At 30.0% G+C, this 72089-nt stretch overlaps 1 protein-coding gene and 1 long non-coding RNA gene across 3 annotated transcripts; both read left to right on the forward strand.

Annotated features, from left to right (window-relative positions):
* Positions 1 to 23806: 23806 nt before the first annotated feature.
* LOC121113686 (beta-1,4-glucuronyltransferase 1) lies at positions 23807 to 40400 on the forward strand. The gene is made up of 3 exons (XM_040707530.2): positions 23807 to 23978; positions 38662 to 39960; positions 40028 to 40400. Exons 2-3 carry the CDS (start codon positions 38821 to 38823, stop codon positions 40229 to 40231), a joined length of 1344 nt encoding a protein of 447 aa, XP_040563464.1. The 5' UTR covers positions 23807 to 23978; positions 38662 to 38820; the 3' UTR covers positions 40232 to 40400.
* Positions 40401 to 47699: 7299 nt separating this feature from the next.
* LOC121113684 (uncharacterized) lies at positions 47700 to 56345 on the forward strand. Of its 2 annotated transcripts, XR_011779016.1 has the most exons (10): positions 47700 to 47914; positions 48124 to 48482; positions 48545 to 48653; positions 54059 to 54295; positions 54350 to 54449; positions 54531 to 54646; positions 54706 to 54808; positions 54869 to 55121; positions 55285 to 55600; positions 55660 to 56345. It is a non-coding gene; the product is annotated as an uncharacterized lncRNA (long non-coding RNA). The 2 variants fall into 2 exon arrangements; XR_011779015.1 differs by lacking the exons at positions 54059 to 54295; positions 54350 to 54449; positions 54531 to 54646; ... (2 more) ...; positions 55285 to 55600; positions 55660 to 56345 and adding an exon at positions 48727 to 50173 and having other exon boundaries at positions 47761 to 47914.
* Positions 56346 to 72089: the final 15744 nt, after the last annotated feature.

Below are 72089 nucleotides of genomic sequence, written 5' to 3' on the forward strand. Positions count from 1 at the left end.
CAGTCAACAAAACAAATTGATAATTAACACATTATCAAAAGATCAATCATTAACATTCAAAAAATGTTGCATTAAATTATAAAATATTTATTTTTCATTTCTAAAATCAATATATTATCGCATCCCCATATTAAAATAATGTAAAAATCCTTCAACCATACGTGGATAGTTATGGAAGGACTTAAAGTGAACCCAAAACTATTTTTTTAACCCTGAGACATGCCACATTCATATATTAAATAGGCATATTCACAATATCTTGTTTAAAAATACTACTCTATCGTAACCGTTATGCTAAAAAAAAAATAACTGAGCTTTAATTTGATATTCATTGTTTAAATATATATAAATAGAATATTATTGATATTTTAATTTCTTTGGCGAAAAAGAATGAAAATTAGACTGCCATCTTTGAGAAATATCAAAGAATGGAATTCAAGACATTATATAAATAATTCCGGAAGGAAAGCAAACATATCCATAATCCACAGCTGTTTTCCAAGAATAAACTATTTGGATAAACATTTAAAATTATTTTTCAATTATAAAATTTCTTCAAAAATTATTTTTCAATTATAAAATTTCTTCAAAAAAATTATTTTTCAAAAATTAAATTATAAAATTTCTTCAAAAATTATTTTTCAATTATAAAATTTCTTCAAAAATTATTTTTCAATTATAAAATTTCTTCAAAAATTATTTTTCAATTATAAAATTTCTTCAAAAATTATCAAAAACTCACAGCTCATCATTATCAAAAACTCACAGCTCATCATCACTAAAATAATTTTTTTGGGGAAAAAAAAAATCAAATTTACAATTTTTAGGAAAATATTTCAAAAAATCCAAAGCTATGAACAAAAAAGTTATATTTTGAAAAGATATTCCAAATATTAATTTTCTTAATCTGATGCATAATTTGCCCAAATGACCTTATTTTAAGAAAATAAATCATACAAAAAAATTTTTACTCCTATTTTTGCGTAAAACTTTTTCATCCTGACCAAAAAAAAAATTATACTAAAAAGCAAAAATTCATTCATTTTTGCTTCTTTCTTTTTTTTTTTGGGGGGTCATCATCCCCTTTAGACCATTCCCTGCAGTCCCCTTGTGGAGTTGCGACATAATTCGATAAGAACCTCAGTTGTTCCTGTTATATTTAATTTTAAACACCATTCTGGTGAATTATTCATCTTGTAATATTTACTATATGAAAGTGTAGCAGGATACTATCAATAGGGTGCATTCATTTGGGCAAGTATTTATCTAAGTGAACTTGTTTTAATTTTCGTTCATGTCAGCGTCATTTTCTCATGGAAAGACCATATCTATAAAGTTTGAGCCAAATTGATCAATGTTGAGAATGTATGCTGTAATTTTGCCGTAAACATTTTTGCCGCTTGTTATTATTATTGTTGATTAAAACTATAGCACGAACATATCTGGGTAAGAAGAGGTAATTAATATTATTTCCAGAGTTGTCACCAACTTCCTCAAATTCGTTGTTTAGTGATTCCAGATTTTTTCCTTAGAGAACAACAGACTTACAGAGGAAGCTCAGAGACTGAAGAGAAACCAATGCAAGGTCGAGGCAGGCTTGCAAACCAAGAATCGCTTGATTCAGTCTGTGTTGAGGAATTCAATTAGATTTGTCTTCGATCCTTCCAGAGAGACGGGGACCGATACCGCGCCATAAGACTTGACTTTGCTATCATCAAATAAGGTAATGAACCTTGTAGATATAGAAATTTGAGAGGGGCCGCACAGATATTTCGGGAGAATATACACATTTACCCCAAGGTCAAGGATAAAGGTAATAGGATTTTTGCTAGTCAGGAGGGAAGCAAACGCTCTTTGAGAAAAGTTAACTCAAGAATAGAGAGATGAGTCAGAGTTCATGGCGTTGCTAACTCCTAACTTACACATGCAGCGAAAAGATCCATTAGATACCCCTAGGACCTTTATATTCCAAAGACAGAACAGTTATATCTGAAAACATTTCCCGGGAATTATCCTCGGCTGACTCGAGGGTGCATGCAAATCGGAGTACATCATCCAGTTTTATGTTCTTCTTCTCCAAAGCTATCTGGCACAGTTTCGACGATATACTCTTCTTGATAATTGTTCCTACAACATCATTATCTTCGTAAGACTCATTGCATTAGGAAAACAGTAGTTTGCAGAATTTTACATGACCTCCTAGAAGCTTGCTTAATCTTGGTGAGCCAAATCTTTCATGGAGTAAGGATTCCGCAGGAGAAAAGTCTTTGTGCATTACACGAAGGAGGGTAGAGTAGCTTTTCTCATTCACCAAAGGCTGAACAGTGAGGATTTTGTGCCAATGTTGAACGTCATGGCAAGAATAGTGTAGGAGTACCGCTTTCTTTCGACCCGGGCGAAGTTCGGCCGCAAAGAGATAAATAAGTTAGGAACTCGTCACACCAGGATGACTAGCGATGGCCTTTATGAGGACCATTCATGTCGAAAGAAGGAGGTTACAAGACGCCTATGAAATTTGTTCCTGTCTGAACATCCGTGGCGGGGAGAAGGGGCACAAAGGATTCTGCAGCAAAGTTGTCTGTGTTTTTCTAGATAAGAAGTGCATCTTTTATTATTGACAAAAGAATGCCAAATCGAAATTCGAGGGAAAAAAATAACAAAAACTGTTTTGCACTAAATTTTGCAAAAAAAATAAAAAATTGGCATTATCAAGAAGAACACAAACCTACCCATATTTTTTTTTGTGCTGGGAAAAACAAAAAGTTATGGAGAATAATGTCTTTCAAAAAATAATCCTGAATCGCTGATCCATTTTGCAAATAGTGCTAAAATGTTTAATAAATGTTCCGGAAATTGAAAATACTATTTTATATTAAAAAGGCATATTTTTGTAGCAATTCTTCTTAAAAATTGACGATTGATGAAGAAAATAATTATTTTTTCATAAAATGACAGATATTTCAGTTAAACATCAATTTTTATGTGCCAAATGTATATACAAATAAATTTCTAATAACTTTTTTCAATCTACTTATTTTATAAGGAAACCTATTTTTTCACCTCAGGAAATAAAACTGCAATTTTTCGTATTCTTTTTTTGCTCATAACTTTTTTGATTATAAATAAATTTAGAAAATGTTTGTATTCGTGTAGTCATTTTTTGAGACGCGAGTCACTTTATGATTGATAACTGAATGCCCTATACCTGTAGTCTCGAAAAATAATTTTTCTGTTTTGTGTAAAGAATAAGCCCCCTTATATGACCCCCCTGGAAAAATTGGCACTCCTGTCTTAGGCTGACCAGGCTTAATAGAGGCATCCATGTAAAATTCAGCACCCATAAAGGACACACACACAAACAAACTATTATATTTACAGAAATAACGATATTAGAGATACAAAATATACTATTCAAATCAAGTTATGATTTTTATAAATTACTCCGTTACTCTTAACTGGATAAAGTTACAAATCCAAAATATCATTTCCGAGCTGGTGAACTGTAAAAAAACAAAACAAAAAACAAATATACCAAATTTATATATAAATCGTTCACAATCAATAAAACCTTCCCAAGAAAGTGTCGTTTTGTCCCAATTATTCGTCAGGTGCTACAGGATCTTAAATATTTTATCAGGGGTCATTTAAGTTATTGGAGTACAATTATGCCTTGTTTATTTTTTAAAACTAGACTTTATCCTTATTGCCCATGCGTGTAGTTATACCAACTGATAATAAAATTTCATAATGTTAACATAAATAATTAAAACTTTATCTAAATTTCGAAAAAATAAAAGTGTAATACCAGATTCTGAAATGTTAATGGATATTGAATTATTCTATTCAGTGAAATCACTTCCAGTCTTAATTGCAGATTCTATACCATGCCAAAAGTGCATGTAGGCCTTCATTACTTTGCTCCTTGGCAAATCCTGGAATCCAGAAGGTGAACAAAAGGTTGCTCTGGTTATTGACCTTCTAGTACTGGCAAAAGATTTTATCGTTCGAAAGAAACCAGAGCATGTATCAATGAAGTAAGTGCTTGTGGCAGTCAAGAAGCTTTTGGGAATGCTTAAAGTGCTTTTCCTTGGCTTTTTCTCATCTAATATGAGTAGTAACAAATGTTTTTGGGAATGTATATCTGGATTACCGACTCTTACCGGCCAACTTCTCAAGTAATTGCTCTGATTGACTTCCCTAGGTCCTCATTGATGATTTTCTGGATTTACGTCACGTATTCCGGCGTCCGAATACACTCACTTCAACTTTTGAACTCAACCCGCATTGCCGTTGCCTCAAAATCACCTTGAAAGGCCTCAAATGCCCTCTTAACCCTGTGAAGGAATGTCTCACTCAGTCACAGAGTTCAAGCAATGGTTATGTTGTCGCTCCCGGCGCGGAGCCCAAGAAGAATTCTATGACTTTTTCAAATATTTTGGACGATAAAATCGTCAATTGATTCCATTTCTTCCCAATTGGTGCAAGTTTGAACACGCTACTTAAAAAACAAATCAGTTCCCTAAATGCCCACGTTTAACCAAGAGAGTATGCCAAAGTGGTGGTATATATAGCTCGTGCACCCTGTATATTATATACCAATGGTCAGTATAATAGATTTAAGAAACACACTCTTTGAAAACTTTCAGAGCCCAGCTGGCGAAAAAGCTTGCTTGATGTGAAGTGTAATTTTACAAATAATGAAGAGGAATAAACAATGCAAGGAAATTGCATCTCTTTTTGCTACTGCCATCTTTGCACTAAATTTTCAAACAACTCAAATATTTCCTCAATGTTGTGAGTTTTGAATTTGTCTCTGATTATCCCAACTGATGGTAACATAGTCCATAATATTAATGATACTAAAAAATTTGTAAAACTGACTGCACTGTTACAAAAAACTACTTTAAGCCCCAAAAAAATTTTTTAATTAATATGTCGAAGAAAATTCCTCATTTTTCACAATAATTTTCATTATGCTACACAATTATGACTGTTGTTTTTAAGGCCTATTCAAATTGTTTCGAGTCTCCCGTAATAATATTTTCTAGAAATCAGAGCTTTTTATATGTATGTACTCATAATAAAGTTAACCTACTTATGAATAAATATATTTAAGAATTATTTCATAATTGTGCAAAGACGTTACATGGTCATTAAATATAAATATTTATTTTTGGTTATATGAACATATAAAAAGTTGTGAATCAACCTAAAGTTTTCTATTTTTCAATTGAATGACTACGGGTTTTCCGTTTTTATATTTATTAAAACATTATTTTATCTGTAACGGGATATCGATATTGTTCAGTTTATTTTTTAATTATTTTCTTCCATATTTTTTACCCTTTTGAGCAACTTCAGCAAAAAAGAAAACTACTATTGTTTCCTTATTTGTAGCATTTTTCAACAAAAATTACTACTTCAACACTGTCTAAACCAAAAATGGGACATTTTTTCAGTATGAGGAACTCATTAAAGAAATTGTAATTAAAAAAAGGCTTCATTTAAAAAGTTAAGTTTTTTAATTTTAAAATTATGACGTCAAAAACTTACTAAATACATAGGACTAAGTTCCACGAAAACAAAAACAAATAAATTAAATTTCGATCCAACTAATCGTGTTTTTATAAACTAGACCTTTACATCAAGATTTAAAAATGCCTGACATTATATTAGTTTATAAAAATTTACTCAAACACAAAATCAAATAAGAGCTTGGATTAAAAAGTAAAGAGATACATCTTAATGACGTCATCATTCATTCTAGTATCATCATACAACTTTTTTTATTCCCTTCATGATTTTTGTCTTCTTCATCACTATATTCTGCAATAATCATAATCAATTGGCAACTAAATAACCAAACATAATAATTTTATTTAAAAATCATAGAATTAAATTTTGAAAATTGTTTATTTATTTACATAATTGCTTTGTACATATAAAGGAACAGTGAATAAAAAAATTGAAAAAAAGATTTTGAAATCAAGATATAATTATTATAATTTCACAAATTATCAAGGCATGATTCATAATAAAGGGATTAACTAGAGTGTTGCTCATTGGTTGAAAAAGAATTCTTTCTTGAGTATATTTCATCATATATAGTTTAATTGAGACATCTAAATAAAACTTAGGCCTTCCAGTGTTAAAGTATTTTAAAAATACGGTGAAACTAGTTGATCTCCAAATTGGGATCTTGATACATGTGAGTAAATCTACTTATTCTTTTACAGGTTTTTAATCTTGTAAATATGGGTATAAGCTTATAAGTATAAGTAGGGACGTCAGCAGGATTATATTAGGAAAGGTGAGGGTTTTTTTTTTTTTGAAAAAAAAAAAAAAAAAAAAATTGAAACATTTAATTTTTTCGAATTTTTTTTTTCTAAAACATACAGCTTATCATAGAAAAACTAATTTTTTTTGAAAAAAAAAATCAAAATTCATTGGCATTCCCAAAAAATTACATTTTTTTGAAAAAAAAAATCAAAATTCATAGACATTCCCAAAAAATTACATTTTTTTGAAAAAAAAATTAAAAATCTACAATAGAGTTATGCATTTGTCCCCACATTAATCAGAAAAATCCAATATTAGTACTGTAACTTGGTTAGTAGAACAAAAATATTTTTTTTAACAAATTTTGTTAATGTTTACAAGTACAATTACAATTTCTAAACGTGTATGAATAAAAACAAATTAATTAAGGGGTTTATAAGAAACTTTTTGAACAGGAACATATTTCTAGAATTCAATAAAGATTATCTTGTTTTATAATATTTTTTGTCACTTCTCTTTACTTGATATTATCAAGTAATATGTGATTGCGCCTATACAGTTTATTAAATAACGAACACATTTTTAAACTTCAGTTGAGAAAAAGAAGAAAAAAATAATAATAGTTTTTTCTTTTCTACTAATAATCATCTTTATATAATAACATAAATTTTTAATTAAAATTAAATTAGTAACTATTTTACACATATACTTAAATACATAAACCATTCGAATACCTTGATTGCTGCATCTAGGTACTCAAGTTATATTGATTTTCATATAACTGATCAAGTTATTGACTGGTGTGAGATCATTCAAAGGTCCTGCTAAAGGAAGTGGATCTGTAAACCAGGAAGACAGGTTACCAAAAATAAAAAAAACGTACAAAGCGATTTAGTTTCTGCTGCTGCCACTTCACAAATACTGGTAATTCTTGTATTATATTTTAGATCAGCAGATTGATCTTTATAGAATAAAGAAGCTTATACATCCACCTTACTTTGTGTAAGGCATCAAGTCAGATGAATTGTCGAAACCTTTATCCTTTCCCTCCCTTATCTAGAGAATTACCAGCATTACCAGTTCCTTACAATCCCCTATAACAAAAGTCTTAGTGAACAACGTTTTGTAAACCTAAAGGATATTATATTCTTCTATTCTAGTTTATAGTCCAGAGATAGATAATTGAGATCCTTGATATCACAACTAAATAATGACTTAGGCACCAAGAATATTTTAGCCAAACACTCAACTCTTGACCAATCCAACTAATGAACAACGTGTGCCCTATGAATGTAAATTTGTTAATCAGTAAAACCTACAAATAAAAAATTTACACACTACGCCGTCAAATTTGACGCAAGTACTAGTGATTGTGTATGTATATGTGTTCAACTGACGTTATTGAAGTACTATAGAAAGGGCCTTCTGATTCTGACGACGATTTATAATTTTTTTTTTATGGGGGTGAGGGGACTGTTATAATATAAATTTGGTCATTTTTCTTGTTGGAATATAAATATAATATTTAAATTGAAATTAAATTAAAAGGATAATTAATAAGAAAGAAAAGAAGAAAGGTTTACATTTTATGCATATAAGTTTAATAATGTCTCTTGTATTTAATAAATGGTCTAGGCGCGATCCCTTATTGCTCTCCACAATCAAGGAAATTAGAATCACAAAAAATTGGTTCATAGAAATATTTTATTGTTTACTATGTTTTTAAAATAACGCACTTTTTTTTCTTCGTTTGGTTCATTCGTGTAAAGAAATAGAAATTGTGCAAACATTAACAAATTTGCTAAAATTGTGTATTTATGTTCTATTTACTTAGTGTGGTTAGCGAAATTAGGTTCCATTGATTCTGACAAGGATTTATAATTTTGGGAGCAAATAAATCCTCAGCTGTTCACACAAAATTAAATTCTTTTGTAGAAAAATTTCAAAATCTATAGCTTTGCAATGAAAATTAAATTTCTTGGAAAAAAATTAAATTTCAAGTATTAAACTATCTGGTAAAAAGCAAAAATTCCTTATTATTATTATTTTTTTTTCGGGAGAAAGGGGAGGGGGGTTACAGGCCCTCTATCCCACCCTCTGCAAACGCCCTTCATGAATGTTTAGAAATAAAGCAGCTTAGCTCTCAAGCCATTTCATACAACGAACGACGAGTTGCTATAAGAGGAAGAAAATAAATACAAGTTCCACTCAGTATTAGGAATTACTTTATACTAAGACGTTCTCTCCTTAAGAATGAATGAACATTCAAAATTGCTTTAAAAAAATGAGAATAAAAGACGGTATCAACATTATATATAATATACAAACCTTGGAATCTACAAATCCGACTATCATACTCATGTGTGAACAATTTAATCATTTGAAATAGAGGGGTACTTAACCTTGGGTAAATTTATGTTAAGTATATCTCAATTAAATTATTAACAAGCCTTGAGATACATTTGTACAATTAAGAATCATTTTTCTGAAATAACAAAGCAAACTCTTAGATATTTATAACAATACCTAAGTATTATGCATTACAATCTATATGATCTAGTAGAAATTGATCCAATTTGAATATCTTCATGCATGACATCAAGATATGACAAATGATAAGAGAAAATTCAAGTACGAGTCTTTTGATTATATTTTTACTTGATACAATATTATGTATTCCACATTCATAAATAATATTTGTGTACAAGCTCTTCTGAGCAATATATAAATTTAGTAGATAAATAAGTTTACAACGACTGCTTCCAACTGTAATTTCCAAAATATTCCACCATTGCTTCATCATGAAAATGTTGCAAGATGGAATACATTGAGCAATTAACTTCTTTTGACAAATCAATATCATTGCTCTAATTTTATCAATGACATAGAAATGCAAACAGTTTTATGTTTCTTTACAATTATTTTTGTCAATTGCTTTTTCAACTTGGAAATAGCCTTTGACTCAGATGTAATCATTAATTCACTCTTGGTTATTCGAGTAGGATATTTGTTTCGGTTAACATGTAGTAGTCAATAACACTGCCAAATTATTGCTCTAGAAGGGTGGGTAGAAGTATCTGGATAATATGTTCAAGTAAATTTAAATAATAGTAGATAGGAGTTTAAAGCAAATTTTTTGGAATGTTACTCATCAGATTTAATAAAGAAGTGCAATTTGCTGTTGAGGTAATAAATGACAGTTTTGACATTATGACAAGACTTTGTTGTCTTGAATCCACTTGAATTATTTGAAGATACTGTGGCTTCAAGCCATGGCATTGCAACATTCTTTAGAAGGTCCAAGTACACTGAAGAGCTTAACTTGAGATCGTTGTCAAAAAAAATGTGAGGCTACATGACATCATCGTGACTAGGGATCAATCTTCTAAGCAGCGTTCAAGGTGAAGTTTGACTCATCAGTCAGTGAATAGCTTTATGATGGCTCGATTTTATTCAAAAATTTGGCAGGGTTTCTTTTTCTTTGAAACCTGATATCTTCCAGCTTAGGGGCAAGAAGGTGACACATCTAACCCATCTTCAATCACTAGCAAACGTCACAAACGGTGCTTTTGACATATTTTGTGCCTTTTATGACTGCTTGAGCATCGTTAGAGGCCTCAAAACAATGGATTACAGTTTATCCTCTAGCTACTCCATGGTAAAATTAGAAAAGATCAAGTATAAACACATGGAGAGTAGTTTCAGGTGAAGTTAGAACTTAGCAAGATAAACGCACTAGATTTTTAAACAAAACAATATTAGAAATATGGCGGTATACTTTTGCCACAGCTGTACATCATAGATGATTTTGCCAAGTGTATCAAAAACTTTATTCTCAGAAATAAATATTTAAAAAAAATATTAACATATTGAGCTAAAGTTATCGTATAAACAACATTGGTGATAGCCCATAACTTCGAAAGTAACTGAACAATGAAATTTATATATGCTGTGTATGTTCATAAATAGTTGAGAAAAAATTTCAGTAAAAAAAAAATATCTCTTATTTCCACAGGAATTTAATAAAATTTGTTTAGAATATAATTTTTTATTATTTTAAAATACTTTTTTTGAAGAAATATATAAATTTGTATGACTTTTTAAAGAAAAGGCCTCCATTTTTTAATCAATCACAGGCCAGGTTAATTGCTTCCCTCTGAGACTGGTTTTGCTTAAATTATACTCTTGTCCAATATTTTGTTCATTTAAAAGTCAGAGTTAATTTAAAATAAACTATTAAATATATGGATACCAGTATTTAGTTCCCATGAGAGTTTCAAATGAAATTAATAGCTATAAAAAATGGAATAAATAAATATGAATTGTTGAATATTAATTGATTTTCAAGAAATTCATTAGGAAAATTTCAGAGAGTCTGTATATTTATCTGTTTAGTTTATTGAGTTCAAAACTATGGCATGGATTACGCAGATTTTTAGCATATGACTCTCTGGGTACACTATATTGTACTTAAACTACTTTTTCTACTCAATGAGTTTTTTCTACCCAATGAGCAAGCTGTCCTTGACTGAGTCTGTAAATTTACTTTTTGTTTCACTTAACGGTATACTCTTTGGTGTTTCCCTACAAAACTTACTATTTTTAAGTAAAAATACAAAAAAAAAGAAAATTATTATAAAATTGTCAAAAGCCAATTTGATATGAACAACCTAATAAAGATTCGTAATCAGTGCGCCAAGTATTGTTAGAATTGAATTTAAGATTATTTTTTGTTGCCTTTATTATTTTTCTGATACTATAAAATTATTAAATGAACTTTAATTCCATTAGACAGAACATTCAGTTATATTTGGGTAGTAACATTAATAATTACAAAAATTATATCTACTTCCCAAACTATATTTTATTTTTTGAAGAGAAGTATTTATTTATACAATGATGGTTCATATTTATGCAAATTAAAATCCTTTAATATATGTAAATGGTGGGAAAGTTATTTGTAACGGAAAAAAATATTGTTTTTCAAACACAATTTTCTCTCTAACTGGTTATAGGATTAAAACAAAATGTAGATTCTGAAAGCATAGTAGATTTTGATTTATTTTATTCAATAAAATAAAATCCAGCCTCAATAACAGTTCCAATTCTAGGGCTTTTTCCACTTTTTTCAGTTCCGAATCCAGGAATTTTATCTTGATCCGACTGACAAGTTCGTCTTTGGTTTTGCAGGGGGCTCAATTCGTTTCTCGTTTGATACTTTCATACTTTTTTTCGACGTGTTGCATTACTGTTGTCTTAAATCACCACTGAAGGGCACAAATTTACTCCTAATTTTGCGAACGAACATCTCATTGTTTCTCAGAGTTTGACCAATTGTTATGTTTTCACACCAAATTGCAGGCTTGGGCGCGTTCACCCTTTTTCTGTACAATCGTTCATTTCGTAAAAACTTTCTGTTCACTGTTCATTTGTTCATTTTTTTCCCTGTTCATTTTTTCATTCAATCATTCATTGTTGAATTATTTATTTATTCATTTAATATTTATCTAGTATAAATAGTACAACTACAAATACTCATGAATATATAAAGCCCCTTTTTTTGCAATACATCAAAAAGAGCCTAAAGGGCTTAGCTTACTAGAAACAAAATAGGCAATCCTAAGGGTCCTGAAGTGTAAAGGGCTCCAATATACTGATAATTTTTTTGAACAGCCTCAAATTGCCTCCAGGCAGTTTTTTTATTGCAGCCTCGATAATTGTATAAAGCCAGTAGTTTTATACAAAGCAACCCTCCAATTTACACTAAATATACACATAAAATCACAAGTAAAACCGGCACATAGATCCCGTCTAGATCTAGCAAACATAAACATAATAATACATAAAACTTAATGATACTATTATTAAGACTTAATATCTGTAACAAACAAATAATTATGTCTGAATGAGGGACACAATTATAGATTGTAAACAAAGTGTCAACATGATAAAATTTGATTTGTTGATTTCTTTTAATAAAAATGTTATTATTTTTTAGTTATTGCTTATTTACTATTATTGTACAGATGTTAGGTATAGAAATATACAGTAAATATTTTCATGATTGTATAATCCTACCTGTAATCTTATTCCAACAATTATGATAGATAGAATGATCACAAATCAAATGATCATTAATCTAATATATTAAGACATATTATTAGGTAACAAATAATTAAGCTTGAATAAGGAACATGATTGTAGACTGTAAACTAAGGCTACAATTAGGCATTGAATTCACTCTTATCTGAGTTCATCGATGTCCAAGAAGAAGAACGCCAGTACAAATTTGCAAACTACGTCTCCTGTGCAAAGTATTCCTGAAAGTAATTATACTGTCATGATTCATGGTAGATAAAAACGTCGTAATGTCTTCCATATTTAGATGTGATTTCCTCTGGCCTCATCCCTCAGTCAATGGATGGACTCCTAAAGATCTCACTCCCTTCCCTCCTCCGATACTCTATAACAGCTAAATTCACATCTTCTTCCACACAATGAGACCTTCCATCTACTTTTCTGACCCAATGAAGTGCTATTAACCCACTCAAAAAAGTCGAGATTCTTCTCCTTTTCATCCGTCAATATATTCTTTGCTTCACTTTGCGTACCTCGAATAAGTCAAGATCATTCTCTTTTTGTTTCTTATGATATATTTGTCATTTATTCATATAATTCAACTAAAATTGTACTTCAATTTTAGATATAGTTAATTGTCTTTTGTATTATTAAGTTATAAAATTGTAATTATTTTTGTACAAGGGTTTTTGCATTCGCTTTTAGGTCGAATAGCACGAAGATTAAAATTTTCTTTCGTATTTAATAGAATGATTTTTTTATCTTGAGTTCATTTTCTGACGCATTTATCATCATAAATAAAGGCATAAAGGGTACTTTCAGATGGATTGATTATACTAATTAGTATTTCCCATATTGAAATATTATATGGGATTACATGCCAACCTTTTCTAGGTTACTATAACTTAATACGTATATTGAATAATAATTATCAGAGATTATACAACTTGACGAAATACATCCTTATTATATCATTATAAGATTACAAGTACTAATACTACGTATTGACAACTAAATTTTCTTTCATTTTCCTTTTGTTGGGAAAATAAAAACCTGATTAATTTATACTCAATAAAATAACAGTTTTTTGTTTTTTTTTCGAATTTCAATAATCGGTTAAAAATATAATGAGATAAATTTTGTATTTACCTTCAAAGTCAAAAATAACTAATTGATTTTTTTTCAATTTTGAAAGTCACCAACTAATAAGTTGAAGTTCATTTGTTTTAGGTTAATTTTTGATTTATGCTTTCAAAAGCTTCAACTTTAATCTCCAAACTAATTCGCCAAACGCACTTCATAGATTGAGTAAATTAGTGTAGGCACAAAACATCACTACACAAAGAGTCGATTGGATAATATAGTAAATAAACGGAATGTGGAGAAGCCGGTTCTAGGAATACATTTGTAGTGAGACTTGAAAATTAAACATAAGTCCAAATGATAGTAACTTGATCATTCTTTGAATTAGCTTTATATTTGATTAGAAACCCCATAAATATTATTTTCCCATTAAAGTGTTGTTACTTAATTATCAGAAGAAAATATATATTTAACTTTCACACATATTCAAAAATGTATAAAATTAAATCAAAAATTTTGTTGACTATAATTTAATTATTCTAATGCATCCATGTTTTCATAATTAATGAAAATTCGTTTAAGTCTTTGATTTATACTTTTTTTTTTACTCCATTGTGTATTTGACAAATAATCTTTCTATGGAAATGAAAGAAGTAAACAATAGGATGACATATCTTGAATTTATGATTAAATGAATTATGTCAACCTTAGACAGAAATGTTGGTTTGAGGTAAATCATTCACCATCTCATCTCAAAAGTTCCAATTATTATAGATTTTTTTCTTTTCCCCCGTCAAACAATTTCTAAATGAATTGTTTCAAAAAAACTGTGATATTTTTTTACGATTTTGTCAATCTCTTTATTCATTTAATTTATAACCCAAATAAATAATATAATTGACTTGGTCTGGGTGTACAAAGAAAATGCATGTAATTGCTTACTTATCTTTGTATTAAAGCTTTATTGATACCAAGATCACAAACCAAACCCTTGAATAATTCGAAATAGACATTGGTCAAAATAGAAGAAATATCTGAAAACTTTAGTTCTGGAAAATAATTTTTTTTTATTTGATTTATAAAAGTACACTCCATTAAATATGATTTCGTTTTATATTTTTGGTTGAGCAATAAACTAATTGACTGGCTTCATTTTTATTTACGCAATGTGGCGCTTTTTCTAATATCACGGATGATGTCATTTATCCTTTCCCTCATGATGTATTCAACTTGGAATTATTACAATTTACCTTATTATTTCAACTAAAAGGTCGAATTCATGGAAGTTGCGTAGTTAGATGTATAACTATATGAAAATATTCGCTACACCTCTATCACAAAACAAAAGTGCTGGATAGACCACTAATTTTAAAAATATTGATAATGTGGTCTTCATTTCACCATCTTGTTACTATGAAACAATTAAGATTTTAATATAAATGTACATTTTACATATTAAATTATTAATAAATATTTATAGATTTTACCAGAAACCTTGGATATTGAATATATACATAAATATGAACTATGATGCATGGTTAAGATGAAGTTTTAAGTCTTTCCTTAACAACAAACTACACTTTTAGGATTTTGATCAAAATGATTATTTTGAAATGGAAGATAACTATAAAAGATGTACTTTGGATTTTGTATCCAACAATATTTGGTGTTCGGATACAATGCCGTAATAAATAAAAAAAGCAACAACAAGAACTAAGGGTGATGTTAATCGTCACTACGTCTTCTTGTAACCCTTACTCGACCAAGTTGACAGTTCAAAGTACTTACAAGCTCTAGTTACTAATATTTGTTGATAAAACAAAGACCAGAAAATTTGTTTCGATTTTTACCCCCCTCAAAAAAAAAAATCATATTAGAAGTAGCTGATATTAACAAAGGTCGTAATTCAATATTTTCATATGTTTGTTCCTGCCTTTTCCTTGTGCTTCATTTTCCTTTCAAAAATGTATGTTAGCTATAGATATTATAATTATGGTCCGTTGTCAAGAAGGACAAGAATATAGATTCTTGTTGACCCCTCTTTGTATATATTTATATATTGTCTATTTCATTATTATAATAATAATTTTTTTTTGATATCATAAAAAATTTACTATGTAGGATTTTAATATTAGGAAATATATATATATATGCAATTCATTTTAATAGTTGCGGAAAATTAATAAGACATTGATAGTTTGGGATTACTAAAAAAATGAATAGTTGTTGACATGAATAACTTATTTGGCTAACTACCTATCGATTTTGAGTCTTTTTTTTTGTTTTGTTTATTTTTCGATGAAAGGTTGCGTAATGTAGTACCTTGAGGGGTAATTGTTGGTGCTGCAGTGATCTCGATCCCTATAGGAAAGAGTCACCCCAGTCCCAATGTAAAAATTCCTAAATGATGGAGATGATAATTATATATTTTACGGAACTGAAAGAAACACAATATACACTTTTCATTTCAAATATCAGTCAATAAGTGTGGAGTTCAAAATAAAGAAGGAGAATAAAGTATTTCCTTTATTACTTCGTCATTAAATACGTCATAATAATAATAATCCTTTATGTTTTTCCATTTATAGGGAAGAAAATAATATTAAACATTGGATTTTATAGATTTTGATATCAAATTTATTGATTCTCTATCATTAAAATTTATTTTATAATGAGGTTTTTAGAAAAAAGTAATACTCATTAAAAACTTACATATAAACCTAAATATAATACTTAATAATATAACATGAGTAAATGAGAACCATGAAGTATTTTTCTAATTTGGTCAAAAGATAAAGGCACGGCTATTAACATGAATAGTAAATAAATTTTGTAATTTAGCAAGCATCTAAAAAAATATAACACAACATGATATATTTTAGAAGGGACTTGGTTTTTTGTAACTTTTTTGAAAAAAGTATACAAAGACTAAAATTTTGGGTAAAAAAATTTGAGATATTAAGTTTTTTTGAAATAAAATTTTGAAAATAAATTTTTTGGAAAAAAAATATTCCAAAATATTTCAAGTATTAAATTTTTTTGAAAACAAATTTCGAAAATCTATAAGTATTCTCAAAGGATTTAATTTTTTTGAAAATAAGTTCAAAAATCTTATTTCCAATATAATTTTTTTTTGGAGATAATTTTTAAAAATCTATAGCTATTCACAGAACATTATATTTTTGAAAAACAATTTAAAAATTAAATTAAACTTATTGAAACAAAAATTTAAATATTATTTTTTCCAGAAAAAAAACAGAATTTCCACTTTTATCTGGAATAATTAACTTTGCAGCTCCAAGGAGCACAAATTCCATTACTTATGTTTTCGTAAAAGTATTACGGCTTTTCGAAGGGAATCCAAATAACAACTAAGGAGTGACAAGTTTATTTACATTCAATCCGTGGAATGTAAAGAAACCCCTTTCAGTTTTGAACGCCGAGCAAAAAGATCTTTGAAAAATCACCAATGACTAATTATCTAATCAACTTATCATACACAATTAATTATTTTTAAAGATATGTTTACAATAAAATAACTATTCCTCTGATACCTCTCAGCAAAAAATTATTTAAAGAGGAAATAAATCAATGGAAAAATTAACATGTAATGAAATACAGAAGTTGGGTTTATTCAGTGTATCGACAATCTACTATCTGATATGATTTTCAAAACTGTGTTAACAAAAATTTTTATGTGTACTATCATTATGAAACATTAAAAAAAATTGTGTTTTATAAAATTTGTTTTATTGCCTTCCACAAAAAGGAAGCTATGTTCTAACCTCTCAGAAGCACCTGCAGAATTATATATATATTTTTTTTATTTTTTTCTCGTTGGACTCGATTTATTTTCATGTTTCTTTAATTGGTTCGATGGAGTTGCACTGATTAAGTATAAGTCAACAATATTGTAGTACATTTATTCCATCTAAACTAGGAATTTTTTTCGTAAAATCCATAAACATAAAGTATATTTCTTTCTCTCGAAATCATCTGGGCACGAACTTACATACATTGAATTCAAAAAAATAACTTCTCCCGAGCGCGTTATCATCTGATTATTGGATTTTTTTTTTCAAAATTCATAGCAATGACATTTTTTTTTCAAAAATCCAACGTTGTTCATAAAAAATAAAAAAAATTGTATTTTTTTTTGAAAATTTACATGTGTTCGAAAAAATTAATTTTTGGAAAATAATTTCAAATATTTAATGCCTATAATTAATTTTTAAAAATCAATAGCTATTCATAGAAAATCAAATTGTTTTTAATAAAAAATTCAATTATATAATTTTAGTGATAAAAAAAAATCTGTCATTTAAGTTTTTGCAAATAAAAATTTATATATTAAATTTTTTAGAAAAAAATAAATTGAAAATCCATAGTAATTCATAAAAATTAATTTTTTAGGAAAAAAATCTCAAATATTCAATTTTTAGAGCAAAAAAGTTCAAAAATCCAAAGCTATTTAAAAAAAAAGTATTTTTTTTGAGAAAAATTTCAAATATTAAATTTTTGCATCATAATTTCTTGAATCACCTTTTTTGAGTAAATAAATCTTTAAAAAAGAAAATTTTACCCCTATTTTCGAGTAAAATTTTTTCATTCTGACCAAAGAAATTTATAGAAAACAAAAAAAAGATACCTGCATTTTGGGAGGAGGGACTACACGCCCACCAGCCTACACCCTGCGGACGACCCTGCCTCCATGATAATTTGAGTTCAGGAGATCAATGCTCAAGGTACAAATAGGAAACAAGAGTAAAACAACAACGGGAGAAAAAAAAATGATACAAAAATATAAAAGGTAGTAAACTTGTTTTGTTGTAAATGGAATAATATTATTGAACCTGGGTCGCAAGGAAACCAGGTAAGTTTGTATAATAAACAAATCATTTAAACTCTGTTACTTCTCTTCAAGTCCCAACGTGAGGACTTTAACAGGGTGTTTAGATACCCGTACATAGATATTTTTGCAAAATATGTCTCCATTTGACCAAAGTATTGGTTACATGTAATAAAATAGGCCTGCATTCATTTGAGCAAGGTTATTTTCTGCAACATTTTCAAATAATATCAGACAAGTCTGCAAGGGGTTATTGTAAAATTTTGCAATAAAAAAGAAGTACAACATTGTGGCTTTATCACACACTTATTTATTGATATATCTTTCTATTTTTCAAATTGATTTCCATTGGCCCCTACCATGGTCTCAAACCTGGGCCTAAAAGCGCTGGAGTACTTCTTGATGAAGGCCTCGGATATGGCGCCCACTGCTGCTCAACAGAGGCCTTGAGATCAACCAAATTTCGGAGAAGGGTAGCACATGCTTTCTTCTCTGCTACTCCCAAATGCCAAAGTCGAGGGGGAACAATCTGGGGAGGAGGCTAGCCAAACCAACATTTATACTTTAACCAAGTTAACAACTTTGACCCAATTTAGAGCCGGTTACTGTTAAAACAGTTGCCGAAGTCGTTGTACAAAGGAAGTTTTCCTAAAATCCTTTACATACCTCCACACATTCCAAATATTGGCATCAAAAGCCTTGGCATGCTGCCTCATCGACTTGACAGGACATCTGATGATCGCTGTATCCTCGTCATCTATGATCTGGATTTTCCAGTGTCTACTGCTCAAGGCTCTGAATTGAACCCACCATGCTTTTAATCTTGTAAACAAAACTCTAAGAGAACCCTATGACCTTGTAAGAAATCATTCACCCTTTGCCTTTTCGCCTCCATGCTTACAATAATAGATTTTAAAACTTTTTTTTTTACTTTAAATAACACGACCTAGTATTCAAAATATTTCCCTAAAGTAATCCAGATTGATTGAAAGTCAAGTCCATGATTTTACCTTGCACACAGTAGACAAATACTATTACAAAAATTAACAAATTATTATCAGACAGGAAATATTTCATATGGAATAAAGTATCTACCAATTTCATTCCATCTCTTTATTTTTTACTGTTTGAGTAGATAAATTATAAAACCCAATCAAAACATTATTCAAGGCCTCAATATTAATTAATTTGGGAATTTCTAAAAAGTTAATGAAATACCATCCCTAAAAAATTGAATACAAGATGTCATGTCCACTAATATGGATGCACTTTGGTTAGTAAGTATGTTTTTGTCAGACTCTTTTCTGCGAAAATCATTTTATCTTGGCTTGTATAGGTGTTGTAAATTTTGGCGTCATTTAAATATGTTTGTAGCTTAGATGTTAGATAATTCTGGTCAAACATAAATATCCTAATATAATTATATATCTATTTGAAAAAAAAATTCAAAGCAGACCAAATATACTTGTATATATACTATTTTAACTTAAAAATATAATACTATCATCAACTGATGCACATTGAAAAATTAAAGAAATCATAAATGACTTTTATGGAACTATATCCCAATTGGAAATAGAATTAACTATTTAAACGAAGATTATGTCATCACAAAATAGTTCAATAATATTCTATGAAATATCGAATATTTTGAAAATGATGTATTGTTAAATCATATACTTTTTTTATGTATTAGAATACAATATGACAAAGAAAACTTTTGATTGCAGTGAAAAGATCCATAGGGAAAATAAGCTGTGCTAAAAAAAACTACGCCGAAAAGAGCCTCGCTGAAAGGAATCACGTGGAAATGAATGACCACGATGAAAAGTGAATAATAAATTAAGAATTTTTCATAGAAGATAAAGCAAAAATAGGATACTAAAATGCCCAGTATCTATCCAAGGGAACAAGATTTCCCCATATGCGTCATAATAGCAAGACCAATGAAGAAACAACATTTTATTGAACACCTAAAATGAAGAATTTACTAACTAAACAAGGTGAGCATGCCAGTGTCATCTTAGCGCCATAAATGTTATCGCTTGCTAGAACTCTCTCCTTAGATTTTAAACACAGCTTAGATGAGTAACTTATTACATTCATATGTAATAAGTTCATTACATATTTTATAAACAGAAACCCCGTTGAATAGTAATATACAATGAATTCTGTATTATTTAGTCAATAATTTTCATATAAAAGAAGTAATATTTACTATTGGAAGTAAGTCGTTCAATATTAACAATTTCATAACATATAATACTTCAGACAAAGTTTCTTCATTTTAAGGACTAATTATTTTATCAAACATTGATTGATGTTGATAATTGGACAAAAGTACAGTGGTTCTGATCGTTAGAGTATTCGTTGTATTTCGTTGGGCTACCATTTTTTTTGTTTGTTTAAAAACGTCATTTGAAAACTGAAACTTTAAGGGGATACTTTTTTATTAAAATACAGCAGAAAATCGAATTAACAGTCACTTTAAAAATTGGACACCCTCGTAAACACAAATAGATAAATGTTTAGAAGAAGTTGCCATTTTTGGGACCTTTGGCCTTTTATATGACCTTAAAACTGTACTTCATAAACTTAAAATGTTATAAAACTATTGGTTTAAGTATAAAAAGGCTTTCATGGTTTTGACATTTGCAAGGTTTTTCTTGACTTTGAAAATAGTTTAAAAATACGGATTCATGGGTGAAAAAGTAATTTTCGGGGAAGGTTTTTTTTACCAGATTTTATTTCTAGTGTGCTAAAAAGATACTCATGTATCCAAAAAGTAGACCTAAAATTGAATTTTATCTTAACCTTCCCCCCCAAATAACATTAAAATGTCACTAAAAAGAGTCTCTCCCAAGTACATCCTCACTCGAATGTAGGTCACAAAGATATTACCTTCTCAAGGTACCCCGCTCAAATGAGAGAAAACGGAACCTAACATTTATCAAAGAGTGGGTTACTAATCTATCTCAACAAATGTAATTATAATTTGCACAACTGTTACTTATATGGTGAACTTATGTTTCTTAGCATGTATTTTCATATTTTTTACAATACAATTACTATTTTGTAATTAATACATTCCGAATCACGTGGAAACGAAACCTAACAAAAAGTATCGATTGGACACTTAACAACCGTTCAAACAAAACTTTAATAATGTTATAGTTTTCATTACCACCCAATACTTAATTATAATTCGTCAAAATAGTAGTTTCTGTATATTAAATAATATTTTCGTAGTCATTACAAATAATTTCTGCCATACAAAAATAACAATCAAATCAATACTACTGCTAAACATTTAAATCAGTTTACTTTTTTGGAAAACTTTTGTGTTTCAAATATTTTCATTGGATGTACCTTTAAATTAGAAAGATATCCTATGAGAACAAATCTTTTTTAATTGGATACCAGAAAATTGACACAGTCACTCATTTTTTATTTAAAATGTTAATTGTGATTTGACTGTAATCAAATCTTTTGACTTTGTTTGATATACATATAAACGATATCAAATTTGTAACTTTAAACTTACTTCCTTGAAAATTATTAGACTCATAATGAGGGTGTGATTTGGGATTCAGGTCAATATAAATAATGAAAAAATGAACATTGACAAACTTAATATAATCGTTGAGTAATATTTAAGTATGCACAATCCCCCTAGTGGACAAAAAAAGTATTTCGTAGACAAATACTTTTAACCAAATATATAATTAACAAGGTGGTCTTGGTTTTGCGATTTCCTATATGTCTATTGTCTATGATATCCAGTTGAAGGAAACAGTAAATCCCAAAAGGAATAAAAATGAGGCCTATTTTAATTTGAAAATGTATATTTTCACTTATTAAGCTGCTTTTTAGTGTTTTAAATAACATTCAATTAATTATAAGTTTTATTCCTATTATTAAAATAAATGCTTTAGAAAGTCTCTTGAAGCTGAATATTAAATGAGTTAAAATTGGTTTTAGAATGAATATGTATATAGGCATGTAAGAGAAAGTGACAAACCAAACTTGATTTGATATTTAAAAGGAAAAAAAAGATTTCTTTTATATGAAAAACACATGGAGTTGAAAGAAAAGAAGATTGGAATGTAAAAATTTGTTTATTCCATGATATTTCATCCAGAGAAGAAAAAGAAGAACATTTCTTATACAAAGGGTAAAAAAATTCATTTTTCCCCTCTTTCCTCTTTAATAAAATGTGCCCATGTACTTGATACACGTATGTAGTGTACATAGTTAAAGCTTTAAAACAAACTGCCAAACGCACTTGTTAGCTTGAGTAGATTCCTTGTCTTACTGATATATTTTTTTACGCGTAAGATGTCGCTTTTATTACAAGAGATAATGCCATATTATCATTTTCTGCCATGTTCCATCATGATTCATGCAACTTTTTCTTCCTTTTAAAGTATTTGCTTTACCAATTCAGTTAGAATGGGTTAATTTATGGAAAGTGCGTAGTTATTTACAATGTCATACTCAATTATCATAGAAAAAAGTGTCGCGATAAACGCCTGGTTTATAGCTTTGGGTATAGATAAAAACTTTAAAACAAAGTGGTAAAGTACACACATATATCCCCCCCCACTCGGCAAGATGGCGCTTATGAAATACAAAATATGACGTGACTAATTATTTTATGACACTTTATGTCATGACGTGTGTAACTTATTCTTCTTTTTGCAGAATTCTCCTATATATTAACCCTTTTTTTGAACTGGATAATTATACACCCCAAACAACATTAAAATGCTTCATCTCCAATATTTTTCAGTATGTTCCTGGAACGTTAAATTTAATTATATGGATTTCTAGATTTATTTTTATAATGGCTTATTTAAGATTTATTCATATAATTCGCATTTTTTATTGAGTCTTAGTGAATCTAATGAACTGTTTTGCTTGAAAGTCGTTTATTTTGTTTTTACTTTTGATTTCTTTGATTTTTTTTTCAATATAGAGAATTAAGCTTACAATTGATTGTAGCTATAAAATTATATTATTGGATCTATTATTTTAAATAATACACAGTTATCAAAAACTAATTGGTACTAATTTGATTCCCGAAATTCGTATAATGTTATGAATATTTCGTACAATTCTGTATCAAGCAAAAAAACCAACAATTTTTTTACTATTAGAATATCAAATTATATCTTGTTCTTAAGATTATTTTAGTACAAAGATTTATTTTTTCTCGACGTCTAAAATTGAATTTGCAAATTGAATACAATAGTTTAAAAAATGATAAAAGATTTTAAATATTATTATCTTTCAACTGTTTGTCATACAATTAAATGCACTTAATTGGATAAATATTGATCACGTTATTTTTGTTTCGCTACTTGGTTAGAAGAAATTTCTTAGATAAAAGTCTTCCTCTATAATATGTACCTATACATACAAGAGATGTACTCATATCGTATATACATAAGTATAACAACACTTCAGGTACAAATCATAGAAGAATATAACCTTACATATATACATAAATGTGTTCCACACGTTTAAAACACGCCGAAGCTTCTAAGGAACATAACAAAAGTTAACATTATATTATTTCCCCAGTACTAATATATGATTACAAGAAATAAGTCAATTACTTTTACTAAAAGTTTTACAAGTGTTGTATAACCAAAGATTACATATACACTTATATATGTACGTATTGGTAAGTAAAATTGACATATACATTTACAAACAAAACAAAAAAGTTTGAGACAACATGTGATAGATTATAATATATTATTAAATATTTTTTATTGATATTTTTGTAAAGAAACTGCCAAGTAAAAGTAGTACAAATTAGTAGATAATATATTATAATAGTACAAAAATAGGTATTTTATTCAGTCAAATATTCTAAGGAAATATTTTGGTCAATAATAAGCTTTGTACTCAAATTTATGTGATGAATTAAGATACCCATGATTACTTTCTATATCTTAGAATCTTTATATAATTTATGAAACTTAATTGTGGTTCGATATGCCCCGTATTCAAAGAGAAATGATCGAAAAATAGTTATTTAACCGTAATTGTTAATTTTTGTTATACGTACAATTTTCAGAGCTTTCAACGGTTGAATACGAATTGATAGAAATGAAGGATAGTTATTTGAAAAATACACATGTCATCAAGATATCTTCCTATTTAAATTTATTGATGACGAATATTGAATATTCATTTATGTCAAAATTCTTTTCGAACGTTGATAACTTATACACCTCTTTTTGAACCATGAATTCCAGTATATGTATTTAAGTAATAATTTTTATGGGGATGGACCTACAACATATTTGTGTATTTCGATATAATTGTTTGAAGTGAAAAAAAAAACAACAAATTTTTAAATATACTTACATATATAATATGTATGTTAAAAAACTAGATTGGAATATTTGCTAGCAAGTTTTCAATTCCGTCCAAGGATAATGGAAGACTTTTGAAAAAAATTAATTCCTAGTTAAAGAACTTGTAGTTGTAAGAAATATATTCTTTGGTACAAAATATGCTCCATATTTAAATAAAAAGAAGATATGTTATTAATATTTGATGGATGAAATCCTCACTAAGTTACAATATGTATTTTGAATATGCTGACAGGATATTGAAATAAGAGCACATTCTGCACCTAAGTGCATTATAATATAATGTATTTATCAAAAAGTAGACACACAGTATGAAATTAATACAGGGGCAGGCTATGGCCATCTCACTTTTTGAAAATTTACAACTATCATATTAGAGGGCAACTGTGATTATGTACTCATCTCTATTATTTACACTTTGAGAGTTTAGGAGTCATTTTTTTAGAATGTTCCAAAGACCAATGATGTAAAACACATAGTTAGCAGTCCATTACTAAGAAAAACATTGTCTCAGTCGCCACCATGAGCACAAAGTAGGAGAAGAGGATTGATAAAGCAGCGCTCCTACGCGAGGGATTGTTCCAGAAGGTCATCTGGAAGCAGACTGGTGCCTCGAGGAAGACGATTTTCAATGCGGTTGAAGGTCGGGGAAGGTCTTAGAAACTATTCAGGAGAAGTAAGGAAACCCTCCGTGTCCATCAACCTCCAGAACTCAGCCTTCCAGAAAAAGCCGAATTTCTCCATTCTGACATGGTCTAGAAGACAATCAAGTGCCCATCAGTGGTATCCATAACTCTAAAAAAAGGCAGGAGGAAAGAGAGAACCTTGGGATTCATAGTTATCTTTTCAGATGAGAACGCCTTTATATTCTCATATTGAAAAAGTGACCGATTTTGTCTGTACGACTCCGTTCATAAACAATATCTCGCAATATTTGATCTTATTATAGTATATGTAACTAGCCTTTTCCGTTGTTCAATATTTATTTCCAGCATATAGTACATATGTAGAGTTTTAAGGCTAGGGCAGGGTTTAGAGGGATGTTTTACAATATTATTAGTATTACCACAATTTACTGGACTTGTTTCAACTGTGTTTTATGTTGACTAGAAAAATAAACAATAATCAGCTGTTTAATCAATTATCAAGTAAATTCTTAATCGGTGCATCCCTAGTTTGTATTTAAACAATTAGCATAATTAGAGTGCAACTGGGTCGACTTTTAAGCAAAAACTAAAATGTAACGATTTAAATTTAAATGAAAACGCTATACTATTTGACTTTTCTAAATGATAAATACATCACATTGGCACGTTGATAAGTTTAATTGCACAATAGTTCAACATTTATTTATATATAACTCAAAGATATGAGACATTTAAGGGGGATATTGATCAGAAAATTCAAAGGCTCAAAAGAACAAAGAATCCTTTTCTTATTGTAACAAATATTACTTAAAGTCAAAAATGATGAAAACGTTATATTTTTTCAAAGTAACCCTAAGAGTGAAATAACTGATTTGATAAAATTTATCGATTTAAATGCATTGCTGTATTTATGGATGAGAGGTATATTATTTTTTGTTTAGCCCGTGTGGCTAAACTGGAGATTTGAAACTGATTTTTAATTATTGACAAATAAATAACTTCAATAAATTTCACATTCATCAAATTTCATTATTTGAAAGGTACAATTCATGTCTTCAATTGCATAAATTGATTGTCAGGGTCAAAATAAATAATAAAAGGCTTAGAGAGGAAAAGGTTGTGTCATCTGCAGCTCAATTTTTTCATTACGTAATCAAGCAGCAAGAATGGATTTTAATAAGAGTTTAGGATAGTATTGTTTGTAATGCGTCAGTATTCAAAAGAGCACCAAAATATGAATAAATAAAAATGGTTTCAAAATAAGGTGATAACATGAATGTGTATTTGCAAATTATGTTTAATTAATGAAGGCCTTGTATAAAAAACATATTGTAACTCGTAGAATTTAAAATTTGTACGTAAGTACAACTTTTACGGAGTATATATACATTTTTTTCTAAAATTAGTTAATTAAATACAAGGTTTATGATTTCTATATATCAAATACCGCATTAACTCTTGACTGAATATTGTAAATCTATGGTATTCTTTTTGTATTCAAAGAGGAATTGAATTGATCAAACAAACATATAAAAAATTATATAATGTCGTATTTTTTAAAGAGAGCTAACATTATTTGAACCAACAGCTCACTAGGGAAATAACAGAAAGGAAAATAACACACTAATCAAAAAAATAAAATACGGAAAATAGATTTTCCATTTTGTTTCCAATAACTAATTCCTTAAAATAAATATTTTTTGGAGAATATATTTATTATTTGCAATATGTAAACACATCATTACTTTTATTAATAACCTCAATCTTTTCTAGCCAGAGAAACAGAATAAAATTCCCCAATTCAGTTGGTAGTTCTTCTCAAGTGTATTTTAATAATTACTTGGAATTGTTAACAGTTGAGCATGAGATTATTCGAATTCAACAAATGAACACGTGTAAGAATTTTTCTATTCGTCAATCTGAACAATGTTTTTCATTTTCCAAAACTATTTTTCTTTTTCTTTCATTCAGGGAGAGAGATAACACCCAGGAATGAAGTAGTCACTCGTGAGTGAGCTCATAAATTGACTGCAGTTCTTTTGCGAACTTATAAGTGTATATCTTTGTTGAACTAGAAGTAGAATTGAGGATCGAGAAGTTCCTGACTATATCCTTTCTAGGGATTTGCATTTATTTACTTCCTCTCAAAGTTACTTGCAGCTGATCTAATAAAACGTAATGCAAACTAAGCTGCTCTCCTTTTAAATATTCTCACATATTCAGGTTAACAATTAGTATTTTATTGGTCTTGATATAGACCAAGGACCACGTTCCAGTCCATTCCCACTTGTTCGTCCTTAAAGAAGATTAAAACAAACCCTTGTGACGTCATTGAGAGTGTTTTTCCTTTCATAGTTACTCTGTTATATAATATTTATATTTTATTAAATAAAGATAATTATATTTTTTTGCGAGATATGTGCAATGTTCTTATTAAATATCTCATATATGGCTAAATAAACCATGAAACATTTTTAGAAAAATTCCAGGTCCTTAGACTCGATTGGACCTAATAGATAAGTACTGATACAAAACTAGTCCCCATTTCGGTTCTCAGTTTCTTATTTTAATATACTGGTATGTGATATTTTTACAATTCTACTCAGGGCACTGATAAGAAAGGAGGTAGAAAAAATGCCAACAAATTACGTAGAAAATCCTGTTAATTCACCAATTTTAAAATAAAAAGTTTATTTTTTGTCAGCTATAGATTTCTCTATTTTTCTTCCACTTATGATTCATATAACTCAAATTAATTTTTGTTAAACTCTCAACAAGGATATATCATTGAATTGAGAATAATTCCAAAGAATTAGTTAACCACCAACTGATTTTAAGTCTTCTTTTTTTTATTTTAATTATGAAAGGTTGGAAGATAACAAAGTGAATATGTTTAGATTAACTTACCCTAAAATCCCTCTGCACACATATTGATTTATTCAGGGGAGTGGAGCAAACAAACAAAAAATTGTAATCTCAGTTATAGAGATTATTTTCCACGAGTCCTCCCCTCATACTTACATATTATGTATAAGTGATTATTCAACAAAGTCGTGAGTATTTATAAGACGCTCTATTTTGGCATGCCTATGTCTTTGCATTGCACCCATCCCAATTCCTACCTATTGTTTATTGACGGTCGTAACCATGAACTTCAAAAAAGATAACCTATGAATTTTGTTTCTAGAAAATTTAATCTTATGTGAAAAACTCTTAATTATTTATTTTTTCCAAAAAAGTAATTTTCTTTGAGTAGATATGGCACACTTCACTGTTGTGCATAAGTATAACTTTGTGGACTTCTATTAACTGGAGGGCATACCAGACAATTTGACGTTGGGGAGTCATTACAAAAATATGCTCTGACGGTTACAAGTAATATCTTGCATACCATATATATGTAATATAGCATATCTTTGTAATGACTTTTTTGGAAAAAAAAAAGTTCACAATTTTTCACAAAATATTAAATTTCTAGGAAAAAAATTAAAAGATTATGAGTAAAATGTTAAATTGTTTGCAATTTGTTATATTTAATTTTTTGCTCTGCTGCATAATTTGCTCATATGACAAAAAAATTAGTGTAAAAGTAAAACCCACCTAGAGCCTCGCCAGCCCACCACCTGCTGACGTCCCTGATATTTTCATAGTATACAGTAGTTTGTTAGTGTAAACACCAGATAATATTTTGCATACAATAAAAACCGCATTTTGTATGATAAGAGAAAAAATATTATATAAACCAAGGGAGGATTAAGCATTTTGAAGTTCATGATTATGACTCGTTGAGATATGTCTGAAAAATATCTCTACTGCAATATGTAGAGATATTTTTCAGACATATCTCAACAAGTATATGTGGAGGAAGTGTCAGAAGGGTATTAGTCCTTTTTATAGAATTCTTAACGAAATTATAAGCCAATATCCACAACATGAGGTTCTTCCATATTTTTTATTTCTTTTTTTGAAGTCATTTACGCTCTTTTTTTTCCCTCTGTTTCCTGACTTATTAGTGGATTTGATGGATTATATTTTCTTCACAATGATACACCTATTTCTTTATTCCATGAATAAGAAGTATATCTGAAATATTATTCCCAAATTCGACTTGTTCGATTGCTTTGAATTAAAACATTTCTTTTGGAAGGATTTTTGAATTAAACGAATTGGAAATTTGGATTGCCTAAATTTAAAGTCTTCACTTATTTTTGGAATGTTTCTTCTCTTTATGGAAGTATGCCCTTCCACATAATGAGATCTTCCATCTCCTTTCGTGAACCTACAAAGTGTTAATTATCCAAATAACTCAAAAAAGTCGAGATCCTTCTTCCTATCCCTAGTCAATATATTCTTCCATTCACTCCGCGTTCATTTGCTTGATGTATCAAAGTTATTTTATTATTATTGAAAGGTTGTGAGAATTGAATTTCAACTATCCTCTGTCGCTGTTTCCAATTTGGATATAGAAAGATAAAGTATGACGTGTGCACCAACTTGTACAGGATACCTCAAGTTTGATCAATCAGAAATATTATATTTTTTGTTTTCATAATCAAAGTATAGTTCAAAGTTTTGTTTTACCATGTTTTAAAAATCATTTAAGATAGTTGCCGTTCATCATAAGTAAACCATAAAAAGAAGGTTGAATAAACAGACCAATTTTTTGTTTCTTCTTAAATAAATTTTATTTGGGAGGTTTTAGTTGAACAATTAGTTAGTAGGAAATGACTTATTTTTCATTCTTCAAAGTTCTTAAAAATGTTACTATTTCCAAAAAAACAACGGTTTAAATTTTGAGATTGAACAAAATGGTACTTATATAGAATTTTTGGATTGCATAACTGATAATTTTCCCTTTTTCTTTATAAAGAAATTATTTCAAACCCCATTAATTGAAGAAAAAAAATATTTTTGGCATTTTTATAATTTTAGCTCAAAATTGGCTCATTTGGCCATATAACTATCTCGATTATAAAAAGTACTCATATTAAATAGGACATAGTATTAAAAAAAAGCTATATCCGTTGTTTTTGAGTTAAGAGTAATTGGAGATATGTATTGCTTTAAGAATAAGAGTTTTTAATTTTTATTGAAATACTGCATTAAAAGAGCCTTTGATGATTTGACAGATTTATTATCAATAGATATCCCTTCCTTAAGAGTGAATATTTTGATATGAATTGAAAAAAAACCCGTGCATTGTTAAAAAACGTGTTTTAAAAAAATTAAGTTGGATGTCTTGGGACGTAATATTTTTACGTTATAACTTATAACTCATGACGTCATCTAATAGATGGGATAAATTACTGCATAATTTGAAAAATGATCCTATGACTAATTAGAGATTCTTAATCAAGTAGGGGATGTCAGGTACAGTATCAAAACTATTTGTTGATCGCTCAATTACTCCGAGTTGGTTTGACTTGGACTCGCCAATTTGTATTATAATATATCTGCACGTAAGCTATTGTTGGAGTCTAGTTCAAGATTATACCAGTCAATTGTTTTTACACATATGATGTACCCAGAGACAATTACAAATGTAAAAATATCTCAATTATGAGTAGAGTAGAAAATCGGGTGGATTTTTTGACTTACCTGTTTTTTATTTTTTTCATTTGGCAAACAAAAAGTGAATTTCCTTTCCGTATGCTGTTATTATTATTATTTTTTTAATTCATGTGAATGAACTTCCCTTTTTACTAAATAAAAGCTATAATTGTAAAATATGAAACCGGATTGAACATTTTCCTTTTGCGTTTACTCATAAAAGACGGAAAGTAACAATTATGAATCGTTGCGAAGTTATAATTGTAAGTACTAATGTGTTAGTCCTTATTTATTCAGTACAGTCTTAGGACCAATCCTATTGGGCAGATCCTTAAGACTATCAGTTTTTTGGACTACCTATACTATAACTTTTTTTTTTAAATATTGTTTGGTAACTTCATCAAGAAACGAGCTTTATAAGCATTTAGGACTGATATGCAGTACAGAACTAGACAGTGGAGAGACTGAACTGGACAGGACTTCAGTCCTGAATAAGGACTGACACAACACTAGTTTTAAGTCTTTCATAGGATATTCATTTGGTAGTGTGTCATCCTTTAAAAAGCCTCCAACCGTCATCATAAAATATTCACAAAATTAGAAGAATAACATCCACATGGTGTTTGAATCCCTTGGGAAATTATTTGTTTGGGGTTTAAAAACTCTTATGAGGAGCCCTATCGTTCGCTTAAGATATATTTTTCACAAAACTTTTGTTATTACAGGGTCTGCTTTACGATGGACTAGAGTTGTGGAGAGCAGGACCACAAGGCAATCTTCCATGTTGAAGTCTTCTAAGCTTCTATACCGTATTATTCTTTTATTTTTTGCCGTCACAGGCTCAGCTCAGACTTATTTATTGAATAAATGGAAGGATGGTTTTATGTACTCCTTACATAATTAACATAACTAATCAGCCTTATTTTTTCTAAATTTGCTCATTTATTCATCTTTGGGGTTGGTGATTGGGTTTCTCAAGACTGGTTTCCACCCTGATCCATTATTACTTTATTTTTTCTGACTGTATCTCCCTTGCATAAAAATTTACTTACACTTTCTTTTATGTTTGTTGTAAATATTTTGGCTTTTCCTAACTTTAATCAATAGTCTGAGAATAGATTGGTTGAATAACAAGTTCTCACAAATAAAAAGAGAACAGTTCCTCAGTTGTTCACATTATAATCTAACGAACAAACGGACTTTCCGGCATTTTCTTTCGGAATGTGTTATAACAAAGATTCCAGCCTCAAATGGAATGTTATCTAATTACTTTATCATAAGCAAAAGTGTTTGCAAAACACTCATTCGTTAAATATTCTATGTTTACTTTTTATTTACAGTCAAATCATCATAAAAGCATTTCAAGCTTAAAACTCTGGTGAGTTAAATCAAAAAAAATCTACAAAAATTAAGTCATGAATTTTGTACATACAAGATATATGTATTTAGATGTAGTCCAATACTTGGGGTTCAGTTGGGTTGGGATACATTAATTGTTAAAATTATTTTAAAACCTACATTTGATTTATGATAATTAGTCTGACACCGAAATGGCGGTTTATTCAATATCTATTATTTTATACTTCTTCCATTGAAACGTTTAATTTTTTATACTGAATGTGCAGACAAGCCACGAGGTCAGTTTAATTTGTTTTAAGTAAATGTTTTTGACTTCATTCATTATACTTTTATTTTATATAAAAAAACTTATTCAGAAAAAGGAGAGCCCGGTTAAATGACGTACCGTAGTAAGATTAAAAATGCCACGTTGATCTAATTTCAAAACTTGGGCGCACTGAATTGATAAGTGAAGCACGCTGTTAAATTTAAAGTATCTCACAACCTTTTCACCAAAAAATGAACTGATATGAATGACACAAAATTATTTGGTTGTCAACCGGTTCAGGTTCAACTCTCCTCAAGTATTGAATAATAACTCAATCATTCTTGGGAAATGTTCACAGCTTAAAAAGAACTAATTCAATAAATCAACCCTCATAACACTGTCAGAAGAGGAGCAAAAATCGATAGCTAACAATATAATATAGTGTCAATTTTGTATTAGTGATAACTACGTAGGAGAGGAACGGTTTGTAAAAAATACATCACATTTTACTCACACCATAATCACACAACTTTTCATTTTTATTCTTTTTTTAAACAAGGAGAGCAATGGTTAGAGCTAAAAATAAAAAGTTATGTCAGTCCAAGTAGGTAAATTAAAAACACAAATTGGAATGATAATTTGCCGCACATCCGTATAAAGTATTAAATCCAGTTCTAGTAATGGCTAAAGGTGTAAATCTTCTGCATTTTTTAAAATTGGCAATCTTAACAGTGTTTTTTTTAAATTCCAAAGGTGTTATCATTATGACATCATTCTTGTGGGGAAAAAAAATCAAAGTATAAAGTAATAACAAGTGGGTATGCTCATACAGGACGCAGAGTAACACCAAGGAGCTGTTGGGGTAGTTATAAGGTTATGTGATTGTTGGATTCAAAGTAGAATTGAGGATCGATTGAGTAATTCCAGTTTTTTCTTTTCCTTTTTTTTATTTACTTCCTAGGATATTGCACCTTAATTTATAGGTAAATGAAGTTTATACGTCTTCATTGTTTATTTTTTGTTGTAATTGATATTTTTTTAAATTAAAATATATAATGTGCACTACTTGAAAATACGTTAAATGTTTTTATTTCTGTAGGACTAATAATGGAATGATGTTCAACTTGTATTAAGCTTTTTTGTCAATCCTTGAGGCTTTTCTAACATGAATAATCCATCATGTATTGTAATAATTAATTGATTAGCAATTCTTCCGTTGGGATTGTTGTCCTGTTTTTTTATTTTTGTTATAGTAATTTTATTATTGTCTCTGGTTCGAACTCATTACTTAGTAGTGAAATTTCGATAGTGTGTATGTATTGAAATGTTGTGCATAATTATATCATTATTATGATATAGATTAAGGTAAAAAAAGTTACATTCCTTCATCCACAGTTATTTAATTGAAGCTCTTGACGCCTGTCCCTTCCAAGTATATTATATTTTGTATTCTATTATAAAAACTCATTTATTGATTCGAGTTCCTTTAGTATTATGGATGTACATAACAAAGAAACAACTCATATCTATGACAATGAATCAATTTATAAATATATGAATTAATTATTGCTATAATTCTAGACAGTTCAAGCCTAGCTTCCTTTAAATATAAGTAGAGAGGGTGTCTTTTTGAAAGCATGGGGAGAAGGCTAGAGAGTGACATAAGGTGTCCCTGAATTAAGTCCATTGTTAATATCAGCTTCATTTTCATTTTTTAGACAAAATTTCATGTAAATTCTTTGATCCATATTTTTCAAATTGACAAAAAATCTCCAAACGCCGAAAATGCTTCTAGCCAATATGTTTCTCACAACAAACTAAACATATTATACTCGTATAGCTTTAAATATAACTATATGCTCTTTTTCGAATGTATTAACATAAAAAAATATAGCAAAGGTAGGCGAGAATTCATCATTCAGAGATATGTGGGTTAACACTTAAATGATATATTAAAATATGAATCAAAATGAGAGCCCACAACAACCATTTTCCTTTTGTAATCATAAAAATATTATACCGGGTTGTGCAAAACGGATACAACACTACTATAGATTAATTTTTCGAGGCATGGTGATTGTAATTCGTAAATTTCCAATATTTCAAGCGACAGCTAACTTTTTAAGCTTTCGAATGAGCTATTGCAAGTGCTTCTATTATCTCTGTAAACAGAAATGGAAGAAAACAGAAATCAGATTGCTCCTTTGATTTGCGTCAGCCACAGTAAACCCTAAAATTGTCAAGACTGTTGGGATCAAGAGTTACACCGTTCACAGGGTCAGAAAGCTCATGAAAAGAGGGGATAAGCCTTCAAATCGATCCCAGTAATGGAAGGCGGGCCAAACAGACACCAGAAGTGGCCAAAAAGGCGTTTGAGACCAACCCCACCATGTCCATCTCCAAATTTGCCAAATAAAAGTCAGTGGCTCCTTCCATATTGCCCATTGGGATCAAGACCGCCGGGGCAAAGTTCAAGAAGTACGTGGAAACACCATTAATGACTCGTCAGCAACAAGATGTCCATTTGTCCTTAACTACCTGAAGCATCATGGTAACAGTGTTCTCTTCTTCTCAAATCAAAAATTATTCAACCCCTTTCTATATGAATTGCTTTCAGCACCCCTCCTGAGGGTCAGGCTTAGGGTAAGCAGGTCATGGAGCAAAGATAAATTTACTGGGTTCTTTTTCTTTTGTTTTTATATTCGATTTTTATTTATATTTTCACTCTTTTTGAAAAAAGAGTGCTTCATTATATATTTTAAATTGCCTTTTTAGAAAAAGGCTACGCCTTAAAATTTATGTTAATATTCTATTTGTTGACGTTTCTTTTTTTTAAAACATCTTCCTTTCGAATTGTAAATCGACCTTTTATTAAGCAATCTTTTTCTACTTTTATGGTCTTTTTATAAATTTTTTTGCTAAGCCTGCCTGGCCTTGCCCTAAGTGGTACTATATACATATATTTTCTAAAGCTGTTATAATTATGATTTTATTATTTTAGAGAGAAAATACAAGCATAAAGTAATAATTAGTCTATGAAAGAATTGTTGCGTAGTTATAACTGTAAACTCTTGTAGGACGTGGAGTAGAATTGATGACTTACATAGAAGTAATTCCTCCCTAAACCATTGCTAGATCCAGAGTGGGACTCGTGTTACTTTGCTTCATCTAATAGCTAAACAGATTTTTTTTAAATGACAGCTATGCTGTTCTTCTCCCAAACATTTCTCAATTTCTTAGGGTAACCACGTTGATTTTAGGATTTTTTTTTACCATAGGGGCAAATCATATTATTTTCCATTATGTTCATGATACTTTTATAAAGAAAACTTCCATTGAGAGTTACTCATGCCTCTCTTTTTAAACTCAATTAGAATTGAAACAGATAATTTTTTTATCATCTGCTTATTACTAATCATTTAAAAAAAACGGTGTAATTTGAGCTCTTTAACGATTACGTATGATAGTTATTCGTTTTTTTATATTTATAATATTCCTAGTAGGGTTCCATTAGAACAAAATATATGAACGTATGTTCCATCAGAAAATATATGCAATTTGAATTAAGAACATAAATTGTAGATCTAAAGTTCGGATAAATTTACAATACATATATGACATTTTTATGAATAGTTATTCTATGGACTTTGTGAACCTTTTAGCAGTTGATAGCAACATTGGTTAATTGATTTACACTTTTAAGCATTACATAGATGGTTAAATCCAGGGTTTTTTATAATATAGTTTAACACTCCATCGTCAGATTAATTTATTGTCCCTTATTTAGCTAGATGAAGATAAACACAGATTTCGGTTTGTATAGAAATTTATCATTTCTATGATCTTATAGGTCTCAATAACGACTTCAAAAAAAAGAAATTTCTTTTGTTATTGAGAAAAAAAAGGTTTTTGTAAATATCTCAAGACTTAACCGCGGTAAGCTTTGAAAAAATCAGGAATGCTGTCGTCAGAATCGATCGAAGTAAGAGCATGCGACCTTTTTACCTCCATCTTTTCTTTGAATCAAGCTACAAAAATGCTTTAGGCTTTGTTTTAAAGTTAAATACAATCGTTCTTCCTTTTATTAAACCAACAATGTACTAACAGATCTCCAAATCTTTCTAAAACACAATTAAATAAATGTTAAAATATTTTTTACTCACCTGGTAAGTACTTTTTGAGTTAAAATATGAAACAATATCAATTAAAATGAGTAGACCTATAAAGTTATTTTCAAGTTTAATTGAAATCCTAATTATGACGTCAACAAGAATACAAAAAATAGTTGAAATTGAATCTTTAAACTCCATATCATAAGATTTTCATTTAGTTTTCCAATAATAAGAAATTGATTTGATTTGATTTATTAAAGACTTAACACTAGAATCATTGCAAGTAGGTGGTTATTATAAAGTATGAGGATGTACTAATGAGAATATGTACTTATACATATCCAATTTACGCATTAATAATAACATAATCAATTCTATCAAAGGTTATTTTGCTCTTAAAGGATTAACATATTAACTTAGAAATAAATTACGTAGAACATACAAATGTTACAGAACACATGGATGAACTGTGAGTAAATATGTGTAGAGTTGTAAACTCTAAACACTTTTGGTATGTAAATATAAAAAACCGGTAAATGACATGATTACAATGACAATGACAGGAATTTTTCGAAGGAGAGCAGTTAAGCTGTTATGACGTTCTATTAGATCATCTCTCACAGTGGGTAATTTATTTATGCAAGTCTATATTTAAGATATGTGCTAGAAAATTACTACAAAAGGCCAAAAATACCCCAAGAAATCATTCATAACAAGTTTCGATAATCTCAAATACCTTATAGTGGTATTTTCAACTAGTTGATAAGATACTATTTCTTACCTACAATAGAATGGGAATTATAAACTGTGACCACATCACACTCACTGAGCTGTAGGAGTTTCTCATCGATTCATGTGACTTACGAGGCTTTCCTACCTTGACTGTTTTTGACCTTGAGGAGCGAATTAGTAAATCTTCGGGTTTGTCGTTCGATAAGAAAGAGGACTAGCAAGGTTTTTGAGCGATTGCGAGACTAAGAAATGACTGGCAAGGGAAAGATATCGTTTAGACATCATTTTTTGTTTGGTATTGGAAATTGACAGGAGTTTTTAAAAAATGAAATATTTATCTTGCAACTTTTGCAACAAAGTTACTGCAAAATAAAATTAAAGTCCCCAATGTATGATGAAATTTTTTTTGTCCATGCGCTACAGAAAATCTTTCATGAAGTCAGTTTGATTCACTTTTATCAAATGCAATTTTTGCATATGATAAACAGTATATTTGTTTACAAAAAACTATATTTGAGGAAAAATCTAGGATTTTGTTAAATATGGTCTCCTTACCCAATGTGTATATACACAAAAAGCTCACTATGTACATATCTGTCAAGAATATAGGTAGGAATTAATCGGATGTCGACTCTCATTTTGACTTTGAGCCCAAGATAGACCTAGGCTTATAACTCCTTCAGAAATCATCAGTGTTACTCCATGTAAACTATTAAACATGCTTTAAATATTTTTTTGAGAGATTATATCTGCTCCATCCTCCTCCCTACAAACAGCCCTTCGCCAAATAGTAAATATATTATTTATAATAGTTCATAGATATTTTAAAAATATTCTAATTTTATAATTTTTGAAATGAAGTTCAGTCTGTTTAAAGATGAAACTTTTATAGAAATGATTACTTTCGTCTCACATGTAATAATTACATAATCATTTACACAGGTGTATGATGACTGGGGTTGACTGAATGGATGTCCATACATACAGTTATTTACAACTTCCTCTCCGGTCCTTTACAAATCAAAACCATAATTTGTAGCATACGATGTTCTTATATAATTATGTTTTATTTCTTTGTAATTCTTTGTTATGTGTGTGAAGAAATAGGTTTTTCTGTATGTGGTTATACATATGACTGTGCTATTAAAATAGTTAGTTCACATCCACCTGATTATTTCATTCAAATGAGCAAAATCATAAATACGTACGTGGGCCATATTGTGTAAATGTGTTTAAAGTTGGTTGGTTATTATATTATATAAATGCAAAATTGTATACTTTTATTATTATCAATGCAATTTGTTTTATACATAATAAGTCTTTGTTTGTTTTTCAGATAATGTCTGTTGATTACCTATAAGCTATGAGAAATAGAAGATTCAAGTTTCAATACAATTTATGATACTATCTAACTGCACTACTACTTTTAAATCTTCTTTTTTTGATTCTTAACCCATTGTTAATTTATATATTAACAGAAAAGAAGAAACTTAAGATGAGAAAGTCAATTATTAGAAACATTTCATATCTCGCAGTATTCCTCTTTATAGAACTTATAATACTAATTATCATCAAAACGTATATTTACAAAGACAATTCAGATCTACAAAGAAACAGCTCAAATGACAAAAGAATTCTACTGAGTATAGAAAATACAAAGACGATGCTCTCGACCGTCACAACGGCTGCACCTATTTCAACAAATATACACAACATAGTTCCCTCTAAAGGGATATGGGATGTGTGGCACAAATTTAAATATCATTATCATGTTTTCACGGGTAGTGATTGGGAAGAATTATCAGGGAATCAATCAACGTGTCTGAGTACTCAATCCACAGTGGATCGTTTAGGGGATTTGGCAGATTTGATTCAAACTTGGAGAGGTCCTTTAAGTCTTGCCCTCTTTATACCAGATATAGAATATATACTCGTTGTATCGGTACTCAACCAACACTTCCTTAAGTGTTATCCTATATTTCAAAAGTCCGCATCTATTCATTTTGCATATCCCTCGGAATACCCCCCTAGCAATGGCACACTTGAAATGAGAGAAAATATATCGAAATTAATAAGGAATGCATCCTGCACACCCAGTGACACAAAAGCTTTAATGAAGGGCATTCTAGCCTTACGTCCAAAAGCCATGCTCAAATGGAGAGAAAGGTATGCATATCCACAAAATCTCTTACGAAATCTAGCTCGCCGAAGCTGTCAAACAAATTGGACGATGGTCTCAGACATTGACATGATCACAACTCCAGGATTTGAAGAAAAACTTAATTACTTTTTTGCATCCAACAAAACGATTTGCACCAAAGATTGTGCATTTGTTGTACCAACTTATGAAATCAAGGATGTGGTTAAGTCTCTTCCGGTAAATAAATTAGAGTTGATACAATTGGTGCAAAATCAAACTGCTCGTGAATTCCATCTGAAAGTGTTCTCATTAAATCAAAGGGGATCCGATCTGAGGAAGTGGGAAAAGTTACCCAATTACAATGAGTCAACTTTGAGTATAGGATATAAAATAAAAAAATATATATTCGGTTATGAGCCAACATACATTTCAAAACCAAATGCACCATTCTTCGATGAAAGGTTCATAGGATTTGGAATGACACGAAACACACAGGTAGATAATAATGGACTTAAATTAATGCATGTTTGATCATTATCTAATGTTTCTTTCTAAATTTCAGACTTATGAAATGTATGCCAAAAACTATGAGTTTTACATTATGGACAATGCTTTCTTATGCCATTGGGGATTTACTAAATTGAAGGATAGGCCCTCATGGCGTTACAGTCAGCAATATAAAAACAGACAAAGATTTGATAAATTTGCTAAGGAAATATTTGCCAAATACAATCGAAATCCTACCAATGATACCAAAATTCATTAGATGTAGACAATTACCTCATTTTAGTTTTGATCAAGAATAAAGAGTCGCCCTTCTAATTTTCAAATTTTTTGCTCAGCTCTCAATTAAAGCTGATGTTGTACTTATTCATGCGTAAATAAAACTTGTTATACAATCTTACTTGATAAAGAATAAAGTTTTCAATTAAATATTTGACATGAATGCTCTCACTGAGCTACTTCATGCAAAAATCTATCAGATGGTTATATGATTACTTAAGGTACATATTTTAAAGTAATGTTATTGTAAACTTCAAATAACATAGCAACATAAGTTGATGGAAATTTTTTGTCTAGATGAGAAGTTTATCCTTTATTTTTGTAAAAAAAAAAATGGCCAAATCGAAATTTGCAAAAAAAAACAGTTTTGTACAAATTTTTCAAAAAAATGTACACACTATCATTTATTGGTATTACAAAGAGGAACACAAGTCTCCCAAGATTTTTTTCGTACTTGCAAAAACAAAAAAGTATAATAATGTTGGTAAAAAAGTAACCATTAATAATTAGTTCATTTTTACAAAAATTGCAAAAATTATGTAATAAATTGTTCTGGAAAGATAAAATGTTAAATGATTGCAGTATTATAATTTTATAGTCAAAATGCATCGTTTTGTGGTATTTCTTCTCAAACATTCCAAGACCATTTAAAAAAGATAACTCTTCCAATTGTTTTTCAATATTATAAAAATTCTACATATATATATATTTGAGTTGCCAAGTCAGGCCAAACTTATTCCATCAGTTGGAATCATACAAAATGAAATATTTGAACAAAGCCACTTCTCATTTATTATTTCAGCAAATATTTTTCTGTGAGATCTATAATTTGTTACAGATCCTTGTTAAATGCCTAGTCCGTCTCTTCAGGGATTGGAAGACATCATAATAAATTGTAAACGATAAGAAAATCTCTTAGAGGCGACATTGCCAAGAAACACAAACGTTTTGATGAGGTGAAATGATAAATAAATTCAGGATTTTTAAAGAGGCCTAAATTTTTGAAAAATGAGCACCCACAATATATAAATTGAGCAATTTTTATTTTAAAAAAACTACAGTTTCCTAATCATAATTTATATTAATTAGTGTTGTTTTATATTTTTCCTATTTTTTTCCATATATTTTACGGTATTATAATGACATATTAAGACTGTTGAAAGATTTTCTTCCTTTAATTTTTGTCTTCGATCAGTATTGGTAGTTTTAAGCATACTAAAAGACGTCCAAATTAGTAGTGAGATCTTCAGGAGTCTTGTTAGACAGAAGTATCTCATCATCACCATCATTGATATTACATCTAACCCTTTGAATAAATGGAAGATCAGAATTTGGTAGTTTGCCGCAAAAGTATTTCTCATTTGTTACCAGATTCAACGGGGATTATTCAACAGTCAATTTTGTCCCAAATGTATCCTTCCTCTAATTGGCTGTTGTTGGAATCTGGCTCCTTCACATATCCAATGATGTAATCATAGCCCTAATTTCATTATATACATATTTTACCTCCGAAAAGAGAGCCTAATGAAAGAAAGTATTGACAGGGATAATAGTCATCAAATGCTGTTGTGAAATATAACTAAAACCCACACTTTATATATTTATTTCATAACAGTTTACAAGAATAAAAAATGAAAATAGAGCACTTTTCGCACAAAAAAGTAAAAGTGATCAATTTTAGAGCGATTTAGGGATTGCTCACAAATCCTAAATCTAGTGATAAATATCGAGTCCATTAAATAATATATAAAATTGATGGGGGATTTTTCAATTTGAAAATCAACTAACCATTGTAATTGTGTCCAGTCTTGTCGATAATTGTTTGAGTCGATACAACACTACTTCTAGATATTTGTATTAGTGTAGTTAAGAAGTAAATGTTTATTCAATAGTTTTTTTTAGCTCCTTGATAATCAAAACAGTGCTTCTTACATGACTGTTTGAATCGACAATTTCCATTATTTTATCCAGATTTTGGACATTTGGCTTTCCAGAGCATGGTGCATCTGCAAAACCAAAATTGCGCATAATCGTCTGTTACAGTATCACAACTATAAATACTATTTACATTTTCAATTGCTAGTGTCCATCTTAGACACGCACTCAACCAATACTAAGTGATACAATCACAGAACCATCTAATAAGGATTTTTAGTACATAATCTTATCTTTCTAACATCCTCTAGCGTAGACAAATAACACTGATACACCACGAGATACATGTTACAAAAGGCCTCTATTGGAAAAATAATAGATTTTATTTTTTACTGCATCTATTATAATAATTTAAATATTCAAATATTGGAATATTGAGTTGGTAAGCAAAGTAAATAAAAACTGGGAAAATAAGAGTATTTTTCCGTAAAATGGAAAAATAAAAAAATAAAAATATTTATATCATTCAAATAGAACATCAATTGAAAACTTGAGTTTGTTAAGTAAGTATACATATTGTGCTTAAAATAAATTGTATGTGTACATACTTTTTAGACAAAATTCGACATTAGTAGGCAACTATTCTTTAAGTTCCTAATATCCAATAAATACAACAACATTCTGAACAATCTGGGAAATGACATACCAAGCTATAAATATTAAGTCATTGCAACTAAATCACCTAAGGAAAGACTGGCTATAAATTTTTTAAAAGGATTTGTATGAGACTGGTCAACAAATTTTTAAATTTTGATGTATAATAAAATAAATATATATATTTTTTGGCTTTTTTAACAAATTATTTAAATAAATATTTTCCAACCTATATTTATGAAGAAAAAAATTAGCAACATTCAAAAATACAATAGCATAATTTTTATAGTTATTTGTCACTTTTTTCAAAAAAAAACACATAAAAACATTGGATTTTTCGTACTCAAGTTAGTTATAAAAATATTTTCCAATAAAACTGCACACATTTTTTCATTAGTGTAAGCAGCCAATTTGGCGAAAAGTTGTTATCAGAAAAACATTTTGTCGAAGAAAAATTTGCTAAACTGACATTTGCCTAATGACTATTTGGGAACATTTAGTTGAAAAATGCATACTTTAATTCCATTTAAAATGATAATAGAATAAATTGCTCATATTATATACATGTCATATAGGTAAATTAATTAGTGTTATTTTGTACATTTTTATTATTTAATTATTAAAATTTAAACACAATACAGTAACATGTGGTTCTAATCCTTTATCTTTGTAATAGTCTATATAAATTAGATGATAAACAAAAACCGCAATGCTAATCACTTCTCCGTTATTAATTAATTCTCAGGTGCTCTATATTTATCTTAACCGTATTGTATTTTAAATTTTGGTTTTCTTTGCTCAAGCATTCGTGAAAATGTGAAAACACCATTATTTATAATGAATAAATGAAGTTTTTAAGCTTAATTCTATGAAATAAATATTTGAGGTGGGAAAATTTGACAATGAGAAGCCGGTTAGAACTTAATTAATTTGTAAAACTAATATTAAATGTTAAATATTCAACAATAGTCCTTCAAATAGGTAAAGCTTTTTGGAAAATGTCGGGGCATCAATCTTGCCCTAATTAGGAGTTATAATATTTTTTTACTCTTTGATTACCTGAACATTCTGAACTGTACTTTGTTTCCTATTTTGAGCATATTGAGTAAACATACGAAATTTAGTTCCACATCAAATTTGAATTTCTTTAACAATATTGACTTTTGTAATATGTTTGATTTAATGTTATGTTAATTAGACTATATTATGCAAATCTTTTCCACTGATGATTGGCAGCGATAAATTATTAATATGTATCTATTTAATAAATAAGTAATATAACAAAAATAAGTTATACATTTTAATAGTCAACTTCGCCGAATGTCATAATTTGACGAAAAACAAGATTAAGAACCAAGCAACCGACTTAAGGTTGGTTAACTGCTGAGTGACAATGAGTATGCGCTTCTTCGTTTTTTGTTGCGTGCGGTTTTTCCTTCACATAATTTTGTTTTTATTTAATGTAATTTTTCAATTTTTATAAAGTTAAATGAAGGGGGAAAGAAAATATAAGAAATGGATAGTTAATTAATAAAGCAAAGTTAATTTGCATGTATATATGGATAAATATATGAATCTTTGAACCAAATAATGAAGGTCTTTTAGATCTAAGACTAAACAATGTAGTCAATATAGCTCTCACAGACTTTTAGCATGTAGCGGCAAGAGTCCATAAAGGGTGCACTGTAATTAGGATGATGCAGTTGCCCCGAAGTCAGAATTTTACAAACAAATAAAATAACACAAAAAAAGTTGTTTTTTTCTTCTATATTTCATCCAATTATACAAACAAATAAAAAAAAAAGTTATCAAAAAAAAACAAGACAAGTAGCTCTGACATAGATGGAGGGGTTAACACTTCCTCGATTAGGATGATCAAAAAATACAATTGGTTCCCTATCACAAATCTTAATGGTGTCTATAGGTGTTTTCTAAAAGTTGATTTCTCAAAAGTTTCCACAGTCCGACGTCCTGATTCCCTACTACCATCAAATGTATGGTTAAATGATATTTTAAGCTACCCATACTTCTTATAAATTTTTCCTTCTTGCAAATCAACAAAAAAAAAATTCTCAAACACAAAAGGCCCCTTCCCAAAGTTGATCTATTACCCTTCTCTATGAGATGCGGCTCCATCACAAATACTAAGTTTTATCTAATTTGGTTAACGGTTACCTATAGCACAATTGCAATTTCTAAAAACGTATGAAGCCAAACTTTTTTTCTGTGCGTTCTTTTAACAACATGTATTTCAATAAAATATTTTTTTGAACAAAAAAAAAGATTAAGATGTTTTATAATCTTTTTTGTGACTCGAATTGTTGAGAGCAATAAGTGATCGTCCCTAGACTGTTTATTAAATATAGACATTACTGAACTTCAGTATAGAAAATAAAAAGAGTAGAGCCTTTCATCCTTCTTTTCTTATTAATTATCCCTTTAATCTAATATAAATTTAAAATTCAGAATGTAAATAGGGTATTTATATTCAAACAAGAAAAATAACCACATTTATAATGTTGCAGTCCATAAATATAATATGCTGCGATAACTTGAAAACGTAAAAGAACCTTAGAGTAAATATTCTTTTCCGTAAAGAGTTCCGTATTCACGAACATTGGATTGTGGTAAAAAGTAATAATTAAATATAGGAGTTATTGAACATAGTTCTACTATCTATAATTGCTTTCAACAGAATGTAATTATTTTAAATTCAATAATTAGGCTTTTAATTTCAAATATAAACGTGTCAAAATGAATTAATTAACAATTGCTTATTTTTTGTAATATTTTTGGAATGTAAAAATACTTACAGGATTGATAGAGTGTAGGTGAAGGCTTGGATAGTGGCATTGTTCCCTAGAAGGTTAGGAAACATATTATTTTAGTAATTCTACAATAAATTTTACTAAAGATATTGACGACATCACTAGGATTAAGTTTTGTTGATATTCTCCGTAAAAAACGTATGAAATACGTAAGAAAAAATCCGGAATAAGTAAATACGATCCCATAATTATAGCATTTCATTTACGGGTGTTGAAAGAAAATACAATATGATGTTCCTCTCTTAAGAGGTTTATTTAAATTTTTTTTTATAAAATTTATTAAGCAAAAGTTTATAGCAAGTATCTTTACATCAATTAAAAAAAGGAGACGAAGGGACGCAATACGCTTGTAAATCTTGACTGTGCATGACACAGACTTAACCATTTAATATTTTAAATTAGTTAAATATGATTTGTAGTACCGTTATCCTCTCAAAAAGCTTGTTGAAAACGGAAAAGACCCTCACCACCAAAAGTACAAATTGGGCAGAAACGCTCAAAGGCTTATCAAAACAAAACCGACTTTATTCAATTCAAACCCACGTGCAAGAAGGCTGATCGTGGTGTGTTATCCAGTCTTAAGATCGATCAAAGAGTAGATGTGGAAGTCCTTATAATGTCAGAGGTCCACTTTTGACCCCAGCTAATAAAAAGACCCATTGCCTACGATTTCAAGGATTACCAAAGAACCTCAGGTCATCATCTGGAGGAATAGTTATCTTCTCTGATGTATAAATTGGACAGTCGACGAAGTTAGGAATAAAAATAATTATAGATAACACTATACACTTGGAAGTCAGTCAGCCCTTCACAACCATCAAAAACCATGCTATGCTTTTAATCTTGTTCTTCAAGGTTATTATCTTAATAATGAAAATTATAAGGAAAAATTAAGATCATAATCCCTACCATGTCCTAGATGGAAACTACGTCACATAATAGGAAGGTCCCCAACCAAGCCTCCAAATATGTACAGAAGTGGCTTGATGAAAATATCTTATGGCTTAAAACAATGTTACCTCTCTACAATAAAGATTTGAACCCATTGGATTATACTTAGTAGAAAATTCATTTCAAAGCCTGTAAACGACCTCATAAGAACATCAATGCCTTGAAACAGCTTGTTAATCGGCAATGGGACAGAATATAATTATTTTTAATCCAATAACTAGGTTTTTCATGGTAGTAGTTGTATGCTTAAAATATAAACCTTTCAAAATGAAGTTAGTGTACCATGTCTTAGCTTTCATTTAAAAAAAGAGATTTACTTCAAGTGAATAAATTGATACGGTATAAGTAGATATATATATATTTATACATATATAGTTATGAAAATCTGGTATATTTTTTAGATTTCCCGTTTTTGAAATTGGTAATCCAAAGAATGAATTTACTTTTTTCTCAGCAGTTGTTATTATTATATAACTCTTTAGTAGTGAAATTCCTTTTCCACAGCACATAAAACTATCATTGATATATACGAAGCCAAACATAACATTAGAGTTTGTTCTTAAAAGACGGAGAGTAGTCTTAAGGATTTGTTACGGAGTTTGAATGGACTCAGAGTAGAATTGTGGATCGATATCCGAGAAATTCTTGCAAATTTCCTTCTTTATTACTTTTTTATCCTTCTAGATCGTCACAGGTGATTGTAGCTGTGCCCCAATATAACGTCATGACAGCTAAACTGATATCCTCAAAATTCTTCCAATTCTCTAATTTAGAATGTTAATTTTGAGGTTTTTAACATACCTCAAAATTTTCAATTTTCATCACGATATATACAATACATGTACATGTACATCCACGATAGATGTGACAACCCGCCTTATGTGTAAACATTAAGTGTACCCCAACACCTAGTAATGAATAATATAAGCTTCTTTTTTTTAATAAATATTAATATAAATGTAATAATTATAACAAACAACATAACATTAAATTTATTCGAGATAAACAGAAACTACATTAGAAATAATAAAATAGGATACGATGTGCATTGAACGTCGATACATTAAAAAGATACGAAGTTGTGTTGATTTTAGAAAATTGTTCCGGCAGATTAACATTAATATTATTTTATATCTATGTATCAGCAGGGAGTACTTTAGTACTAGATTCTGCATTATATTTTATACCCCTTCATATTTAAAAAGTTCTTTACAATTTTCTAGTAAGACTAAGTGTATTGGCTATTTTATTTGTGTGAGAATTATGATTGATTTATTTATAGTTAATAAAATTTTGCCAGAAAAAATTAAAATAATTATAATATTACTTTCAACAAGAATCCTTTTGACTCATAACTGGTAAGAAAAACTCCATTCTTAACATTCTATGGTTGAATAGAATAGGTCGTATTCACTATGACCTTGATATAAATATACAGTGTAAAAAAATGAGTATTTGATCTCTTGTCAATTTTGTATGTTTGCCCACTTATAAGGATTTTCGGTGAGATTGAGGTTCGAAGACTGGGCAGGCCACTCCATGGCCTTAATGCACTTCTTTTTTTTAGTTACTCCTTAGTTGCCATGGTCGTAAGTTTTGGGTTATTGCCGTGATAGAAGATCCATTTTCAGTTTCCTGGCCTGACGTAAGGAGCTTGCCCCCCAAGATTTCCCCGAGGATAGTCCATCCTCCCTTCGTTGTGGTGATGTAGTTAACTTCCCTTTCCAGAGAAACACTCTCAAAACATAATGTTTCCATACCCATCCTTGACAATTGGGATTTTTCTTCTTCCACTTACTTTTTTATCGTTCATATAATCAAATCACTATTAAAATAGACCTTCCATTAAAATTATAAACCGTTCTTTTCTTTGTCATGGGCAAACTTACAAAATCGGAAAGCCATGGAATACTTATTGTCTCCTCCGTAGGTCGTTTTTCATTTATTATCATAATTTGTAATTGCTTATTAAATATAATACTTAACAGAGACGGAGTAACGTCAATGCCATAGTATTTAACTTTCAAATACCATTGGATCATGCTTGAGCTGCGACCAGATTATGATTATCTATCCATGACGATGTCAATAAATGTGGTATTGTATTACTTTTAGTATTACACTAGTTTAGATTTTTAATAACTTTACTTATTTATTTATTTATAAATAGGAACTTAATTGAAATTGATGAATCTAATGGTTGAAGCTTTCAATTGATTTAACAGATTTACTTTTATCTGATAAATTATTTATTTTTGTTCCGAAATGATTTTGGCTGTTCATTTCATCAGAAAGAAAAAAAAAAGAAAAACAAATTGTACATATTGTACAATAAATTTTATCTAAATAGTTATTAAACTTGTGAGATTATTTTACATTTTGCTGTCAGTATCCAAGACAAATGTTTCTTTTTTTTAATTAAAGTATTTACAAAAACCGCAAATACATGTCTTGGATTCTTAATTGAAAGTAATGTGTTTCTTATAGTATTTACTTGAAAAATTTTCTATAATGTTTGATAAAGATGAATTGTAGTCAAGTACATGGCATCTGTTGTTCTTTTGATCCCAGCTCTATCCATGGCATCCAAAAATGAATTTAAGATATAATGTGTCCTAGTTTAATCGACATAAATATAATCATTTTTTGATGAAAAGACCAATTCAGCACCACATTTTTGACGGAAAGCATTTCCTTATGCTAAAAGCCGCTGACGTAATAAATTACACTTTATATTCTGGTAATTTCATCTAAGTCTGTAATTTCTATATGAGAAATCATTCACAAAAATGTTTTTGAGTCATCTTCAACATTTTGTAAAGAAGAGTTGAATGGGAAAATTTCTTTTAATTAGCTCAATGTCTGCTACTCAAAAAGTAATTACCACCACCAAATTGGCAATAACATCCGAATCTCCTTTCAATGGGGGCTTAATTTATTTCTCTGAGTAATATTAACTTAACATATTTTAAATATAGGAGATGAGTCCTATGTCGATTCTTTAACTGTTTGAATTGCAGTTTGAAATGTTTCATTGGATAAACTGTTGCACTAATGGGAGATTTTTTTTCATTTCAATAACTATTCTCAGATTGAAATTAAATATTATATTTGTGTTTTTTGATCGTTAGAAATTGGTTTTCTACTGCCATTCATTAATTTTATATGAAAATATTTCGATGTAACTTTACCATTCTCCGTTATTTTTACCAAAATAATTTAAAACCTCTGTTGTCGATTCACAAAATTTTTAGTGATAAGTTAGCTTCTTTTTATTTTCTATAGGATGTGGCTAAATTACTATATTAGTCAATTTATGCACGTATTTGATGCCCATACTTATTAAAGATAGGTTTAATTCCGTCTAACTTTGCAGTATAAGTAATTTTGTTATTTTCCAAAGATGGGATTCGTCGCCATAAGAAATTATTATAGAATTTGTTGAAAATTGCACTTGGTCAAATATGAATATTTTCACCCTATAATTTTAAAAAGGATTTTTAACATAAAATGCCTTAATTGAAAATTTATTTAAGTATATTATATTTAAATTTATCCATAATATTGTCTACTTTTATTGAATCAAATATAATTGAAATACATTGAATGAACTGAAATAATATTTTTTGTATGATAACTTGTAAAATATCAAAAAAAGTGCTTACTCCTTCTCTAGAGTCCTCAATAAAGGTATACTCCGTTAAATAAAAGTTTCGAAAAATATGGGAAGGTCTCTGCCTGTATATCGAACAGCGTGCACTATGTTCAAAACAAGTGTAGTTAAAAAGTCAATTTTAAAATTAGCTGTATGTTGACTTGAGTTAGCGATCATCCAGTCGTGTAGTCACATCCACCCTGTATTCATCTTTAATTCTTTTAGTCGTAGAATAAATGCTGGCTCGTTTCTTTTCCTTTCTAACAAAGAGAACAGTCCGGTCTATCCTTTTCTGGATTCGATTTATTCGTGAAGAGGCTCAGAGTCACCATCTTATAGTGAAACCATTTTTGTTTTGCGTTTGAAAAAGGGTTCTGCATGACTGTACGTGGGTTATAGTCATTAGGGTAATCCCAAGACCCACCGTACCCTAAGAGACTTCTCTCAAATATTAATTTACCAATTATATTCTGAGTCTTTATTGACTTTTTTTTATCTCTTTATTTGGGATTGCCTCCAGTTCGATCATTGAGGGAGTAAAGGGTCGGAATCTTATCTCTGAAGATTATTTTGGATTCTTTTGAGTGTCAGTCCACTTGATTTAAAAACTTCATATATACTATTAAAACGACAATTATAATTAATAGGTTCATCAGTTTTAGGAGCGGTAAAATGTGGTGCAAAATTGAGTTCCAGGATCTACTCATAGCAGCCCAATGACTACTTAATTTTTTCAGAAGCGTCGTGACTCCGCCTTGACCCATAATTATTTTATCATCAAATGAGTGATTTGTTCTTGAATTAAACGAGCTTCTTATTCGGGTGGCCCAAAAGTCTTGACTCAATTGCAATCGTTTCAAACACGTCAGGTTCAATGACTTCCACATCACCTCCACAGGACCCCTCCATACCTAAGTCATCAATAGAAGAGTTTTGTCGGATTTCAGATATGTAAGGTTTTGGATCATTCCAAATTAATTGTTTTTTGATTCACAGGTGTGTATCGAGCATGGCAAGTATCTCAATAAATGGATAACCCTGGAAAGTATGTAGACATTCCACACTTAAATTTTATCTAGTCTATTATGAATAAAGTTTGCCAAGAATTTGGATGAGCTTACTTATGTTGTTATGAGGATTTTTTCATTCTGTTCGAACGAGGAAGTAATATTATAAGTTATCCCCAATAATTTTGCTTCTTTTATTTCTTTAAAACTCGTAAAAGTTTCTTTAATATAAGCATTCAACTTTCTTCACAACTATACTTTTTTCTTTACTTATTTCGAGACCGGAGTTGTTTTGAAGTTATCCATTACTTCTAGTAGAGTGTCAATTGAGTGCTTGATTTCAGTTGGGGTACCTGTGAGAAAGATGGTTAAGTCGTTTGCATATAGCTGAGCCTTTATTTTTCCCATATCAGAACTCGTTCCTTTTATTATTTCAGAAGAAGATATTTTTAGTTTAGACCATTAACTGCCATAAGAAATAGCGTTGGACTCAAAGGACTTCCTTGGAGACATCCACGGTCAATTTTATAATGTTTTTTTTTCAGCAAGTCAAGAGAACAGTGTGATTGTCGTAAGATTTTTGAGATCATGTTGTCAATCTTAGGGAAAAACTTGTACTTGGAAAATTGTTCACTGATATATTTATGATAGTTTGTGTTGAATGCACTTTGAAAGTCGATGAGTAAAGTTAGGTTGTCCTCTTTACTGTTTTGGATTTGGTCGATTGCATCCTGAATTGATCAGGAGATATGTTCTGCCAAACGGCCCTTGATAAAACTTTTCTGATCACCCCGATGTTTTTATGTGATATTGTTCTCCATTCCTTCAAATTTTTCTCAAACATTGTAGGTTGTACTCAGATGTCCTAGGTTTTGAGTATTCCATACCTGGACCGATGATCGCCACTTTTGACAAAACTTCGAATTTTTTCTTTTTACTTTTTTGTTTTTCCATGAAGTATCTAGTTGCTTCCTTTTTTATGTCATTCGGATCATCTTATCTGGCATTTTTCAGCCAATCAGCTCTTTTCGTGCACATATTTAACGGAGTATTTTCCTTAAATATTTTGATCCTCAAGTTTGGGTTTACTTCTTATTGTGCACCCATATTTTTATAATCCAGAAGCTCTTCGAGTGATTCATTAATGGCCATTGATTTCTTATTAAAGCCTTGTAATCATTCTCATCTTTCTTAATTGTTCTTTTTCCCTTTGCTCTATCCCACCCGTTACGAATTAGTACTCCTTTGCTAGCTTTTTCAATATCGTGTAATTTGGAGAGTAGATTCCAACTTTTAGGTTGTCTGAAGAATCTTAAATCACCTTTTCTATCTTCTTAGTTCGTCTTAATATATGTTTTCTTGAAAATTTGAACAAATATTCAAAATTCATTTGAGATAAAAGTTTTCAAATTTCTTCTGTGCAAATGATGTACAATGTTTTGTCACTAAAATCAAGGATTTAAAAGGCTTTAGAGCAAGACCAATCTCCAAAAACACTAAATAATTGTCATCATTAAAAAACATAGCCTTAGAAATATTATTCTTACTATTTATTACTCGAAATTTTACACATGTGAGAAACTCTCGTAAATTCTCATACATATACATATTTTTTAAATATAAGCTTCATTTACATAATTCATTCAATGAGTTGAATACCCATAGAACATTTTAGAACTATTTATACATCAGTGCAAATGATGTGTATCGACAAAAAATGATGTAGCACAAAGCACTTATAACAAACCAACAAATGATTACTTAACTTTCACTTCACATTTAAAAAGTGGGCTCATAACTTAATGTGTTTCACTTTTTTAGATCGATTTTTCCTTACTTTTATAACAACAATTAAAGGAAAAATTGCGACGTTAAGTTATGAACCCATATAAATTTTGAATAATGCCTATTAAATATGTATTTTGTGTACTTTAATAATAGGCATGTTTTGTATCTGTAGCAATTGGAATTTTATGTACATGTGATTCTTAAAATATAAAACGAATTAACATACTATGAAAAAATAGAAAATTTAATAAAATTATATGAAACAAAGACCATTGTCGACGTATAATTGCATTTACTATGTAATAAGACATTTTAATACCTAGAAATATATCTTTGTACATAATATGTACATTCTACGTACAGGTATTTAATTAAATATGGTAACTAAGTAAAATTGCATAACTAATTGCAATTTAATCAACTCTTCAAATAATATTTTACTTCCATAACTATTAATACTATTATAGAGTATTTTTCAGAAATAATTTACATTATATCTTTCATATCCTGTTGTGAAGAATGAGGTTTATAGCCTTGGAAAAAAGTTGGGCCATAGATTTAGTATATCAAACATCTAAAGATGATCTTCAGATATGTCTATAAAGAAAAATATAGAGCGATTTAAGGCTATGCCACATGTTTTTGGGGTAGGGTCGTAAATTTTTTTGTTCTACCGACCGATATTATTTTTAAAAAATTACGAACCAAAATTTATTTTATCTATTAATCATTGTACATATTTATCATTAATTACACAATGATCTTATTGCGAATGTAGATACGGAAACATTTTTTGTCTTTTACTTATTCTGCACAGAAGTCCCAAATAAAATATATTTTCACGGATAATATTTATAAAAAAAAAAAAAAAAATCAAACGTTCTTCAGTACGCGGTGGTTGGGGGGCTTTCTTTTTAAGTACTTGCAATCAATAATAACTCGTTTTGTAATGGTGTAACAAAAAAAAAACCCTTATAACCGTCTGTTAGTGAATATCTTTTTTATTAGTGAACTGCTTAAAAAAGAAACTCAAAAAACATTTTTTTTTAAAGGATAGAATAATTTTAAAAGTGGAAACACAGTAAAAATTTGATACATCATTACTTTTAAAAACTTCAAAGGACTCCTATATGACTCTCCTGGCTTTGCGACAGAGCAATAATACCCGGTGTGTAGGGTCCCAATTTCAGGTAATTCTATGTGTGTCATGTTGCTTTATCGCACGACCTCTCACCAAGAAGTTTTGGGAAGTCAAGGAAGGCTTCCTACCCTTTAGTTATCTGAATGAGGTGAGTTGATCAGAAATGAATACTTTTTCATTACTGTATGTCCTTATAATTTAGGGGCTCGTGTGGACCTAATAAATGAAGGACCGAGGGGAAAACAGAATTCAAAGAGCGCACCATTTTGGCCCGGAAAGAGTCAAAAGTCTTCATTGTTTTTGTGAGTTCTAATAGACCCATATAAGTTATTTTGTTCAGCTGATATCCTGTCTACATAAAGAAGTTATTTTTTTATCCTTAGAGTCCAAATGTCCTTGTTTTTCAACAGCCTTGAAAGCCACGAGTAGTTTAAGGATTCAGTGTTAAAACATCCTAACCCCAATCGTGAATGGAGGCCTCAATTCTACATTTTGATATGTACGGTCTTGTTTTATTCCAGAAGAAGTTATCCCAAATACAATCTATTTTTCGACTAGTGCCTTCGTTAAATGGAAGGAATATCAGCAGATATATAACCTTTGGAACAATAATTGTATTACAAACCTTAACTTTGTCTATGAAAGTCAGCTGGAGGGATGAGTAAAAATTCTTCAGATTTTCTAATTTTGAAATGACTTATGTTTCGTTTTTTTTCTATAGCAGCATTTCCCCTTAAGACATCAATCTTTAAGCCCAAAAGAGAGAAAAATTGTGAAGCCTTCAGATGTGGAAAACTAGCTCTGAATACATCCTCATCAGACGTAAGGACCTCTGGTCTGCCGAGATTCACTCTTAGGCCTGAGTCATCTTTAAATTTATCTGATGTTTGGAAAGTTGTAATTACAGAATGGGTTTAGCTCTCTGGAGTACCCTCAAGGATCAGTGCGAGGTCGTCTGTGTACTAAAATGATTTGTAAGTTTTGTTTATGTATTTGAGACCTCTGGGCATTACTCATTAATTCCTTGTGTAGGCTATTGGCCACTAGAAAGAATAAGGAACAAGCAATCTCCTTGTCTACATAAATCCTCTTGTATTATGTAACCAAGAGGAGTAACCTCTTATCCCTATTTTGCAGGAAGCTCGACAATGGACAGTTACAATCATGTGGACTTATCGGGGGTGGAGGGGGGAATGCAAATGCATCTCTGTTTAATTGCCGAAGTATAAAACTATGAGAAACCGAGTTAAACCCTTCCTCAAAATATATCAAACATACAGCAAAGCCTTTTTTTCTCATTTTTTAATTCTCTGAATTTTAAAACCTGGATAGATCAAGGAATGGTTTCGGCCAGTCTCGTTTCCATGAATCCTTTCTGTTCGCTCGTAGATTTGCTTGAGAAAACTTTCATCAATCTTATATTTAGTATGCCTGTCATTATTTTATGTGATTAGTTTAGTAGAGTAATTGTTTTATAATTACTTATCTCTAAAACGTATCTTCCTTTTTTAGGGAACAGCACCAAAGTTCCTGAACTATTGAAATACGTAACACCACATTCATCAAAAATCTCCTTCTTGGCACCCTCAAGAACCAAAGCTAAGTAAAAGCGAACGTCCGCCTATGTACATAATCCCTTCTCATAGAATCCCTTGTCCCTATTGGAAAAAAAACTCGGAGAACCAATTTTCAAATACCTTAATAGAAGACAAATTTGTAACTCCATGCTGATTAGGTTGCGTTGAATATCTACTATGATAATATTCCGTGAAAAAAAATCTTCATGTGTTTTTCAATAATAATAATAGGTATATACTAATATACTAACTAGGACTTCATGAATAAATCATGTAGTCCTAGTATACTAATATGATTAAAATTTTCTCGCCCAGAATGATATTGTAATATGTTGTCACGCAACCTAAATTGCTTATTTTATAAAAAATCCTTAATAAATATTGAAAAAAAATAGATCAAAAAACTATCAAAATCAACTTTTTTTAAATACAATTTTTTTTAAATTAAAATGTAAGGTCTATTCTATAACTTCAACTAGGATATAACGCAGTTGAAGAGAAAATTTAAAAGAAACATTATCTTAAAACCAAGGTACTTTATTTTACTCTATTTTTTAGTGGTCATTTTTATTTATTGTAATCAAGATAAATTAATAAATATTTCATTTTTCAAGCATTGAATTTTTGTATCAGTTTTTATTTACTTTGATTTGCATTTATAAAGGTCTTTCATGCCAAAATATGGCACTGAATTGTAGCTATACACTAAAAACTTGATATTTTTAAAATGTCTTAATTTGTACTTATAGATTGAAAGTTTTAATGTTCAATTCGTGCTCTACAGCATTAATGACACTAATAAATGTGGGTTTCAGGCTGCGCGCATAAATGTTGTTAAATGGCGCAACAAATAAGATATACTTTTTTACAGGATTCATTATTGCAATTGCTCAAAAACATTTATGTTAACGAAGTATATATTTATTTCATCAATAAATGTGTAACATCTTCACATCCTAATCTTTTCTACCCTGTATATGTAATGGAAAAATTAGAACTTATCAAAGAAGATCGATGTAATATTATTATACAAAAAAAACCTGCAATGTACTTTATTAATGAGTACTCAATATTTTTAAGAAAGTCTGATATGTATAACGATCAAACTTTATATTTGAAATATGTACTCATATATTAGAGTTTGCATTTGTTTGAGATTCTTTGATATATGTATATATTCAAAAAATATATATTTAATCATTCATTGTTCCAAGTTAGGTAATAATATTTTTGTTCGTATAATATCAGGTTCAAATTCCCCCTCATAATTAATAAGTACATTAAAGAGTCATTAAGTGGGTATTTAACAACAACAACAAAAAAACAAAACCCTTTAAATCTATTTATACGTTTTCAAATTTCCCACAAATGCATACAATGTAGGCCCCTTTTAAAAATATTAAATAATGTAACATAGTAATATTGTCCAACCTTAATTTTTTAATAAATTAATGTCAATTTTCCTAAAGACCTTTCATTTTCTTCTTCTCTCTTAAAAAAATCATGAGAGGACATAATTTTCTTGTTTATATTACTTATGATATAAATTTTACAATTAATAAATGAAAAATTAGTAAAAATAGTAAAACCCCGTATCAAGGACCTCCAAATACGCTTTGTTAATGACTTTTAGCCCCAGAAAAAGATGTGGGGAGGGCGTAACATCCCCCTTACTGTTCACCACCCCAAACACAATGACAGTGACAAGAAACTTTTTTTACATTATCTTTGCGACAGTAAGTCATCCAACTGTTGTTCTGACGGTTGATGGAATCGCCCTGGAAGAATATTTTTTTCGTCAGAAAAGAACCGGACCATGTTTGGCTCCAGGAGATGCTTGAGCTTATTCAGAAGGCGGGTAGCCTTTATAAAGGCAGTTTTACTGCATTTATAAAGGGAACTGCAAATAGTGAACGTTTGCCATTTCTCATATTCTATTACTTGTACCTGATGGCCTCGTTGATACAGTTTCTGATAATCTTCTCATTGACGTTCATATCAATAGCCAGGGCTCTCATGGACTGCCTGGAGTAGTTGTGTCCCATCTTATGTAGCTTGTCAATATATTCATCATCCTACTTCAGTTCAATCCTTATGGGAGACTCCTTTCTAGCAGCCACAGCTTCTTAGTTATAATTTGAGTCTATCCGCTCACGTTTCATTTTACAGGCTAATGATTCAGCAACTTTTAAAATGTCTCCAGTGATTTTGCTCTCATGTCTGGTAGATATCGTCATGAACACTGCCTGGCATTTCCACTCCTGAGTGAAGGTAAATACATCCATAATGCTGGACCTCTGGCAACAGCCTGCAATTTCATTGATCAACTGATGTGGTTTAAGGTCAATATTCAATATTGCCTTTGAAATTTCAGTACATGAATATACACAGATTTTATAAACGTTATAAATAGCATATGAAATTTCTAGTAATTGAAAAATTCAACATCATAAAAATGAACTAAAGAAGGTTTTCTCGGTATTGTCTGGGCATTAAGAAATTACAATTTAATTCTAAACTCTTTTGCTTCATAAGAAAGAAGAAATAAAAAATTATACTCGCTGCATGCTGATATGTATCTTTGTAAACTTTTTTTAAAGGAGATTATAAAGATTTGAGAGAAAAAAATGTTCATGTTGGACAGTTGTTCGCTCATCTTTGATATTATTATCAAAAATACTTCTATTTTTTTCCTATCTCAACTTTATAATCCTGTTTAAAAAAAGAGTGTGCAAAAGTACAACCCAACATACTGCAAGAATAATTATTCAAATTTTAAGGTTTTTATTTTTTGTTTTATATGAAATAGTAGGTTATTTGTCAAAAAACTGGTTTTAGGAAAATACTATTTAAAGTCCTCCATGGCCTTGAAGACCAAAAAAAATGTAAGCAGAACTGTTTCTCAAGCTTTCCAAACCTACATGTAAAATTTTGCCCAAATCCATAAAAACACAATATTGGCATTCAATATATACTAGTGTTGACACTTGGCCTGATATGGAATGTTTTTGTAGGGTCTTAATTTGTTTTCTTCCAGACTGAAATTTAGGGGGGGGGGGAAGTAGTACGCCACATTACGCCTTATTTTAGTAGTCCTTTTATTAGGACATATCTCATGAGTCATGAGATTTTTCACTAGAACTGGGACAATGTCATGAATTACAAAAAAGAAGGATAGGAACAAGAGATAATATTTTTCTGTATTCTTTACTTTAGTCATAAATACAGCTTTAAAATAGCAAAACAAACCCGTTAGCTAAAGGAGATCCTATGGTCAATGTAAGAGTGTCACTCTGTTATTTATCTTACGTTTTAAACATTGTGAACAAGAAAAGTTTTTACTTTTTTCCAAGAAGTTTACAACAGCTCAAAAAATTTATAAAGCCCGATGCTCTTCCAATTATATCCTCTGAGTTTAAACTGGAACGTGATCAAAGCTATGACATACAAAGAGAACCTTGAAAGGAGCACGGGTTGATGTTGAATCAATGATAAATATGAAAAGCATCGTTAAGAACATCCAATAGGTAGCAGGAGAGGACCCCTGACAGCATAGCTAGACAAGGACTGCAAGGCCGACCTCACATCCGAAAGAGATTCTTTGGATGGAAGTGGAAAGTTACTTAATGACCAAAAAACAAACCAACCTTAAATTAAGGATCGATTTGTCCTTCTCTTAATAATGAGTAGATTTACCTTAAAGATTTGACTGTTAGATTTTTTTTTTTTAAATATATCGAAATGAACACTGTGAGTAATATGTTACAAAAAATATCCTTCACTCATATTCCGTAAAAAATCAAAGAAACTAATTTTAAAACAAACCCATATAAATATTTTTTAAAGATAATTTACTTATATAAAAAAAAAATTAAACAACATTTAATCATATCTGCTTGTGGTTGGAAGATAATAAATGACGAGGACAAAGTTATGGAAAGAAACGTCAATTTTCAAAACTTTAAGGGCGTAGAGCGATCTCTAAAACTATTTCAAAATTGTTCAAAATTTGCCAGTCATCGATTTTACTCAAATACATATTTTAAGCCTATGCTAGCTATTTACACTTATTACATTTATATACTTTTAAATATCTACCTATGTAGTAAAAACGTGAGATTTTTAATGACTACCCTTATAGGCCATAGGTATATTCATAAGTGTTTGCATTGAAATTCAACTTTATGGTGTTCAATGCTTAGTTTCACAATGCCGTGGTAGTTACAAGGTACAATTTAGATTATTGCTTACTTTCATTTGTGTGTAGGTTTTTTATTTAATATTTTCAGAAATTAATCACAACTGCAGAAGACCTATACTTCCTGAAAATTCTTATGGTAGATTGTAATCCAGAGCATTATTTTGATTGTCTTGTATTTCGGTCAAATTTTTAAGTACATGGCAAAACAATTAGTTTCTGAAGTAAATGATAATATTCAAAAAGATACAAAAGTAACATATATTAAAATACAAAACTATAGAGGAAAAAAGGATTCAAAAGTTGAATGGTGGGAAATAAAATGATAATTTATTTCATTAGAAATATGTATAATGTTCTTCGACCTTTATAAAAAATCTCACTTTTCTAATTGTATGTTACAATATAATTATTAATATTGAATAAATTTATAAATTGACAACAATCTACTCTTATTTACAATGATATACCTATCAATGAAGTATGTTTTCTTTTCCTTTTAGTTTAAGTATTTATTGCTTTTAAAGGACTGAGTCCTTTAAAAGCTATATCATATTAACAACTATTAATTGATGCAATAATTTGTTTTGATAAGTTAAAATATTAACTTAATTTATTTTTAGAAGTGCATTTAAATTATGTAATGATAAATGTGCATTGTATATCATACAAATTATATGCTACTATAAATATTAAATACTAATTAATACCGTAAATGCGTCATTTAATATGTTTAAGTTCATTTTTGATCGTAACTTGTAAAATTTAAAACTGTTATAAAATGTACAGGAGGTTGCAGCAAAGAAATGAAAATATTTTATTTCGGAAATTATAAAAGTTTCAACTAAGGCATATGAAAAATAGAGTCCCCACCATTTTTAAAATGAAATAGTATGAAGGTGCGAAATTAAAGGGTGAATTTGGTATATCTATTTCATGTTTTGAAACCCTTGAATTCAGGGCAACAAGTCTTTCCACATTTTGAGAATAAATAGGGATTTGATTTAATTCTAATACTCTCTTTACTTGAGCTGTAAGTATTAATTCTTCATTTGAATATTTTCTTAGAAGAGGAGGATTAATTATCAACTTTTCCTATACTAATATGGTCATTTTTAGGGTTATCAAATCCAATTATTTTAGATAAGTCATTTGTTGTAGAGTTAATCATGGCTGCTGCTGTTCTTTCATAGTTCATCTTCCATTCTACTAAATTGAATTGCATTCTAATCAATATTAGAAGTCCAATTCAATGCAGTATCATCATAGGACTGGAAAGATCTTAATCTTTTTTGACAGTCCGGCTTTAACAACTTTCTTTTGTTTGTACTTTGTTTTTTTCTGAATTGTATTCATTTCCGATGAAATAGTGATGTATTTTTCCCAACTTATCATTAACTTTTTAGTTGTCTTCTGATCAATATAAAATTCTACATCTGTATATCCATGTAAGGACATTGAATTTTAAATCTTTTGATCTTCTTTACAGATACAATTAACAAAATCGAGTTCTTCAAACTTTACTAAATACATAAAAAACCGGCATTTGAACAGTCAAACATACTTTTGAATGAATTTTACATCTTTTTAATCCACTCTTCATCTTTTTCTTTTTGAATTTGATATTTTGAAGCTAGTGTTTCAGCTTTGACACTAAATCTCTTCACATTCGTCTTGACGTATCTTTTTTCTAAAGTAGGTAAAGATGAGTGTTGCCAAATTTCAATCTCTTGTTAAAATTTCTAGAGTCATGTCATTTTCTTTGTCACATAACTGTGTAGAATTTCTTAAATTTATTAAAATTGTTTAAGATAAAAATAATATTTGACTATGTCGATGTGAGACGGCAACTTAATCATTGTTAAATGGTCAGATAAATTACCAAGTAACCAATGATATCTGAAGGATTTGATCGGTAATCTTGTTTCAATTTGATATAAATTACACAAATCGCTTCTTTCTTGAGAAATTTTTAAAGTTTATGATTGAGTTTTTGAAACTGTGTGAAATATTGATTTGTTTTGATGACTCTTCGATACTTTTTCTGCTAATGAAAATTATTCGGGGGATATCAAACAGTATTTATTCTTGCAACTTCGCACAAAAAATAAACCAAATCTTTAAAATGACCGTAGCGATTTTTGGAAAGACTTAGAGTGAAACCAAAATTATTTTTGTAACCCTTAGGTGTGCCAAATTCACCTTTTAAATGCACACTTTCACACTATTTAATTTTAAAAATAGCGGGAACTCTAATGAACTATCAGTTCTTATACTATTTGAAGGAGCACAAGCTCCAACCACGCAACCTTTGGTTGTTCAAAACATCATTTTTGATGATAAATTCCACTTGGTGAACTCATTATTTTCAGTAAATTATGTTTATCGTAATTAAATTTTTTGTTCTGTATAATAGTTTATATAAATTATATATTGCTATATGTATTATTTACAAATCAAATGTAAATATATATTATGGCCCATATAAGTCGGTGCATGGACGTCTCGAGATGTCTCGAGACGGTGATTAGAACTCATTGTCGGGAATTACTAGATGTATGGATGAGCGGAATTTTTAAAAGTCAACGAAACCTTAGAAGCTCACCTACAATTCAAATAAGAAGATTTTTGGACTGAATATATATGTGTGGCCATAAATGGTTTTTTTTTTTGATGAAACAGAGAAAAACGTATTATAAGTTTTTCACTTCAATAAAAACCCGAAGTGGATTTTTTGATGAGTCAAATACAATATTTAATAACTGAAAAACTATCCAACAAGTTATTAATATGATAATTTTACTATTGCTTTGACATACGAAAAATTTCCTATAACCTAATACCTTTGTCTTAACAGATTAAAAGTTTGTTTTTGACTGATCTATAGTCTCGATTGATGAAGATTTAATATATTCCTTTCTACAACCAAACTTTTAGGCAATATTATAGGGTTTTTGATTTCTTGTGATAAGAATGATGGCCAATGAAGACAACGTTCGACTCTAATGATTTCATGACCTTTTTCCCATATAACTGGTAATTATTTTAGACATAAAAACTTGTTTTTAAGTATTCTTTTTCAGATTTTAAGTACTTTTCTTGACCCCTTTTTATAAAAATAAGTTCGTCACACAGACTTTCTTCATTAGTCATAATTGGCCTAAACGATTTGGACCTTTTCATACATATACATTGACCCATTCTTTTGATTTGAATTAATAGATCAAAGATTTGTACTGGATCTTGAGCGATAGGATCGGGGATGAGTTTACCACTATCTTCTTTTATTGTTTTGGTTAATAGGTTCTCATCCCAAAAAGTCTTATTGTACCAAAGCATAGGTAGGACTTTTTTTTAATTTCATTAAAAACTGTGATACATATCCTTGAATGTCAAATACTAGACTTACAAATGATACTATATCTATATCTCTACGAGTTATCTTTTTTGCATAATGGTCAAATTGTTCAAATTTTGAATCAATATTTAATTTATATTCGTTTTATTTTGATCTAAAATAAGACCCAAAATGGAAATTATTTCTAAAGAATCTGTTTAATCATTATCTTTAATTTGACTTGACTATTGGCCATAATTTGTGATCTTGAAATGCACCGCTTTCAAGAATGATCAGGATTTATTTAATTGTATCTGCAACAATCAGAATATCATCCATAATATCTACTTCTTTTGGATATTCTTTTATCCATCGTTTTGCAGTAGCTTGGAGACAATAACTTGCCATATATGGACTACATACACATCCAAATGGAAGTCTGGTAAACCAATACATTTCAGATAGATTCTTATCAGAATAGGTCCAAAGAAATCTTAACATATCCATATCTGATGCCGTTTTCAGTGGTACGCATAGAAATAATTTTATTATGTCTTTTCTTGCAATGAACTTCGACATTTTTGAATGCAAAATTAAATTAACAATTTGTGGTAATATATTTGGATCTAGTAACAGTAGTGTTTTTAATGTCAGTTTCTATTTTTCTGATGAGGCATTGGCCCGTTTATTACAATCCTACATTTTGTTGTCAATCGTTCAGGCTTTAACCAAGGAATACTCTATTGTAATATAGTATTCCTTGCTTTAACATAAGACGACTTGTCAAAATGTAGGTTGAGTGATTTTTTTTTGTAGTTGCGTAGTAATTATTCTCTACAAATCCGTTTTCAATAAATTCATTATAAGCCTCATCCACTAATGGTAGATGTTCTGATATAACTTTATTCACAACCTCTTTCCTGATAGCCAATGCTCTGTTATAATTATCTGTCATTAAATGTCGTTCCATATTAGGACGTTTCCAGGGCATTCAACTAACCAGCATTTTTGTGTGGAATCATATACTGCTGTTTCTTTCATGTGATGTTCTGCTTGGAAATCCATAGCTGGGATCAATTTATTATCAGTTTCAAATTGGCTTATACCTACATTTTCTCCTAACCAAAATTTGTTAAAGTCAAAAGTTTCAACATTGTTTTTGTATATAGTTTATATGTCATAATTCATGTAGTCAACTTCCTAAGATAATTGTACATATCAATTCCTGTTCTTGCTCTCAAAAACCAACCCAACTTTGAAAGTTTTGCTAATGGCATTGAAAATGAGAAAGTCCTTGTTCTTTCTCCATTAATTGAGAACATTAAGGGTCAGCGATCTGAAGTTGAAATATTCTTTTAACTTTAGTCGGATAACTTTTTGTGTACCGAATGTCTTTTAAGTGATTATAATTCTCAGGATTTATTAGTAACGCGTGAAGAGGTTCTCCATTTTTTTTAGTAGTAGCTGCTATGATTTCTGACAAAAATTTATTGTCAATCCTCATTAATTGAAAGACTACATTCAGTTCTTGTATGGCAATATTGTGATCACCTGCCACATTCATTTTTAAAACTGTGTGTTCACCAAATAATTTTAATTTCAAAATGGTATCTTTTTTTATAAGTGATGTCAAATACATCACTTATAAAAGTAAAGTTCTAACCTTGACATACTATTGGTTTATTGGACTTACTAAATAACACATAATTGTGCTCGAAATATCTTCATAATTAATAACTTTTATTTGTTTAGTTGGATTTGAAAAAAAGGGATCTATTTCTAATTTATCTCAGATAATGGCAGATATATTAAAGACTCATGTTCCAGCAGGGGGTAATGGGAGTGGTTGTTTTAAGTGAGATAAACGAATATGAAAGTTGAAGTAAAAAATTGCATCACAGAGTCAAGATCTTTAAAACTTCGAGAATGGATTTTTTTTTTGCAAGGGACATACAAAAATAAAATAAACTATACATCACACATAAATAATGAAGTATGTCATGTTACACAAGTGTTGCATCAGTCATGTACCTCTACCCGTATAATACTTGTATACTTTCGGTCTCTGTTCTTTTCTTAAATTTCCCCTTTCAGTTGATATTTAGAGATTCGTTCATTTTCAAATGGCATCAGCTAGGAAAAGGACTTATCAGACAGAGTTCCTTAATTATGGCAAACGAACTCTCAGTGTGTTGTCAGTATGAAAGTTCCGACTCCTGTGTCTTTCAAAAAAAGTCGGCTGAAAAACCCTTACACAATGTTCAGTCACATCTCTCCTCCAAGCCACGGGAATACTTTGATAAACTGGAACAAACAGTCAATAGACAGAGATTAGAAAATAACAAGGGTGCCACGTTTGGCCAACGTTCACCAGCAAAAACTAGTTTAGAAGTGGCATGGTTGGTTGCTCGAAAAATAAACAAGACCCTATTGGTGAAGACTTAATCAAACCTGTTGTTGTGAAAATGAGCTAAATAATGTATAGGCAGAAAGTAGATAAACAACTGAATATAGTGCCGATGTCTCCAAAAATTATTAAAGAAATAATTTTTATCTTCCCAGAAAATGTGAGAGAACCACAGATTTATTTCAGTAAAAAGAGGAGAAAGTAGGCCAGATAGCTTGATGAAACTACATATGTCAGTAGCATTTTGCAGATGATTGTTTATGTTCGATACAGGAGTTTGGATGAAATTGAAGAAGAAACGTTACTGTGTTCTCCTATTGATAAGGAACTTGTGGTATTGATGTGTTCTATAAGGTTGATGCATACTTTAAAAAACAGAATGTTAATTTAAAGTGGGTAGATGACATTGTAGTATAAGTTGATGGAGCTCCTGCAGTACTTCGTCACGTCAGAATAACAGAATCCATTGTATGATACATCGCCAGGCATTCCTTGTGAATAATTTGGAGCTGGAAGTGGAATTTGTGTTGAATGATGTAACTATAGTTACGGCTGTAAAATGACATTATTTAATTACAAGATTTTTTCGCGATTTATGTGAACGGGGAGAGTGTTATACTAAAAACTTTTTTTTCAATGACGAAGTGAGCTGGTTTTGAAGGGAAATATCCTGAGAAGAGTTTGGGTTCTCAAAACCGAACTTGAAATAATGTTTCTGACTGATAAAAGCAACGTATTTGCAGATAAGTTCATAAAAACAACCTGCCTAGCCCTTCATGCATACTTACTTGACATTTTTAGGAAGTTAATTCATGCTGAAAAAGGAGTTTTGAAAGACTGCCAAGACTACAGTTTTAGTGACATGAAGGAAACAGTCACAAGGAACCTGGCCAAGTTTAGAGAAATTCTAGAGTCTGATTCACATACTGTTAGCTGTATTGTAAATTCCTTCAAATTTGAACTGGCTGATTTGCCTGACGAACTCGAAGGATTAACAGAAGAACATATTGAACAGTGTTCCAACTGTGAAATAAGCATAGAATTGGTGGAAAAGGATAAAATAACTGTTTTATTTCTGTCTTTAAATGTGAAATTTACAAAGATTTTTCTTTTGCGTTATTTCCATGCCATAAAAAAGGACTTTTACTTACTTTTATTAAATAAAATAAACAGGATGCCACTAGTTTGGGGTAAATTAATGTTAGTAATTTTTTTTTTTTGTTAACTCTGAACGTAAACGTAAATTCATTTTTTTATTTGTAAAATATAGTTTCAATATGAGAGAGGTTTTATCAAATGTCTTCTTCTTTGGACGACAATTGAAAGATTTTTTTCTCTAATTTTTTTTGAGTATAACTTTTTGATACTTAACTGTAGAGTAATTGTAAGATAATATATGTGCAAATTTTGAAATTAAAAATAAATATTATTGAACATTTGTCAATGTCTTTTCCCCCTCCCTTCTTTGCCGAGCATCCCGGGTAACCCTTTACTAGTATATATATAATCAGTGATGAACATTTTTGTATTTTTATTATAATGTATAACAGTGAAAGTAAATATTCAAATAAAAAACTCAAAAATGTAAATAAAAATGCAGAAAAAGGGCAAAAATGCAAATAAATCTGGTAAAATCGAATGTATTAAGGTAAAAAACAACTATATATTCAAATTTGTCAATCAAGCAGGACCTTGTTCCATTGAATTATCATCTGGTGCGGCTAGGCATCGTCTTCTTAGAGTACTTATCCAAGAAGCTTCTAAACTCCCTTTTGTTGATTTTGGCAAGGAGTTGAGATAATACTATTAATTTTGTTGAAACTCTATTGTTAATTAATAAACTATATGCTGTTGAAGTTAAAAATTCAAAGTCTTCAGATTTTAATGGACCACTCATTATTATCAAACTATGTAAGCATTTTTGATAGACAGTAAGGTTTATGTCCTTTTGTTTGTTGATCCCATTTTGACGTCCAAATAGATAACAATAGTAGATTGTTCTCCTTAATGTTAGCCTGTTCCGAAATGGTTGAGACAGGTTTGTTTGAAGGGAAAGGATAAAGGATCTTGAACAAAATTTCACCTGCATCGATTTTATCATGAATTTTATGGTGGTAAAACATTCCCTAGTTATTCAGAGACTAAATAGCTAATGCCTACATACAACATTTGCACTAAAACTGAGATGTTAGCGTTCCGTTCTAATAGGTGATAGAAATTTCGGAAGGATGTAGTTATCCACGGAATAAGTATCCTAGAAAAACGACTATGCAAATTCAGGGACAATTTTTGAAATTGGGTAGGAACCAAAAGCCTCTATCCCTCCAGAGGCCCCTGATATTAATATTCATGTAAATGTGAATTCCTACTCTAAAAAGTATATAACTATTATGTATGTCCCTTTTACCTAGTAATAATTGAATTTATTTTGTACTCATTGAAACACATTCACACGCTCTTTGTTTTTTATTTTTGGTTGTAATTTTTTGTATGGATTTAAAGTACTCTACATTGAGTGGATATTTGAGTTAGATAATATGTTTAAAGTTACTGGTTTCAATCAAGGTTTATTGAATTTCTGTTAATCTTGGCTGCAATGTATTTTTTCAATGTCCCCTACATATTTATATGAAAAATACACGAATCATTTATCTTAAGGTTCAATAATTTATATTTAAAAAATGACAGGCAATATTTCAAAGAGATAATACGGTCAATTAGAGGCATTGATCAAATTTCGGAGATAAATTGAAATACCCGAGAGTGTTAACTGTAGTTTAAAAACTCCGTTTGATCTAAATGACTTAATTTGGCTCAAAATTGTCTTGGAAATATAAGTTATTTATTTCCTAATTCTATAAATATGGTGGTGAGTTTGGACTATTTTAAGTACAATTAGCGGCGCCTTTAAAGGATTTATCAGAATCATTTAGTCATTGAAATTAACTATAATGTGTTGGAAAATATATTCCATGTTCAATTTTGAGAAAAACTATGATAGGTTCCTTTTGGGCTGACGTTCTTCAAATATGCAATTTGATTACAATGACTCAGTACTATTAAGAGTTGGTCATGAGTTATATATAATAGGTTTTAATATTTAATTATGACTTAATTAATCTATATTTACATATGGGATTAAGAGAAGAACGATATGATTGAATCACAACGGACATAGTACTTCTGTAAAAATAAAATATTGTATTTTTTAGTCAGCTGAACGATGACCGCTGAATGGAACGCTGAACGGAACGTCAAAATAGCTGAACGCTTACAAGCCTGCTTCTTGAAGAAGTTTCATCATTGCTTTTACTGCAGATTCATCATGACCATGGTGAATAAGACGAGAGACAATTTATGAGTCATTTACTATTTGCACGAAAAATTGTTAGAATTGAACGAGACTTCGTATTTGCTCCTAAATAATGGTAGTAATTTCACTAGATAGACAGCCAAGTTGTGTTGATTCGAAGGAACGTGATGCCCAAGATTATGCGATAGGCGCTGATATTAATGACGACTTGTATTCATTACACTTGGAACTAGAATTGTCGGTATTTGCAATATCATTGCGATTCCTGGGCAGTAATATAAATGTATCACAAGCTCCATTAACGTCGAATGCCAGTGTGAGATTGATCCTTTTCTTTGTCACACAAATTTGGAACAAATATTCGTGTTGCATTTAAGAGAAGGAGGCCTGATATGGCATCAATCGATAAATTATCTCACGCTTTGGAAAAGGTGTTTGCAGGATGATCAGGAGGTAGATCTCTTATGTTTAAACCTTTGACTTTTGAGTGTTTATCAGTACATGATACTTAGAATCTTTATTTGCATGATTTATCAATGCTTGTAGAGCCACATTAGTCAGTTTATTGTTATTTATGAACTTTTTTTTGGGGATCCAAAGCAGGATATCGAGTGAAAACATCCGCCATATTGCAGGGTTTGCTGGGAGTCCATTTTACTACAAAGGTATATCTCGCAAGCTTCTCCTTTATTGTTTCAATTCTTGCATTTTCACTGCATCCATGTTCTTCATATCGAAAATAAACCTCTCTCATAACATCTAGTACCATTGGAGTACAAAAAATAAAATATGAAAAGAACCAAACAGAGTGATCAAAGTCGTTAGATAACTTCACTCTTCATCCAATTGAATTTGCAAAATGTTTTTTTACAGCTTCCAAAATATTTGGCAGAAGATTGACTTTAAGTTGACAATTTTTTGGGGGGGATGGGAAAGGATGTACAGATCTTACATTGATGATGTCTTACTTTAGTATAAATTCCAATTCATTCTTTATTTTTTTAGTGTAAGTTGATTCACTGCTGGCATTTTTTCATCTACAGAGTGTGTGGACAAAATCTGCCGATTCAAAAAATAACAACTACAAGCTTATTTTATAATATTTATTGATAAAATAAAAACTAATATCTTTATTAGGCTATAAAGCCGCTATCTATTCAATGTAGCCGCCGTCTGAGGCCAGATCCGGCTCAATGCGGCTACGAAACCGAGAGCAGGCGTTTTAGATCTGCTCTGCTTTTATCTTACTGAATTTCTCCTTGATGCAGGTGATGAGAGACTGCTTGGTGTTATGGGAGGACCGGTTGGTCCTGTTCTCCACGTAGGACCAGACAAAGTAGTCCAACGGATTCAAATCCGGTGATGAGGTAGGCCAAGAGGAGAAGGGTACGAACGCCAAAGCTTTGCTTTTCAGCCATTCTTGCGTCCGCTTAGCTTTGTGGGCCGGAGCAGAGTCATGCTGCCACATCCATTGTCTGCCGCTGACAAAAGACTTGACACGCCCCAAAGACTATGACAGTGACCGGAAACTTGGTCTTCATGACCCTGGGGACGTCTCTGTTTTTCATGGCTATCCAGCGATAATTCTGGGAGTTGTGGATTTGATCCTGAACGTCCATCGAGTCCGATGACTCCTCCAGCTCCTTCTTGAGACTTCTGACCGTTCTAACTGGCATTGGCAGAAGGCCAGAGATGTCAGCATTGCTTAATTTCATGTGATTACTAAGCATAATCTGAATAGCAGCGCACCTACGATCTCTCTCATTGAACATAATTACTTTTCTTGGGCACCTAAAATGATGCTATCGCTACAAGTGGTGAACAATAACTAAATCCTATGACCCGGGAAAAATTTTAACACCAAAAACAGACGGATCAGCCATCAGCTGATGGAGTAATGATGTCTTTAAAATATAGCAGATTTTGTCCGCGCACCATGTACTTTTACACAGATTTTCATTGGTGACCAACTCATTGGACGAAGTTTCTCTGAAACAATAAAAGCATCAGGCAACTCTTGAAAAATTGACTCTACATTCATAACGTTGTCGGGAAACGTGACTTTGCAGTTCCTTTAAGGAGTTTTGGGTAAGGAATGAAATATAATTGTTTTTGGAAAATCTTTTGGAGTAATGTTAAGTGACACAAAATGATACCATGACCTTAATATTACGTCTAGTTTGTTATGTACATGTGCTGTTTCTTAATCTGTACTCGAAGTTGTGGTTGTTTGCCTCTTCTGTAACTGAAACATCTGCCATGTAAGTCTTGCATTCGTTTTTTAATACAATTGAATTTTTCACCTTTCTTGTATGTTGACAAGGTATTAATGGAGGACTTCCTGTCATCCTATGTATTTTGGAGAGCGTCTGCAGACTTCCATTCAATGGCTACATATACAGGCTCATCTTATGTTGGATCCTGATGTCTCACTTTATATAATTAATGTATGTCTACTTGCTCCTATTCTGCGTCAGGGTCATCTAATTCTTGACGCACATACTAGTCAAGAAACAACTCTCCAGATTCCTGGATGCATTTAAAAAAAAGTATCTTCACTTTAAAATTGGAGTCATTTGATAAAAAATCTAACTCAATTTCTTCAGATATCTGTTCTGACCTTGAATTATGATTGAACCTTTGATCTTTATGTACAGAAGTTGCTGGAATTTTGTGTATAAATATGTGTTTAAATACCCTCGCAGTTCACTAAGACCAACTCAACCCAACTATTTGTAGAGTAATATCATTTATATGAAATGAGCATACTAGTATAAGAGCCTTAAGGTCAAGGATCTTGTTATAACAAACTTATAGCCAAAATTCCTTTAATTTTTCAATAGTTGTATTTTTTTGTTAAAAACCTTTTATCAAGGTCAAAATATAGTACATTTGCACTTAACTTACAACCTTAAAAACAAATGCCGCCATGTTTTGCATTATGACTAAGTTCCGAAAATTTATTGTCTGGAGACAATTCAGGACGATAATACGTTTTCATAATCTTGGAAAATAAAATGGGAGAAAGAAGTTAGATCTATCCTTGAATATTGTTTTCCTCTCCTCCAAAATATACAATACATTTGATTCAATCTACCAATTGTGTCTTG

The sequence above is a fragment of the Lepeophtheirus salmonis genome, chromosome 2, assembly GCF_016086655.4.
Source record: "Lepeophtheirus salmonis chromosome 2, UVic_Lsal_1.4, whole genome shotgun sequence".
Lineage (NCBI taxonomy): Eukaryota > Metazoa > Arthropoda > Copepoda > Siphonostomatoida > Caligidae > Lepeophtheirus > Lepeophtheirus salmonis.

Coding starts and splice junctions, on each gene's coding strand:
- LOC121113686 (XM_040707530.2), top strand. CDS start 38,821: ATGAGAAAGTCAATTATTAGAAACATTTCATATCTCGCAGTATTCCTC. Junction 39,961..40,027: donor GAATGACACGAAACACACAG/GTAGATAATAAT, acceptor TCTAAATTTCAG/ACTTATGAAATGTATGCCAA.